General features: G+C 38.2%; 4 protein-coding genes and 3 pseudogenes across 6 annotated transcripts; 4 read left to right on the forward strand and 3 right to left on the reverse strand.

The window, feature by feature from the left end:
• The first annotated feature begins 10,280 nt into the window (after nucleotides 1-10,280).
• On the forward strand, nucleotides 10,281-11,403 carry LOC145240160 (histone H2B, gonadal pseudogene; annotated as a pseudogene). The gene has a single exon (XR_013862501.1). The product of XR_013862501.1 is annotated as a histone H2B, gonadal pseudogene (transcript).
• A 10,587-nt stretch (nucleotides 11,404-21,990) lies between these two features.
• LOC145303642 (histone H2B, gonadal pseudogene) lies at nucleotides 21,991-23,493 on the forward strand (annotated as a pseudogene). Its single transcript, XR_013873755.1, has one exon. The product of XR_013873755.1 is annotated as a histone H2B, gonadal pseudogene (transcript).
• Nucleotides 23,494-40,911: 17,418 nt separating this feature from the next.
• Nucleotides 40,912-42,108, reverse strand: LOC145240161 (histone H2B, gonadal pseudogene; annotated as a pseudogene).
• Nucleotides 42,109-58,039: 15,931 nt separating this feature from the next.
• Nucleotides 58,040-58,450, reverse strand: LOC145240259 (histone H3). The gene has a single exon (XM_080103841.1). It carries the CDS (start codon nucleotides 58,448-58,450, stop codon nucleotides 58,040-58,042), a length of 411 nt encoding a protein of 136 aa, XP_079959967.1.
• A 6,770-nt stretch (nucleotides 58,451-65,220) lies between these two features.
• Nucleotides 65,221-65,532, forward strand: LOC145240260 (histone H4). The gene has a single exon (XM_080103842.1). It carries the CDS (start codon nucleotides 65,221-65,223, stop codon nucleotides 65,530-65,532), a length of 312 nt encoding a protein of 103 aa, XP_079959968.1.
• Nucleotides 65,533-69,315: 3,783 nt separating this feature from the next.
• On the reverse strand, nucleotides 69,316-69,757 carry LOC145240162 (histone H2B, gonadal-like). The gene has a single exon (XM_080103753.1). The coding sequence runs from the start codon at nucleotides 69,755-69,757 to the stop codon at nucleotides 69,386-69,388; it is 372 nt and encodes a 123-aa protein (XP_079959879.1). The 3' UTR covers nucleotides 69,316-69,385.
• A 251-nt stretch (nucleotides 69,758-70,008) lies between these two features.
• Nucleotides 70,009-70,595, forward strand: LOC145240163 (histone H2A-like). Its single transcript, XM_080103754.1, has one exon. It carries the CDS (start codon nucleotides 70,032-70,034, stop codon nucleotides 70,407-70,409), a length of 378 nt encoding a protein of 125 aa, XP_079959880.1. The 5' UTR covers nucleotides 70,009-70,031; the 3' UTR covers nucleotides 70,410-70,595.
• Nucleotides 70,596-72,089: the final 1,494 nt, after the last annotated feature.

Raw genomic sequence — 72,089 nt, forward strand, 5'->3', positions numbered from 1 at the left:
TTTCAAGGTGGTTTGAACCCTTACCAATGCCGGATATTACAGCATACACAACAGCCAGAACTTTCCTCGCTGGATGGGTAGCAAGATTCGGTGTTCCGGAAAATGTGACAACTGACAGAGGTAGACAGTTCGAGTCCGAACTGTTTCATAAACTCTCGGGACTTTTGGGCACCAGAAGTATACACATGACAGCATACCATCCACAAACAAACGGAGCAGTCGAACGTCTACATTGCAGCCTAAAGGCCTCTTTATGCGCAGTGCTTACCAGCAATACAAAGTGGTTAGAACACCTTCCTCTAATTTTGCTGGGATTGCGCACAGCAGTGAAGAAGGATATGAATTGCTCAACAGCAGAAGCGCTGTATGGTATCACACTACGCCTGCCAGCACAATACTTTTGTGATACACCAAATAAAGTTTGGGACCCTGCATCATTTGTTGATAGACTGACAAGAACCATGGCCAAAATAGCATATTCTCCATCAGGAATAAACAAGTGCGCTAACACATATGTGCCAAAGGCACTAGATGTTGAGACACTTGTAGTCTGTCTAAACTGTACGAACGAACTGACTAAACCAAGATGGCCGACTCCTATTTATATCACCACAAGCAAGGGAGGTAACCATGTAACTGAAGCAAGGGAGGTAACCAATGTCTACATTAACATTGCTGCTGTCCTCAAGTGAATAATTTATTTCTGATTTAACAAGTCCCTTAGAAGCTCAGACGAAGCTCCTGCCTTGGTCAAACAATCAGAGACCTGATCACAACCCTTGATCCATTCTATCTGTATCTCTCCTCTACTCTTCATTTCCTTCAGCCTTGCTACATCTATTCTCAATCGTCGATCGCTTACCAGATTGTTGGAATTCAATGTCTCCACAAGTGATGCATTATCTGTCTTGCAGAGAACGTCTGGCAATTTAGATAACTGAAATACCTCTTGTATCATAACCGCAGTCAAAACACCAGCATCAGCTCCCTCATTCAGAGCAAGAGTCTCTGAGGCCAATGGGCTTTTTGTCACTCTGTCCAATTTCTTTGACGCCCAACACATGGGGGCCATTTTGTCAGTACTTCCTCCAATAAAGACAACAAAACCACCCTGTGAAGATCCATCTTCCAGACTGGCATAAGAGGCATCAGTATAACACAAAATGTGTAAATCTGAGGGCTTTCCCAATTTTGGAAATGTTATAGAACCCTTCTTGGATTTCAATTTTGATAAGGCTTTATTCGCCTCAAATAAGGCTTTTACTTTGGGATGCTTTCCAGTGTTGCTCATTTTACACACATCAAAAGCTATATCAGGGCGTGTTTGAGTTGAAACCCACATCATCTGACCTGCAAGTCTCTTCAACTCATGCTTTTCTTCTTCATTCAGTTCATCATTTTTCCTCAGTATCCTCCCTTTGCTTATTTCTATTGGAGATATGGAAGATACATATAGATCTTGTTCTACAGTGATCCCATTTTCCTGTTGATTAACATTCAGTCCAACATATTTGAATGTTCCACTTTCATGAGATCCCACCTTAAATTTTTCTTTCAATGTTGCAATCACATCCCTTTCAAACTCTGTGTTTCCACAGAAAACAAAATCATCCACGTGCATAGCAAGAATTCCAGTCAAATTTATTTTAATATCATGCCACAAAAACAATGCATTATCATAAGCACTTGCTACTCCTTTTAATTCAATCAAAGCCTGAGTAACTCTCTTGTACCATGCCCGTGGAGCATCATTCAATCCATAGATGCATCTTTTTAATTTCCACACTTGAGATTTAGGACAAACATCAGATGGTGGCCTCAGGTACACATCTCTCTTTAAAATACCACCTTGCAAAAAGGCTGAGGTAAAATCTATGGTCTGCAGCATCCAATTCTTTATTGATGCGGTTAGCATGACCATTCGCATAGCTTCACGGCTACATGTTGGGGAGTCCGTTTTCAGATTACTATTTTCTTCATAGCCTCGTGCTACAAGGCGAGCTTTCATTGTTTTCTGATTATCCTTGAATTTTTCAGTAATCACCCATCTTGTGGATATTGTTTTTTGACCTGTGTATGGCACACATTCAAATACTTCATAGGTGTTCATGTTTTTTATTTCTTTATGCTTGGCATCCATTACAGCTTTCGACTGCTCTTGTTCAGCGGTGAGCAGGACTACATTTTCCTGTTCAGTATATTGGGGCACTTCTCTCCAATGATCAATATGATTCCAGTTGATACAAACTTGATCCTCGTTTTCATCCTCAGGTTCTATATTGATCCAATGACGATATTTGCCAGTTGATTTAGGCTGTACTGACATAACCTTTCCTTTCTTCCACTCCCCACTTCCATTTATTTTATAAGTTATGGTCTTATTTCGGCCAGGTTTTTCAGTCTTATCTCTTAAACTGGTAGAACTATCAACAACTTCTTCTCTGTCTATATCTTCACTTTCTACCACTTGATTCTGCAACTCCTCCTCCTCAACTGAAAGGTATTCATTCTTCCCTTCTGTAGTGTTTCCCAGCATTTCAGCTTTTTTTGTTCTTTTTTCGTTGTTTTTATTCACTTTCATCAATTGGCACGGATGCATCCTATAAAATGCTCCGCCATGTCTGATTAAGACAAACTGGCCTTCTCTGCCTAACACTTTTGCTGGACCACGCCATCCTTTAAAACCCTGCCTCCGATAATAGATTTGGTCTCCGGTAGCATAATCTTCATCAGCATAAGTTCTGACATTAGACCTGAGAGCTCTCCTAATTCTCTCACTGGACTCAGCTTCCAAAAAGTTTCTCCTTGCACTATGGAGAGCATTTAAATTTTTTCTCACCATGTCACTTGTAGTAGAGGACTCCATAGCAGGTAACTGGTCTGTCAGAATTGAGGGTGTATTTACATTGAAACCGAATACAAGTTCATTTGGACTGTGTCCAGAGTAATTGAGGAGGGCATTTTTTGCACAAATAGCCCATGCCAAGGCAATTTTAGGTTCACACTTCTCATCGTCAATTGTTTTTTTCATTGCCTCAGCAACTATCAAATTATGACGTTCTACAGTACCGTTGCTGAATGGACTTTCTGCGGCAGTAGTACAGGTCTCTATGTTGAGTTTTTCATTCATCTGTCTATAGTGTTCGTTGTTGAATTCACCCCCATTATCACTCAGAAAACGAATAGGAGATCCGAAATAGGTAATCCACATCATAAAGATGTTTTTGATGATGTCCTCCTTCTTCTTTGTTTTGATCAATGTTGCCGCTGAATACCTGGTAGCGGCATCAATGAGATGTAGTATCCACACCTCATTGTGGATGAACTCTTTCAAATCCATGCAAACTGTGTGATTAAATCTATTGCCAAGAGGCAATCCCACAACCGGTCGCAGTGGAGCTTTTTTAAATCTAAGGCAAATTTGACAGTTTTCACAAACCTCCTCAATCGCCTTTATAAATTCCTTGTCATTGAATTTGCCACTTTTTTTAACCAAGGAAACAAGTTTTTCCTTCGAGGCATGAGCAAACTGTCGATGAAGTTTTTCTGCTTTTTTTTTTTTTTCTGTGAAAGAACACTGACCAAAATTCTGAACATGTAATACAATGTTCTTAGTACCACTATGATCCAACAACTTATTTGTTAAGGGGAGACAATAGTGCCCTGAAGTTGTGGTCTTTAGTTCAATACATTTATCAAAAATCCAGCACATATCTTTCCGGAAATCTAGCACTATTCCTGCTGTCTTCATTGATTTGTGACTTAATAGAAGAGGCAAGTCGTTTTTCACAATATCTGCTTCGATATAAACTCTTATACCTCCGAGTGTAACTTTAATTGCTGTGACAGCCACTCCATCACCAAAGCAAAAACTCCGGTCTGAGTTCGTATACTTCACTAGTTGCAGGTCACTTTCATTTAAAGTATCTAAATAAACATCAAGCCACACTTCGCCAGCCAGTGTGCGAGTACAAGCAGAATCCAAGACTGCCATTCCAAATGTTTCCTTTACAAGATTTGAGATTTTTTCATTTGTACTGTTCAAATAAATATTTTCTTGAATGAACAACGTAATGTGTATTTGTTCTGTCGCTTCCGTAAACCTGGGCGTATTTCTAGGACACTCTCTAATTAGATGGTTCGGAGACTGACATTTGTAACACAACAACACGTTTCCACTTCGGTCACATGGATTAGATTGTCCTCGACGAAAACGCCTTTTGTTGTTACCCGGTTTAGAATAATTATAGTTGACGATTTCGGGCTCTGATTTCACTGCTGGTACATTTTCATCACGATAAATGTCACCAAATACTTTCTTTATCGATTCCTTCATGTTTTGATACGTCAAAACAGAACACGTTGTCCGCGCTAATTTTTCGTTCTCTTCCGATATGTTAACCGCGTTCAAAACAAGAAAAGCTTGCACTCCTTCCGGTAGAATAATGTTGAATTTTTTTAATCTTTGGTACAAAATCTCATAACGAACAAGAAAGTCATTTATACTGGTACCTGACGATCTTTTATAAGTGTAAAATTCCTTAAAAGTCATGTAAGCGCGCGTGTGTTCATCCTTTAAATATATGTCATCCAGTTTCTTTATTAAGATCTTCAAGCCATCTCGTCCACCGATGTCACTTGTTGGTAATTCACGGACACATTCTCTAATATTCGGTGGTAGCGTCAAAAACACTGCTGGCCCTTTTTTTTCCTCAGAAAGATCCGTGAACAACGACCACATTTCAACGTCTTGTTTCCAGTTCTCGTAAACATCCTCCCCCTCCAACAATGGAGGTTGTTTGGTCGAAGTTGCCATATCCGATATCCGATCTGTCTAGTGCTACAGACAAGCTGTACAAAAAAAAAAAAATTTTTTTTTTTTTTTTTTTCGTTTTGTCGCACACAGAGGGATATCTCTGCTACCATTTGTTGAGACACTTGTAGTCTGTCTAAACTGTACGAACGAACTGACTAAACCAAGATGGCCGACTCCTATTTATATCACCACAAGCAAGGGAGGTAACCATGTAACTGAAGCAAGGGAGGTAACCAATGTCTACATTAACACTAGAGACATGCACACATGTGTTTGTTCGCGATACAGCTAGGTCGCATACCCAGTAACCACCGTACCGCGGACCTTTTAAAGTCAACAAGAAAAACAAGAAGTATTTCAGCGTCCTCATTAAGGACGAAGAACAAAATATCTCAATTGACAGATTGAAACCCGCAACACTCGAGGATGCATATTTAGAAGTTGCTCAATCACAAAGGATTCCAGTCGAAGTTACATTGGAAAAACGCCCTTATAAAAAAACATGTTCGGGCAGACAGATAAAATGGCCTGCACATTTAAGAGACTTCGTCTCTACATAAAAAAAACAAAAAAAAGAACAATCCTCTCACAACATTCAATTAAAAGTACTCTGTATTTTTTTTGGGGGGGGTTGTAGGGGACTAAAAATTAGAGGACACTGGGGAGGAGTAATCTGTCCCTGCTCTAAGCTGGTTGGTTTTTCCCTTTGGTCAAGGGCAGACGTGTGGCTTTTTCCTCTCAAGAAGAGGAGAACCTCCGTTCCACCACGAGGTGAGCTCTGAGAACTTTTTCCACCAGTTGGTGAGTCTTATCGAACTGTCACTATTGTATTGTGTTTTGTTGTTGTTTAAATGTTTGTCAGTGTATAATAAATGTGTAAACGAAATTGGGCAATTGTGTTTATTCATATATTTTTTGTTTAATTAAAACTAACAGTTTTTATCGTTTAAAAACAAACTCATTCTGCCGATTTTTTTATTCTCTTAATGAAATACATGAGTTTTTAAACAATATATTTTATTCCTACTTTATTGAGTGAATTATTTTTTCAATATCTAAAAAAAGAAAACATTGAATGAAATAGGAAAAATTCAGTAAACACTGTTTGATTTTTTAAAGAAAACATTAAATGAAATAGAAAAAATTGTCGTCAGCATCGGATATTTACTTGACTATGTAAGCATCACATGAGCTTTCACTTAAAAAAAAATCAACGTAGTTTAAAAAAAGGTTTTACACTTTGGACTTTACGTTTAAATTTCCAAAAAAAAAACACTTCTTTTTTTGTTGTTTTAAATTAGATTATTTTATTTATTGATCTTTTATCTTCAATTTGTGATATATAAAACTTTGGTGCGTAAATTAATTATTTACTTTTTAATAGACATTTCAAAATGGGCGGGGGGTGTATTTAAAAAAAAATTTCTGTATAAAATGTTATATTCGGTTTATTGAAAGGAGCATAAAATTTCACATTGACCCTGAAAATATCGTAAAAATTTAACCATTAGAAAAATTTTGATAGATTTTTAAATTTTAAAAATTGAAAAAAAAAAAAAGTAACTCATAAAATGCAATTGATTTCATTACGTAAAAAACATGGCTGCATAAATGCGCGCAGGCACTTTGTAAACCGTGTTTTTCTTTTAAATAAAAAATAATATTTCTATTATTTTTAAACAACTTTAATAGTTTATTTTGGAAGAATATTCCATAAAGAAAATAAACAACCCACTTTTAAAAGAGAAATGAGTTTTTTTTTGTTTTTTTTTTAATATTTTATTCGCAGTTTTGTGTTAGGGGTGTCAAAAATTCCACAAAAATTCTGATACATCTATCTATCTATCTAGTTTGCTAAATCTCCTTCTATCACAGAACCCGTGGAAATTCCATGGAATGAGGAATATATTTAATCAACAAATATGTTTTGATAAAGCTGACATTTTTTTGAATAGCGCAAAAAATGTCGTTAATTAGCCAGAAAAACAAATAACATGCAACAAATATGAGTTTATTAACATTTCTTTTAAAATAGTGTTCCTTGTATTTTAAATATAGAACTGACCCAAATGGGAATAAGTTAATAAGTACTAATAAATACTCAGAAACTAATATTGTGCTACACAGTTCAATACAGATAATAACATCACATTGTAAGAGACAATCTTTAGTTTACTCCTTCAGTTTAGATCAAGTGGCCCAAGTCCAAATCTACATAATTATATTATTTATAGTTATTTATTTATTAGCAAATCATGATAATAAAATGAACATGTGTTCGTTTTGTTTGTTTGTTTTTTTTAATTTCTGAAAAGAGATTCCAAATAAAATAACTTTTACCGGCACTTTAAAATATGGTGTGACGAGTTTGTTAGAAGTCAATATCGCTTAATATATTAAATATGTATTAAAAATCATACATAATAATGGAATTAAAAAAAAAAATTACTAGCGGCTTGTTGGCCACTTGCATACCACAAGCGATGTATGCGCGAGTTTCATCGTGCGACAATTACAGATTCATGATGTCATTTGTGAACGGTGTGAGATACGTTATTAGTATGAGACATTATTTAGTTAAGTTAGAATCAGACGGTGAAAAATAAATATTATATTGAGATATAAAGTCTGTAGCGAAAAGAGATGCGATTCGATGAACATCTTTATTTCCCTTGATCGTTTAGGTGCCCTCTGCTCTTCAGTTTCCAAATAAAGCAAGAATTTTCAAAAATGCATGTTCACATATTTATCAACCAGTAAAAATAATTCGTGTTTTAAATAACACAGGTATGAACACATCATTTTTCACACATCCCGTTTTTAAGTATCCTCATGCCAGATTGTTCTGACAAACCCATGTACAGAGAGACTTTAAACACTCGAGGATAGTGTCTAGTAAGCATTTAAGTTCTCTCCACATTGAACGAATTACTTTATTACCAGATATATGTCGGTGAATATGATTTTGAATTATTGAAATAAAGAGCTTTCAGTTAATGACAATTTATTTCTGAGCTCGCGTCAGTGGGGAGACTTTTTACTTTAACTGAAGTAACAAATATTAATTGCAAATTATAGGATGATGTTGGCTTGTTGACACTTGATCAAATATGCAAAATTACAACTGAAGTGTGGAGAATGATGATTTTAATGTCACGCGATCTCATGTAAACATGATTACAGGTAAACTTCGATAACTAATTTAACTAAGTTATCTCCCTTGCATTAACTTAGACAGTAGTAGCCTAAAAAGACTTGCTGTCGCCTGATCTCTATTGTAAAATTAAAAAAAAAAAATGAACGAAAGAGTGTTTTAGAGATAACTTCACATGTATATATCAAAGTTCAAATAAAAGCATTACAAATGTTTATAGATTGATTCATTCGTTTGGCAGAATAAGGAAAAAGAATCAACAGATCAAATACACACAACATATCTATCTTATTAAATGAAATGGATTTGTATATTTATATGTTGATTGACCTATTGAATATCATCGCGGCCTGTGAATCGGCGATATAGATATGTCCTGATCGTTTACTCACTAGCACTGTTGGTAAAGGCATTAACCAGCAACATCGGACATTTTTTTTTACTATAGACAATAAAACGGAAGTTTTCAAAAAACAAGTATATTACAAATAAATGTTAACATGACAGCAGTTGGTGGGTTTCTACCAGTATTCTATTTGAATTCACTTCTGTTTTTGTTGTCTAAAATTAAAAAAGGTTTACATTGTTTCAAATTATAAAATGTTCTATTTATATTGTTTATAAATATAAAAAGAAATCTGTATATATTATTTAAAATAAACAATTGTTTTTATTATTTAAAGAAAAAGATCTGTTTCTGCTTATTTAAAACTGTCACCTTCTGTAATACCGATATTATTGTTTACATGGTAACTACAGCCGTTTTTATGATAGAGAGGTTAAGATTATCTTTCCACCTAAACTCCAGTCTTGCCGGAGAATAACTTATCTTGCCTTTGATGCTTCTTATATACTTGTTACTTTTACTACTTTTTCGTTTGGTTATTTCAAGTAAAAAAAATAAAAAAATGGAGCGGTTGTATTACTATACACATAGATTCGATAAAGTGGTCAAAATTCAAATATATACCAAATAAATGTTATCAAACACAAGATAAGTTATTCTTCTACCTATTTGGAAAAGCGGTACTGGTCGCGATTAGAGTTCCCTGCCGAACACCCTAAAAAAAAACACTGACTTCTCCCTATGCAGGAGCAAAGGACATGTTTTAGTTGCCATAGTAACTAAACGATCATGAATTTTTATCGACTTTGTTTTACTGTTTATGAATATTGAAATAAAAGACATTACTACACATTTATTAATAATATCTCACTTTTAATCACTTTTATCGACCTTACGGTGTTAAAGAGGGTGTGAGACGCCATCTTGAATTTTCCAATACATCGGTAAACACTATATGTTTTTTGGGGTTTGTATTACTGTACACATAGATTCGAAAAAGTTGTCAAAACAACAAATATATAACAAATAAATGTTATCAACGGCAAGAGAAGTTACTTTTCTACCAAACTGGATATATTTTTCGTGTTTTTATTCAATGTAACATGTAAGCATACAGTGTTTACGGAAAATTCAAGATGGCGTCTCACACCCTCTTTAACACCGTAACTTTGGAAAAAGGTGTTATAAATAAAAAACCATACAAAATACTATTAAAAACCCGCCGAATATATGTCAACCTATGTCACGGTAACATATATTGAGCGAGTTTTTAACAGTATTTTATCCGGTTTTTTATTTATAACATCTTTTCCCACACTTACCGTGTTAAAGAGAGAATAAGACGCCATCTTGAATGTTTCAATACATCGGTAAACACTGTATGGTTTTCGATCTGAATAAACATGTTACATTGAATAAAAACACGAAAAATATATCCAGGTTGGTAGAAAAGTAACTTATCTTGCCTTTGATAACATTTATTTGTTATATATTTGTTGTTTTGACAACTTTTTCGCATCTGTGTACAGTAATACAAACCCGATTTATCTTTTCAAAATTTAAAATTTTGCCTATTTCTTCAATATAATTTTATTTTGAATTTTAAAAAACGAAAATGTATTAATCCCGTTTTCCAGAATCGGTAAAAAAAATCATTTTAAAAAATCACCATTTAGTTTACAGCAAAATCAATGATTTAGTTTACGTGTTGAAAAGACATACACATACGTTTTTTTTTTTTACACATACGTTTTATTTAGGTGTTGAAAGAGTCGGTGCCCGCCATTAGGATTAACGGTCGTGCGACCGAGCACCTGCTGATATCTTAGCGCTCTTTTCGTATTCCAAATTTTCCTTTGTGTTAATTTTTAAACAACCAATGAAAATGTAGCAAATACAACGCTCGCTGGGAGCCGGTTTTACTAATATATAAAGCATTCGAGCGAGTGGTTGCCTTCAGTATTTAGCTTGCTACTGAAAATTACTATGCCTCCTAAACCCGAAGTTAGCTCTAAAGGCGCTAAGAAAGCCGGTAAGGCTAAACCTGCCCGTGATGGTAAGAAAAGGAAAAAGAAGAGGAAGGAAAGTTATTCCATCTACATTTACAAAGTAATGAAACAAGTTCATCCTGACACTGGAATTTCTAGCAAAGCCATGTCTATTATGAACAGTTTTGTTAACGATCTTTTTGAGAGAATCGCTAATGAAGCCAGTCGTCTGTCCCATTACAGCAAGAAAAGAACACTTAGCAGCCGTGAGGTCCAGACCGCTGTCCGTCTCCTTCTCCCTGGTGAGTTGGCTAAACATGCTGTCTCTGAGGGAACCAAAGCTGTCACCAAATACACCAGCGCCAAGTAAAAAAGCGTTTTCTCCCAAAGAAAACAAAATCCCCAAACGGCCCTTTTCAGGGCCACTCATTTTTTCACGAATGTTTCCTCACTTTCTATATTTTAATGCACTTTACTCACACTAGATTTCATAAATATTTCCCTCTCTTTTTATGGCGTAGTTCTTTATAAGATATGTTTGTAGAAGATTAGGAAAATATTTGCAATTTTTATTTGAACTTGTAAATCGGTTTAAGTCAATCTTAATACAAAGTTTAGCATTTCTTTTAATGTTTTTATTTAAATTTATAATTTTTTCCCCTCTTTCTTATTCGTTATCCGTACAATCACATTAAAAAGCCATTCGCTTAATAGTATGCATTTAAATATTACCTGAAATATTTTTGTTTTGTTTTTTTAACGGGCATTCATTTAACGTCTAAAAGAAAAAAAATTGAATGCTTTTAAATAATAAAAAGATTAATTTCGTAATTAACGCAATGCAAGTAACCAAATCAGTTTTTTGATGATAAATTGTACAAATTCTAAATGAATCGTTTCTTCTAATGTGTGAATATCTTTGAATTTTCTCTATTGTCTATCCGAACTTCAAATCTTAATTTCGGAGTTCAGTTCTTGCATATCAAATAGAATCGAAACTGCATTTAAAAGATTCCCTTGTAAAATCTACAGAAAAACTTAGTTTTTGTCCAAATAAATCGATTACAATTCTTAACTCATCGTCGAGATTTCAAACATTCGCTGCAAGTTTTTCTTTTGTTCTGAATCTAGACAGGTTTTCGAACCGAATGTGTTATCTTGTCTTTAATAACATTTATTTGTTATTTGAAATTTTGACCATTATTTTTTTTTACATACAATGTGTATTGTAAAACAAATCCCCATTCTTTTATTTCTTATTTTGAAGTTTTTGTGGATTCTTCAAAGACATAGCGGCTGTTTTTGTTTTGTTTTTTTTCTTATTCATTGGTAGCGTTTAATATTGCTTATCTTTTGAATCGAATAAACATGTTACATTAAATAAAAATAATAAAATATTTTCTTATTAAGTTAGGCGGAAAACTAACTTAGTTTACATTTGCTAACATTTATTTGTTATATATTTGCTTTCTGACAACTTGTTTTTTATAGTTTGCTGCGGGCGTCGTGTCGCCTATACTACTGCATTTTTTTTATATCCTACAAATACTTTACACACGTTGCCGCAGACTTTTAAATTCGGGTTTATTATCTATGAAATTTAATGTATTTAATTTCATTGAGACAGAGACAGTCGGGAAAATCTTTTCAAGGCACTATTTAAGTTCATTGAAAGATTTACCCAAAATAGTTAGTGCCCGCCATTTAGTGTAGCAAAATATAAGGATATGTAGTAATTCTTTTTTTTTTAATAGGAATTACATAAAAGATAAGTAAAAATAGATATTAGATAAAATACTAAAGAATAACATGAATTATTTACAAATGTTATTTACTTTACAGATTAATACAGAATTTTGAGATGTGTGTAAAAAATGGTTGTTATGAAATGTATTTAATCAACAATAGTAACAAAACTTGACTGCAAATTATAGGACGATATTGTGTTGTTTCCACTTGATCAAATATGCAACAAAAATAATTACAAACTGAAATATGGAGAATGATGATTTTAATGTCACACGATCTCAAATAAAAAAATGATTACAGATAATGTAACATGAGAAGTTCAAGTTCAATAACTCTGAATTAATTTAACTAAGTTATGTCCCTTGTATTAAAATTAAAATTGAGACAGTAAAAGTTTCAAGAAGACTTCCTCTCACTTGATCTCTAATTTTAAAGTAGTTTTGAAATTGTTCTTAAATCACATGTACCATTTAAGATAAAATGCCTTTTTCCAGAAATTCAAATCATTTTTATTAGAATAAATTATTTTATGACCAGATATATGTCGTTGAAAATGTTATTTAATTATTGAAATAAACAACTTTCAGTCAATGACAATTTATTTCAGAGCTCTAGTCAGTGGGGAGATTTTGCACTTCAACTGAAGTAACAATAATTGACTGCAAATTATAGGATGATATTGGCTTGTTGCCACTGCAAAAATAATGACAACTAAAATGTGGAGAATGATGATTTTAATGTCACTTGATTTCAAGTAAAAATGATTACATGTGAAGTCCGATCTCCCTTGTATTAATTATTCAACCTGAGACAGTAGTAACCTAAAGCAAAACTTGTTTTCGCATGAGAACTAAATAAGAAATGTTATCAAAGCCAAGATAAGTTACTTTTCTACCTAAGTAGAGTTTTTATTTAATGTAACATGTTCATTCAGCTCGTAAAACATAGTGTTTACTGATGTATTGGAAAATTGAAAATGATGCCCGACTCTCTCTCTCCAGTCTTTGGCACGGCAAGTTTGGGAAAAAGACTTAAAAATAAAATTATATACAAAATACTGTTATAAACTCACCAAAACTGCCACGTTAAGATATATCGAGTAAGTTTCTAACAGTATTTTGTGTAGGTTTTATTTTTAACTCCATTTCCCAAACTTATCGTGTCAAAGAGAGAGTCGGGAGGCAATTTTTAATTTTTCAATACATCGGTAAACACTGTATGTTTTTCGATCTGTATCAACATGTTACAAAATATATCCAGTTTGGTAGAAAAGTAACTTATCTTGCCTTTTATAACATTTATTTGTTATATATTTGTTTTCTGACAACTTTTTCGAATCTTTGTGTATAGTAATACAAACCCCAATTGGTTTATCATTCAACTTCTGGATCTATTTTAAGTTAAAAAGAAATCGAAATAATTATATTATAAATATGATGTCGATTAAAAGTCTGTAGTTTCACGTTTGCCATTGGGAGCAGTTAATGCAAGTAGGTTATGGAGAAACACAACAAAAAATCTCTTTGTAGACAGAATAAACGAAATCAAAACAAGATGGCGACTGACTTTAACCGCATGTCGTATGAAAAGACATTTCAATTTACTTCAAACGAAATTAAAATGATGGGGCTAAATTTTATATTAAGTTTTCTGAAGGTGCGTAAAACAATGAATGCAAAAAAAAAAAAAAAATTTTATAAATAATCACAAAGGTCAGAAGTAAAAAATCGCATTAAGTAAGACTCATGAAAAACATTTCGAGAAAATGCAGGTGGCCCTGAAAAGGGCCGTTTGTGTTGTGTCAAGGAAATAAGAGAATTTACTTGGCAGCTTTCTGGGTCTTCTTGGGAAGAAGTACAGCTTGGATGTTGGGGAGGACACCGCCTTGGGCAATGGTCACTCCGGCCAAGAATTTGTTTAATTCTTCGTCATTACGGATGGCCAATTGCAAGTGACGGGGAATGATTCTGGATTTCTTGTTGTCTCTCGCAGCATTTCCAGCCAACTCGAGAACCTCAGCGGCCAAATATTCCATGACGGCAGCCAAATAGACGGGTGCACCGGCACCAATTCTCTCAGAATAGTTACCCTTGCGGAGGAGACGATGGATACGACCAACGGGGAATTGAAGTCCGGCACGGGATGAACGAGTCTTGCTCTTTCCCTTGGCTTTACCTCCTAGTAAGTTTCTAACAGTATTTTGTGTAGGTTTTATTTTTAACTCCATTTCCCAAACTTATCGTGTCAAAGAGAGAGTCGGGAGGCAATTTTTAATTTTTCAATACATCGGTAAACACTGTATGTTTTTCGATCTGTATCAACATGTTACAAAATATATCCAGTTTGGTAGAAAAGTAACTTATCTTGCCTTTTATAACATTTATTTGTTATATATTTGTTTTCTGACAACTTTTTCGAATCTTTGTGTATAGTAATACAAACCCCAATTGGTTTATCATTCAACTTCTGGATCTATTTTAAGTTAAAAAGAAATCGAAATAATTATATTATAAATATGATGTCGATTAAAAGTCTGTAGTTTCACGTTTGCCATTGGGAGCAGTTAATGCAAGTAGGTTATGGAGAAACACAACAAAAAATCTCTTTGTAGACAGAATAAACGAAATCAAAACAAGATGGCGACTGACTTTAACCGCATGTCGTATGAAAAGACATTTCAATTTACTTCAAACGAAATTAAAATGATGGGGCTAAATTTTATATTAAGTTTTCTGAAGGTGCGTAAAACAATGAATGCAAAAAAAAAAAAAAAATTTTATAAATAATCACAAAGGTCAGAAGTAAAAAATCGCATTAAGTAAGACTCATGAAAAACATTTCGAGAAAATGCAGGTGGCCCTGAAAAGGGCCGTTTGTGTTGTGTCAAGGAAATAAGAGAATTTACTTGGCAGCTTTCTGGGTCTTCTTGGGAAGAAGTACAGCTTGGATGTTGGGGAGGACACCGCCTTGGGCAATGGTCACTCCGGCCAAGAATTTGTTTAATTCTTCGTCATTACGGATGGCCAATTGCAAGTGACGGGGAATGATTCTGGATTTCTTGTTGTCTCTCGCAGCATTTCCAGCCAACTCGAGAACCTCAGCGGCCAAATATTCCATGACGGCAGCCAAATAGACGGGTGCACCGGCACCAATTCTCTCAGAATAGTTACCCTTGCGGAGGAGACGATGGATACGACCAACGGGGAATTGAAGTCCGGCACGGGATGAACGAGTCTTGCTCTTTCCCTTGGCTTTACCTCCTAGTAAGTTTCTAACAGTATTTTGTGTAGGTTTTATTTTTAACTCCATTTCCCAAACTTATCGTGTCAAAGAGAGAGTCGGGAGGCAATTTTTAATTTTTCAATACATCGGTAAACACTGTATGTTTTTCGATCTGTATCAACATGTTACAAAATATATCCAGTTTGGTAGAAAAGTAACTTATCTTGCCTTTTATAACATTTATTTGTTATATATTTGTTTTCTGACAACTTTTTCGAATCTTTGTGTATAGTAATACAAACCCCAATTGGTTTATCATTCAACTTCTGGATCTATTTTAAGTTAAAAAGAAATCGAAATAATTATATTATAAATATGATGTCGATTAAAAGTCTGTAGTTTCACGTTTGCCATTGGGAGCAGTTAATGCAAGTAGGTTATGGAGAAACACAACAAAAAATCTCTTTGTAGACAGAATAAACGAAATCAAAACAAGATGGCGACTGACTTTAACCGCATGTCGTATGAAAAGACATTTCAATTTACTTCAAACGAAATTAAAATGATGGGGCTAAATTTTATATTAAGTTTTCTGAAGGTGCGTAAAACAATGAATGCAAAAAAAAAAAAAAAATTTTATAAATAATCACAAAGGTCAGAAGTAAAAAATCGCATTAAGTAAGACTCATGAAAAACATTTCGAGAAAATGCAGGTGGCCCTGAAAAGGGCCGTTCGTGTTGTGTCAAGGAAATAAGAGAATTTACTTGGCAGCTTTCTGGGTCTTCTTGGGAAGAAGTACAGCTTGGATGTTGGGGAGGACACCGCCTTGGGCAATGGTCACTCCGGCCAAGAATTTGTTTAATTCTTCGTCATTACGGATGGCCAATTGCAAGTGACGGGGAATGATTCTGGATTTCTTGTTGTCTCTCGCAGCATTTCCAGCCAACTCGAGAACCTCAGCGGCCAAATATTCCATGACGGCAGCCAAATAGACGGGTGCACCGGCACCAATTCTCTCAGAATAGTTACCCTTGCGGAGGAGACGATGGATACGACCAACGGGGAATTGAAGTCCGGCACGGGATGAACGAGTCTTGCTCTTTCCCTTGGCTTTACCTCCTAGTAAGTTTCTAACAGTATTTTGTGTAGGTTTTATTTTTAACTCCATTTCCCAAACTTATCGTGTCAAAGAGAGAGTCGGGAGGCAATTTTTAATTTTTCAATACATCGGTAAACACTGTATGTTTTTCGATCTGTATCAACATGTTACAAAATATATCCAGTTTGGTAGAAAAGTAACTTATCTTGCCTTTTATAACATTTATTTGTTATATATTTGTTTTCTGACAACTTTTTCGAATCTTTGTGTATAGTAATACAAACCCCAATTGGTTTATCATTCAACTTCTGGATCTATTTTAAGTTAAAAAGAAATCGAAATAATTATATTATAAATATGATGTCGATTAAAAGTCTGTAGTTTCACGTTTGCCATTGGGAGCAGTTAATGCAAGTAGGTTATGGAGAAACACAACAAAAAATCTCTTTGTAGACAGAATAAACGAAATCAAAACAAGATGGCGACTGACTTTAACCGCATGTCGTATGAAAAGACATTTCAATTTACTTCAAACGAAATTAAAATGATGGGGCTAAATTTTATATTAAGTTTTCTGAAGGTGCGTAAAACAATGAATGCAAAAAAAAAAAAAAAATTTTATAAATAATCACAAAGGTCAGAAGTAAAAAATCGCATTAAGTAAGACTCATGAAAAACATTTCGAGAAAATGCAGGTGGCCCTGAAAAGGGCCGTTTGTGTTGTGTCAAGGAAATAAGAGAATTTACTTGGCAGCTTTCTGGGTCTTCTTGGGAAGAAGTACAGCTTGGATGTTGGGGAGGACACCGCCTTGGGCAATGGTCACTCCGGCCAAGAATTTGTTTAATTCTTCGTCATTACGGATGGCCAATTGCAAGTGACGGGGAATGATTCTGGATTTCTTGTTGTCTCTCGCAGCATTTCCAGCCAACTCGAGAACCTCAGCGGCCAAATATTCCATGACGGCAGCCAAATAGACGGGTGCACCGGCACCAATTCTCTCAGAATAGTTACCCTTGCGGAGGAGACGATGGATACGACCAACGGGGAATTGAAGTCCGGCACGGGATGAACGAGTCTTGCTCTTTCCCTTGGCTTTACCTCCTAGTAAGTTTCTAACAGTATTTTGTGTAGGTTTTATTTTTAACTCCATTTCCCAAACTTATCGTGTCAAAGAGAGAGTCGGGAGGCAATTTTTAATTTTTCAATACATCGGTAAACACTGTATGTTTTTCGATCTGTATCAACATGTTACAAAATATATCCAGTTTGGTAGAAAAGTAACTTATCTTGCCTTTTATAACATTTATTTGTTATATATTTGTTTTCTGACAACTTTTTCGAATCTTTGTGTATAGTAATACAAACCCCAATTGGTTTATCATTCAACTTCTGGATCTATTTTAAGTTAAAAAGAAATCGAAATAATTATATTATAAATATGATGTCGATTAAAAGTCTGTAGTTTCACGTTTGCCATTGGGAGCAGTTAATGCAAGTAGGTTATGGAGAAACACAACAAAAAATCTCTTTGTAGACAGAATAAACGAAATCAAAACAAGATGGCGACTGACTTTAACCGCATGTCGTATGAAAAGACATTTCAATTTACTTCAAACGAAATTAAAATGATGGGGCTAAATTTTATATTAAGTTTTCTGAAGGTGCGTAAAACAATGAATGCAAAAAAAAAAAAAAAATTTTATAAATAATCACAAAGGTCAGAAGTAAAAAATCGCATTAAGTAAGACTCATGAAAAACATTTCGAGAAAATGCAGGTGGCCCTGAAAAGGGCCGTTTGTGTTGTGTCAAGGAAATAAGAGAATTTACTTGGCAGCTTTCTGGGTCTTCTTGGGAAGAAGTACAGCTTGGATGTTGGGGAGGACACCGCCTTGGGCAATGGTCACTCCGGCCAAGAATTTGTTTAATTCTTCGTCATTACGGATGGCCAATTGCAAGTGACGGGGAATGATTCTGGATTTCTTGTTGTCTCTCGCAGCATTTCCAGCCAACTCGAGAACCTCAGCGGCCAAATATTCCATGACGGCAGCCAAATAGACGGGTGCACCGGCACCAATTCTCTCAGAATAGTTACCCTTGCGGAGGAGACGATGGATACGACCAACGGGGAATTGAAGTCCGGCACGGGATGAACGAGTCTTGCTCTTTCCCTTGGCTTTACCTCCTAGTAAGTTTCTAACAGTATTTTGTGTAGGTTTTATTTTTAACTCCATTTCCCAAACTTATCGTGTCAAAGAGAGAGTCGGGAGGCAATTTTTAATTTTTCAATACATCGGTAAACACTGTATGTTTTTCGATCTGTATCAACATGTTACAAAATATATCCAGTTTGGTAGAAAAGTAACTTATCTTGCCTTTTATAACATTTATTTGTTATATATTTGTTTTCTGACAACTTTTTCGAATCTTTGTGTATAGTAATACAAACCCCAATTGGTTTATCATTCAACTTCTGGATCTATTTTAAGTTAAAAAGAAATCGAAATAATTATATTATAAATATGATGTCGATTAAAAGTCTGTAGTTTCACGTTTGCCATTGGGAGCAGTTAATGCAAGTAGGTTATGGAGAAACACAACAAAAAATCTCTTTGTAGACAGAATAAACGAAATCAAAACAAGATGGCGACTGACTTTAACCGCATGTCGTATGAAAAGACATTTCAATTTACTTCAAACGAAATTAAAATGATGGGGCTAAATTTTATATTAAGTTTTCTGAAGGTGCGTAAAACAATGAATGCAAAAAAAAAAAAAAAATTTTATAAATAATCACAAAGGTCAGAAGTAAAAAATCGCATTAAGTAAGACTCATGAAAAACATTTCGAGAAAATGCAGGTGGCCCTGAAAAGGGCCGTTCGTGTTGTGTCAAGGAAATAAGAGAATTTACTTGGCAGCTTTCTGGGTCTTCTTGGGAAGAAGTACAGCTTGGATGTTGGGGAGGACACCGCCTTGGGCAATGGTCACTCCGGCCAAGAATTTGTTTAATTCTTCGTCATTACGGATGGCCAATTGCAAGTGACGGGGAATGATTCTGGATTTCTTGTTGTCTCTCGCAGCATTTCCAGCCAACTCGAGAACCTCAGCGGCCAAATATTCCATGACGGCAGCCAAATAGACGGGTGCACCGGCACCAATTCTCTCAGAATAGTTACCCTTGCGGAGGAGACGATGGATACGACCAACGGGGAATTGAAGTCCGGCACGGGATGAACGAGTCTTGCTCTTTCCCTTGGCTTTACCTCCTAGTAAGTTTCTAACAGTATTTTGTGTAGGTTTTATTTTTAACTCCATTTCCCAAACTTATCGTGTCAAAGAGAGAGTCGGGAGGCAATTTTTAATTTTTCAATACATCGGTAAACACTGTATGTTTTTCGATCTGTATCAACATGTTACAAAATATATCCAGTTTGGTAGAAAAGTAACTTATCTTGCCTTTTATAACATTTATTTGTTATATATTTGTTTTCTGACAACTTTTTCGAATCTTTGTGTATAGTAATACAAACCCCAATTGGTTTATCATTCAACTTCTGGATCTATTTTAAGTTAAAAAGAAATCGAAATAATTATATTATAAATATGATGTCGATTAAAAGTCTGTAGTTTCACGTTTGCCATTGGGAGCAGTTAATGCAAGTAGGTTATGGAGAAACACAACAAAAAATCTCTTTGTAGACAGAATAAACGAAATCAAAACAAGATGGCGACTGACTTTAACCGCATGTCGTATGAAAAGACATTTCAATTTACTTCAAACGAAATTAAAATGATGGGGCTAAATTTTATATTAAGTTTTCTGAAGGTGCGTAAAACAATGAATGCAAAAAAAAAAAAAAAATTTTATAAATAATCACAAAGGTCAGAAGTAAAAAATCGCATTAAGTAAGACTCATGAAAAACATTTCGAGAAAATGCAGGTGGCCCTGAAAAGGGCCGTTTGTGTTGTGTCAAGGAAATAAGAGAATTTACTTGGCAGCTTTCTGGGTCTTCTTGGGAAGAAGTACAGCTTGGATGTTGGGGAGGACACCGCCTTGGGCAATGGTCACTCCGGCCAAGAATTTGTTTAATTCTTCGTCATTACGGATGGCCAATTGCAAGTGACGGGGAATGATTCTGGATTTCTTGTTGTCTCTCGCAGCATTTCCAGCCAACTCGAGAACCTCAGCGGCCAAATATTCCATGACGGCAGCCAAATAGACGGGTGCACCGGCACCAATTCTCTCAGAATAGTTACCCTTGCGGAGGAGACGATGGATACGACCAACGGGGAATTGAAGTCCGGCACGGGATGAACGAGTCTTGCTCTTTCCCTTGGCTTTACCTCCTAGTAAGTTTCTAACAGTATTTTGTGTAGGTTTTATTTTTAACTCCATTTCCCAAACTTATCGTGTCAAAGAGAGAGTCGGGAGGCAATTTTTAATTTTTCAATACATCGGTAAACACTGTATGTTTTTCGATCTGTATCAACATGTTACAAAATATATCCAGTTTGGTAGAAAAGTAACTTATCTTGCCTTTTATAACATTTATTTGTTATATATTTGTTTTCTGACAACTTTTTCGAATCTTTGTGTATAGTAATACAAACCCCAATTGGTTTATCATTCAACTTCTGGATCTATTTTAAGTTAAAAAGAAATCGAAATAATTATATTATAAATATGATGTCGATTAAAAGTCTGTAGTTTCACGTTTGCCATTGGGAGCAGTTAATGCAAGTAGGTTATGGAGAAACACAACAAAAAATCTCTTTGTAGACAGAATAAACGAAATCAAAACAAGATGGCGACTGACTTTAACCGCATGTCGTATGAAAAGACATTTCAATTTACTTCAAACGAAATTAAAATGATGGGGCTAAATTTTATATTAAGTTTTCTGAAGGTGCGTAAAACAATGAATGCAAAAAAAAAAAAAAAATTTTATAAATAATCACAAAGGTCAGAAGTAAAAAATCGCATTAAGTAAGACTCATGAAAAACATTTCGAGAAAATGCAGGTGGCCCTGAAAAGGGCCGTTTGTGTTGTGTCAAGGAAATAAGAGAATTTACTTGGCAGCTTTCTGGGTCTTCTTGGGAAGAAGTACAGCTTGGATGTTGGGGAGGACACCGCCTTGGGCAATGGTCACTCCGGCCAAGAATTTGTTTAATTCTTCGTCATTACGGATGGCCAATTGCAAGTGACGGGGAATGATTCTGGATTTCTTGTTGTCTCTCGCAGCATTTCCAGCCAACTCGAGAACCTCAGCGGCCAAATATTCCATGACGGCAGCCAAATAGACGGGTGCACCGGCACCAATTCTCTCAGAATAGTTACCCTTGCGGAGGAGACGATGGATACGACCAACGGGGAATTGAAGTCCGGCACGGGATGAACGAGTCTTGCTCTTTCCCTTGGCTTTACCTCCTTTACCACGACCAGACATTTTTAGGTTTGCTGTTTCAAAAACTCAAACGACTTTACAAAACGCACGCAACTTGCCTTAAATACGCGCAGGTCGGCTCCTGGTAACTGCTGGCTTTGTTATGTCTGCATTAAGTTTTAACCGCTCTCGTATTAGATTGGCCAGAAAATAGCAAAACTACACAAGCTGTGAAGTTTTGCTGCTAGTTTCCGACCAATCAAATACGAGCGATTTGAGAGAGAACATCTTGATTGTTTTGTGGGAGCCGGTCTGTTTCGTATATAAAGGGAAGGAAAGAAGTTGCCTTAATAAATTTGTCGAAATGGCTCCCCCCACTGAAGTTAGCAAGAAAGGCGCTAAGAAAGCCGGTAAGGCTAAACCTGCCCGTGATGGCAAGAAAAAGAGAAAGAAGAGGAAGGAAAGTTATTCCATTTACATTTACAAAGTAATGAAACAAGTTCATCCTGACACTGGAATTTCTAGCAAAGCCATGTCTATTATGAACAGTTTTGTTAACGATCTTTTTGAGAGAATCGCTAATGAAGCTAGCCGTCTGTCCCATTACAGCAAGAAAAGAACACTTAGCAGCCGTGAGGTCCAGACCGCTGTCCGTCTCCTTCTCCCTGGTGAGTTGGCTAAACATGCTGTCTCTGAAGGAACCAAAGCTGTCACCAAATACACCAGCGCCAAGTAAAAAGCGTTTTCTTCCAAAGAAAACAAATTCCCAAAACGGCCCTTTTCAGGGCCACCATTTTTTCACGAATGTTTCTTCACTTTCTATATTTTAATGCGATTATTCACCGTTTAGATTTCATAGATATTCCCATCTCTTTCTATGGCGTAAATATTACTTATTTCTATATAATGTATATTCGGAGAAGATTAGGGAAAGACAGTCTTAAATTATATTTGTAATTTTGGTACTTATGCAGAGAGTGATCCGGACGTAACTCACCGGACGCTCGGCTAGCCCCGTAACACGACGTCGACAGCCGGAGTTAGCCGAGCGTCGGCGATGTAGTTCGACGGTTGTCAACGCTACGCGCGTGCGCGACGCAAGAAAAAAATTCAAAGCAGCAGACGACAATAAGGAAAAAGAAGAAAAGAAAGTAAAACAGTACAGATCAATCAGATTTATTTAACAACAACCGTTACAATTTCATATTTATTTAACAACCCTTAAAATTGCGTACCTATGGAAGGAAATATGAACTTAACATATTTGTCGGAAAAATTGCGCAGCGAGTGTCCTGGAATTTTGTCAGGAAAGGAGTTTGCTTGCAAAAAAGAAAACCTGTCCCTCATAGTCGTGTGATGCCCTCCAACAGTCTGAGGAAATACCAACAGTAAATATTCCTCGCATTTTTCTTTTACCAGGTTTTTCCTTAACCCTAACCACCCAAAAAAAAAAAAAAAAAAAAGTTTGCTTGTTACCTTTTTTTTTCGCTGTTTATTCTTAAAAAAATAAAAAAAATAACCCTAAAAAAAAAAAAAAAAACACCCCCCCCCCCAAAAAAAAAAAAACATGCTTTGTAAAAAAAAACAAATTTTGCTTGTTACCTTTCTTCAAAAAAAAAAAAAAAAAAAACTTTCTTGTATATAAAAAGCACTTTACATTTACAAAAAAGAAAAAAAAAATACAAAAAAATTTGTTTTCCATTACAGTAAATAAAAGTTTTAACAAATTTTACATTCAGGTAGGTTTCTCTTTTCTTGTTATGTTTTCAGCGCCGACGCTCGGCTTGCTTTTCCTCGCCGACGCTCGGCTAACTCCGGCTGTTGACGTCGTTTTACGGGGCAAGCCGAGCGTCCGGTGAGTTACGTCCGGATCACTCTGCATAAGTACCGCAATTTTTATTTGTAAACAGATTTTTATTTGTGAACTTGTAAATTTGTTTAAGTCAATCTTAGCATTTCTTTCAATGTTTTTATTTAAATTTATAATTTTTTCCAGCTTTCTTATTCGTTATCCGTACAATCACATTAAAAAGCCAATCACATAATATGCATTTAAATATTACCTGAAATATTTTTTTGTTTGTTAACGTGCATTCATTTAACGTCTGAAATTAAAAAATAATAAACCTCTTAAATAATTAAAAAACAAAAGAGCTATTGCGTAATCAATACCAAGCAAGTAACCAACTTTAAAAGTTTTTAAAAGATAAATTATACAAATTCTAAATGAATCGTTTTTTTTTTTTTTTTTTTTTTTTCTAATGTGCGAATGTTTTTTGGATTTTCTCTTATTGTCTTACCGAAGTTCAAATCTTAATTTCGGAGTTCAATTCTTGCATATCAAATATAATCGAAACAGCAATTAAAAGATTACACCTCTTGTAAAATCGACAGAAAAACTTAGTTTTTGTCCAAATAAATCGATGACAATTTTTAACTCATCGTCGAAATTTCAAACATTCGCTGCAAGTTTTTCTTGTGTTCACCTGAATCTAGAAGGTTTTCGAACCGCATAAACGTTTTAAAGTGAGTAAAGCCACAAAAACTTTATCAGATAGGTAGAAGAGTAACTTGTCTTTAATAACATTTGTTATTTGAAATTTTTTCGTACCATGTGTATTGTAAAACAAATCCCCATTCTTTTATTTCTTATTTTGAAGTTTCTGTCGAGTCGTCAAAGACATCGCGGCCATTTTTTCTTGTTCATCGGTCTTGCCTTTCGAACAGAATAAACATTTTACATTAAAAACAATATTGAAATCTTATCCAGTTATAGAGAAAACGAACTTATCTTACATTTTCTAAAATTTATTTGTTATATTTGTTTTCTGGCAACGTTTTTGTATCTGTGGATTGTAAAACAAAGCCAAATGGGGTTACAATACTTGACTTGAAAAAAAAAATGTTTTTGATAGTTTGCTGCGGACATGACGTTGCCTATACTTCTGCATCATCCTATGTAATATTATATCTTCATATATATACATACGTACATGTGCTGTGTCATACACACACACACACATATATATATAATGGATTTTACCTATATATATATATATATATATATATATATATATATATATATATATATAACGACCGGCTTTACAAAGAAGATCACGATAGATTACAGTAAACACAATGTGTAGAATTTTATTATTAACGGCAATTAATTTGTACATCTTTTTTTACCAGAGCATAAAGATGAACGGATGAAAAATATTTGCCTCCCCTAGAACGATTGAATGACCGTGAGGGAGAGGTGTCACAGAAAAATCATTTTATTTTTATTTCAATATAATTTATTCATTTTACATTTTCTTTTACCTTATTAATTTTGTTCGGGTTTATTTTCTATGAAATTTAATGTATGCTGCGTATTTGTTTATTAGAATTTCATTTTTTCGATTTGAGAGAGAATATATATATATATTAATTCCGTTTTCGAGAATCAGGAAAATCATTCCAAGGCACAATTTCCCGTCATTTTTGTAGCAAAATGTAAGGATATGTAGTAATTCTTTTTTTGACTTTGCTTGCAAATATTTCGACACGAGTTCTTCATGGCTTGTGTTTACAATTTGAAGTTTACTACATATTTATTTAGTAGAAAGAAACGATATGTTAGAACGTAATGTCGCCGTAATTAAACTCTCCAAAATTACGAAAAATAATCGGTTAAAAAATAATTATCGATGAAAACAATTATTGAAAGAAAATTTACCTAATTGAGTTTTTAGTTATCTCCCGTCGATAAACCGGTTTAATTACAAAACAATGACTTCACTAATTATAATCAACTTACTTTATTAAACAAAGGGACATAACTCTTGGGTCTTGTATAATAAACCGTCAAATTTTCTTTTAACGATCTTTAAAAATTGTCGGGTGCTTATTTATATTGAGATATATGCAAAATATTACAGTTCAAAATAGGAAAACGGTATTTTTTTCAATTGCAGTCATTATCTTTGAGAACTGACAAAATTCCCCACTTTGTTTTGAATATTTCACAGATAATTTAACTTAAATTCTTGCCTAAAAACAAAGTTATTTAAAATTATAGGATTTTTTTTCTTTTTGAGTGATATACCATATTTGCTCAAATATTGGAAGTTAGTACATGGGATTAATACTTTTGTTATAATTGTAAAATTATTTTTAAGTCTGAGGTTTTTAAACAGAATAGCTAATTATTCATGTCTGCAATGAAAACAAAATAAGCGAATTATACAGAATAATGAAAAAAGGGTACTAGTGCATGAGCTGGCCTGGGCGTGGCTTATCACTCGCTCGGATTTCTCCGTAAAATGACGTCACATGCTGCCATCTGACGGAGAAAATGGACGAGGGGTGGGGGTGGGGTGCTTACAGAGAGAGAAAACGCGAAAAAAATAAATGGCCGACAGGGGGGGGGCTAGCAGCGCCAAATACAAGTTTCCAGAATATTTCAACACGAAACTGTTTGAAAAAATTAATTATAGCATTTTCTTTAATTACTAAAAAATTAATATAGTGGTAAAATTATTTAAAAAAAAAAAAAAAAGAAAACAGAAGCCAAACCATTTCAAAAAAGGTCAAATTCACGAAATTAGCCATTAAAAGAATAATAAATGGTAACATTAATAATGACAACTAAAATGTGGAGAATGATGATTTTAATGTCACTTGATCTCAAGTAAAAATGATTACATGTGAAGTCCGATCTCCCTTGTATCAATTATTCAAACTGAGACAGTAGTAGCCTAAAAAAACTTGCTGTCACATGATCTTTTATGAAAACTAAATAAAAAAAAGAGTATTTTTTTAACAATAACTACAGGTGTATGTATCAAAGTTTAAATAAAATTATTTGAAAATGTTAACTTTACAGATTGATACGTTCGTTTGACAGAATTCGGGGAAAAACATCAATAGATCAAATAAACACCGCATATATATCCTATTTCATGAAATAGGTTTGTATGTGTATGTATATTTACGTGTTGAGGTGTGTGATTGACCTATTGGATACCATCGTGGCCTTTGAATCGTCAATATAGACATGCCCTGATCGTTTACTGACTAACACTTGGTAAAAGTATGAACAAGCAATATCAGTCATTTTTTACTAAAGACAACAAAAAGGAAAATGTTTTCAAAAAAACTAGATTACAAATAAATGTTAACGTGAAATTTATTGGATGGGTTTCTATCAGTATTTTGTTGAATTCACTACTGAGCAATTATACAGACTTCAAAAGATATGACACTCTCGTTTCGGCCATTTTTCTTTTCTAGTTCTCCCGTAACATTGAACACTTTTTTCCGAAATTTTTAATCGCTTCAAAATAAATTAAGCCACAATCAAAATAGGTAGAAGAATAACAAGGTTTGTATTACTGTACACATAGATTCGATTAAAAAACAAATATATAACAAATAAATGTTATCAAAGGAAAGAAGTGGATAATTTTCTAGCGTGTTTATTTAATGTAACATGTTTATTCGGCTCGTAAAACATACAGTGGTTACCGATGTATTGGAAAATTAAAAATGGCGCTTGACTCTCTTTGACACGGTAGGTTTAGGAAAAAGAGTTGAAAATAAAATAATATACAAAATACTGTTATAAACCCACCAAAAATATGCCAGCCTATGTCACGTTAACACATATTGAGCGAGTTTCTAACCGTATTTTGTGTAGTTTTTTTTATTTTTAACTCCTTTTCCCAAACTTATCGCGTCAAAGAGAGAGAGAGAGAGAGTCGGGCGTCATTTGCAATTTTCCAATACATCGGTAAACACTGTTTTTCGAGCTGAATAAACATGTTACATTAAATAAAAACATTGGAAAACTATCCACTTAGGTAGAAAAGTAACTTATCTCGCCTTTGATAACATTTATTTGTTATGTATTTGTTTTTTGACAACTTTTTCGAATCTATGTGTACAGTAATACAACCTCTAATAACTTATCTTGCCTTTGATAATATTTATTTGATTTATCATTGTTTTTTTTGTGTTTTTTTTACCACGTTTCCGTTTTGTTATTTCTAGTGAAAAAAAAATAATTGATTCCCGCTTCAAATATTTATAATATTGCTTTAAAACAGTGTGGTATTTATTTACGTAGTTTGTCTCAAAGAAAACTAAATTATTTGCAACGCTGTTATTTGTTCACGAACTTTTTCCGATTAAACCACTTTAATCAATTGGTTGGTACTGGTCGCGATTTGAGTTCCCTGCCGAACACCATAAAAAAACACTGACTTCTCCCTACGTATTAGCAAAGGACATGTTTTAGTTGCCATAGTAACTAAACGATCATGAATTTTAGTTTTACTGTTTATGAATATTGAAATAAAAGAAATTACTACACATCTCTTCTCTTCTCTTCTATCTCTTCTCTATCTTCTATCTTCTATCTATATAAATAAAATGAACTCATTTTTTCCCGTCTGATTTTGACATTAATAGGAATAAAAATCAAGATATTTCATGTAAATATAATATGCACAAACGGCAGAACAATATCTGAGGTGTGTTATAGGCTTATTATTTCTCAAATTCCTTGATAATCTTAGATTTCTATACTTTTTCTGCTGAGAAGTCACGGCCAAAATCGGTTAAGATCAATGGAAGTGGTAAAATATTTTCTCTCTAATAAATTCCTCCTCCCCCTGCCACCACTTAACACCGTTTGGGGATCGTTCACAAGGAACAGTTGAGAAGAGAACACCGGTTTGGCTTCGTAGTTCTTTCATGTGAAGTTATTTAAACTCACTAAACTAAGCTGCAGTGCTCTGTGGCGTAGTGGTTAGCGTGCTGGACAATTCACATTATATTTTCACGTTCGCGCCGACCTACCGTAGTCGTTTTTTTTTTTTTTTCCTAAACAACTGGAATGGACTTTTCTTGGTGGCCGAACTGTTAACGTTGCAGATGTTTTTTTTTTTTTTTTTCACACTTTATTTTCCTACTTTTACTCATGACTCCGGGTTTGATCCTTCCTACTTACCTACCATAATACTTTTTAAAACTCCCCCCCCCCGTCCCGGAAACAAACACGCGGGCAACGCCGGGTACCCCCGCTAGTTATCAATAAATGTGTAGTAATTTCTTTTATTTCAATATTCATAAACAGTAAAACTTATAAAAAGTCGATAAAAATTCATGATCGTTTAGTTACTATGGCAACTAAAACATGTCCTTTGCTCATGCGTAGGGAGAAGTCAGTGTTTTTTTATGGTGTTCGGCAGGGAACTCAAATCGCGACCAGTACCAATTAGTTTATCGTTCAACTTCTGGATCTATTTTAAGTTAAAAAGAAATCGAAATGAGTATTTATAATTATATTATAAATATGATGTCGATTAAAAGTCTGTAGTTTCACGTTTGCCACTGGGAGCAGTTAATGCAAGTAGGTTATGGAGAAACACAACAAAAAAATCTCTTTAGACAGAATAAGCGAAATCAAAACAAGATGGCGACTGACTTTAACCGCATGTCGTATGACAAGACATTTCAATTTACTTCAAACGAAATTCAAATGATGGGGCTAAATTTTATATTAAATCTACTGAAGGTGCGTAAAATAATGAATGCAAAAAAAAATAATATTTCATAAATAATCACAAAAGTCAGAAATAAAAAATCGCATTAAGTAAGATTGACGAAAAACATTTCGGGAAAATGTTGGTGGCCCTGAAAAGGGCCGTTTGTGTTGTGTCAAGGAAATAAGAGAATTTACTTGGCAGCTTTCTGGGTCTTCTTGGGAAGAAGTACAGCTTGGATGTTGGGGAGGACACCGCCTTGGGCAATGGTCACTCCGGCCAAGAATTTGTTTAATTCTTCGTCATTACGGATGGCCAATTGCAAGTGACGGGGAATGATTCTGGATTTCTTGTTGTCTCTCGCAGCATTTCCAGCCAACTCGAGAACCTCAGCGGCCAAATATTCCATGACGGCAGCCAAATAGACGGGTGCACCTGCACCAATTCTCTCCGAATAGTTACCCTTGCGGAGGAGACGATGGATACGACCAACGGGGAATTGAAGTCCGGCACGGGATGAACGAGTCTTGCTCTTTCCCTTGGCTTTACCTCCTTTACCACGACCAGACAGTTTTAGGTTTTGCTGTTTGTATTTAATTTATTTTGTTTACAGAAAAAATTACACTTAAAAAAAATTCCAATATAAAATTAAAACATTTAAAAAAGTAAATTCTCCAAAAGACAAAACAAATTTAGGCACAAGGCCCTATAAGATCTGGGGAGGGGAGTGTTGCAGGGTCTTTGTAACTAAAGTAAAAATGGCGTCTGTGGCGACTTTACTCTTGACTGGCAACATTTACCACAATACCTCATTCACTCTGTGGAATCTAAAGTTAACTAATGAAAACCCCCAGCGTTTTTACAAAAAGGATATATATATATACAATTTCTGTATGTGTGTGCGCATTTTTTTTATTTATTTTTTTTTTTTTTATTAAAGTGTGTGTGTGTGTGTGTGTGAAAAAGTTCAATTCATTGGAAAAAATAAAAAGTTCTGGAATTTGGAAGAAAAATAGTTCGTGTTGGGGAGTGGGAAATATAGGAAAAATGTACAAAAAATAAAATTGCCTAGTGCATTGTTAGTAAGGTACCTCCCTAAGCTAATCTAAGTAGTTAGATCGCCTACTGTTTTCCGGGGCACCGAAAACAAGCAGGGAGATCCCTAATGGGGATTGGGAAGACTTCATATCGGGTGTTGGGAGTAAAATAAATAGATTGCTAAAAACAAAAGGGGGAATATATTTGGTGGCGACCTTCGAGTAGGGGTTGATCAGGGGATGATAAAACAAAAAGATAGGGGGGGTAGTGGTAGGGTAGCCTCGGAAGGTTCTCTAGTGCCAAAAAATAAACAAAAAATCGAAGGGCAGGATCTCATTTGTACCACCAGTCAAGAGTCTCTTTACTTTTTATTTGTCTAACCTAGCGGGATGGGCTCTGTAGGACCCAGTACCGCATGTGCCATGCCTATGGTGGTAACACGAATTCAAACTTGGCGCCTCGTCGGATGCACAAGCTAGCGTCATGCACCCACCTCTTGTCAAAGGCCACTCGAGGCAACCTCTTCCAATCGCATCTGATCTTTACTTTAAGCAGATGCTTAAAGTAGACTATCAGATCCCGATCCGGAACAGATATCCCTTCGCGGACTCGCTTGAGGCGTGTGATCCAAATGACCATCCTCGCTACTGCTAGTATCGCTAGAAAAACCATTCTTTTCTCCCTAAGCAGCGGCGGATCAATGTTCTCCACAAAATGTGATTCGTCGAGTTCAAGCCAGCGCTTGGCATCGATGCGAGCCGTTACCTCGTTGACGTACCCTAGGAGGATCTTGAGCCTGCTACAGCGAAAAAAGGCATGACCAACAGTTTCTCTCATGTCTTCGTCGCAGCGCAGGCAGTAGACCCGGGTTTCTTCATTGTAAAGGTTGAGTTCCTCAAGGAGGGGCAGTGCGTTCCGGACAAGTCGCCAGCTAAGGGAAAATTCCGAATTTGTAAGAAAGTCCCGTCCCGGCGCCCAACTCCACTGGGAGCGGACCCCCTCCAACGACATCCCTGTCCGTTTCATTAGCGGTTCCTTTTTGCTACGCCCCACTAGCTCCCGATAAAGCCTGTTCCTAGACTGTTCGAGGACACTGGTCCCCGGCAACGCTCTAAGTGCGGACCGGCATTCAGCGTAGAATGTTTGTTCCCCCCTCGGTCTCGCCGTGCTTCGACCGAGGGGTCAGGTGTGAGATTGGAAAACGAGCTTTCAACCGCAGTGACCCATGGAACGTCTACGTACAATGAACGGCTCAGGAAGCTTGTGACACAGGAGATCAGGCAGCTTGTGACACAGGTGCTTGTGACACAGGAGATCAGGCAGTCCCAAGCCTCCCTCACTCGGATTTCGAACACAGACCTCTCTGCAAACATAATCCTTACCCTCGTTCCACAAGAGTGTGGCGAGGTGCTCCTGTAAGCTGATTCGTCGTTTTGCAGGGAAGAGAAGTACAGACAGACGGTAAAGGATGAGCGGAAAGACATATGTAGCACACGCCTCCGCCCGACCCTTCAAGGACAATTTCCTTCGAACCCAAGTCTTAACAGAGGATTCGACCTTGGTCTCTACTTCCGACCAGTTTTTCTTCAGCTGGAGACCCGGTCTGAACCGGGCCGTCGGTCCAACTGGAGATGCCCGGAAGCGAATTTACTCCGGTCCAGGCACCCAACCGCAGACCCACCGACTTACTGCGATTGAAGACGGCCCCCGTAACTTCTTCATATCGAGCAAGCGCTTCGGTGACCACTTGAATGTCCGTGGGGCAAGACACGAACACGGTGACGTCATCGGCGAACGCAGAAACCCTGGCTCGTGTGCCTCCAGGGAGAGCTATCCCGCGCAGGACTGGTGTAGTCGCCTCGTCCCTTAACTTGCGAAGGAGGGGTTCAAACGCCAGGACGTACAAGAGAGGCGACAGCGGACAACCCTGTCGCACCGACCGGGAGACGGCAAAAAACTCCGACAGCTTACCGTTGATCTGCACCGCTACCGTCGGCCTGTCATACAGTACAGAGATCCACTTGCGGAAGTCCAGATTAAATCCGGCGGCCTCCAGCACAGATCCCAGGAACCTATGGTTCACCCTATCGAAAGCCTTGGACTGATCCAAACTGATCAGCGCGGCCTCGGCGTCGTCTTCTGTCCCCTCTATGATCGTGCGTATCAGATGAAGATTGTCCTGAATCGATCTCCCCTTCACAGCATAGCTCTGGTCTGGTTCGATCAAGTCAGTGATGACAACCTGGCAACCGATTCGCAAGAACCTTGGCCAAAATCTTTAACTCAGTGTTTAGCAGAGTCAAGGGCCTGAAATCATCTAAATCTTCCTCCCCACCATGCCGTTGACCTTTCCTCAGCAATGTGATCACTCCCTTGGTCACCTGCCCAGGGATGGAGCCCTGAACAAACCAATGGTTGAACATATCCTTCAGGATAGGGACCAACATGGGCGACAGCCTCAAGTAGAATTCGTAGGGTAGACCATCAAGCCCTGGGGACCTGTTGCAGCCAACCTGCTTCAACGCAGTAATGATCTCATGTTCCGCGACAAGCCCATCACAGCTAGCCGCTCGCGCCGCCATGAGGCGGGGCGAGTCGGCCAAATAGCTGCCAAACTCTTTGACCCTGAGTCTGGGTAGTTGGGTGAAGCGCTCCAATAGATGCTTCCGAAACCCCTCGCAAATCTCCCGCGTCGACATGAGGGCGTGCCCTTCCAGGACGTTTACCTTTCGTATGTACCCGTCCGAGCCGCGCCTTAGAGCAGCCTTACACTCAACAGCGTCAACATTAACAGCCTCGTTCGAGACTTTCATTAGCCTAGCCCTAACTATCTGGCCCTCGTACCGCTCGCTAGCCAAGCGGCTGAGGTCTTGTCTAGCTAGTGCTATCTCTAGGGGGTCCCCACCCTCCAATGCCTGGGTCAGCCTATTCTCTGTACGCTTCTTGGCCTTAGCCTTATCTAGTGCGAGGCGTTGGCTGTACTTGACCGAGAAACGTCTAATCTTAGCCTTGAGACTAACCCACCACTTACTCCCGGTAACCGCCCCCACTAATGCCCGTTGGATTATCTCTGTAACCTTCAACCAGTAGTCCTCCAGCTCCAACAAGGTGCTGCTGAACTTCCAGTATCCGGCCAGTCTAGGCCTAGGGCTCAAGTTCAGACGGGCCATAACTAGTTTATGGTCCGAGTGTCCTAAAAAGTGGAACGTGGGGCAAGATAGGAAATCTACATCGCCTCTTCTAACTAACATCCGATCCAAGTAAGTACTTGGATGGGAAGGCGTATTAGGATGCCACGTCCACATCTCCCGCCCCGGGTGGTCCAGACAAAATCTGTCGACCAGGTCGCACGAAGCCATCAGGTCAGACAGACTGCTGTCACACCACACCGACCCGCTAGTCCCCCCGACCTTATCTATCCTGGGATCAAGGATGGCATTCCAATCACCCATTAAGATTACTCTCTCTTGATCATCTACAAAGCCCTCCACCTGTCGAAAGAGGAAGCCCCCTCCACAGCGGAGTTGGGCGCAAAAACTGCGACTATCCGAAACACACTGCTATTAACGGCAACATCGACGACAATCGCCCGCCCGCCCTCGTCCGCATGAACCACATTCGCCGACGCTGATAGGGTGCGATTTACTAGCAAGGAGATTCCACGACTATAGGTATTGCCATATGCTGAGTAAACATCGTAATCGTTCACCAGCACCTTACAATACCCGTCACAAATAAAGTGGGTAGCGGCAATATCTACCTTGAGGGACACCAGATCTCTCAGCACGCGCACGGCCTTGCTTCGACATCTGAGGCCCCTCACATTATAAGTAGCCAAGTTTAAAGCCATGGTCACCTACCTTATTCAATGTCACACCTGGGCCTGAAATCCTCGGGGGTGAGGACGTGGCAGGCCTGTCCAAGGTCAGTAGATCTGCCGAGGGTACTCCATTCTTGGCCACACCTCCCACGTCCAGGGGGAAGGTTAGTTTAAGTGCCCTGTAGAATGAGGGGTGTATATACAGAGGGACTCTGCCCTCGCACTTAAAAACGAAGTTGTTCAGTGACGGATGGTCCCTGTCCACCAGCTGCTGGCCCGGGATCGCATCCTTAGCTGCTTTGATCATGGCCCAGAGGGCTTGAGTTCTTGTATCCTTGTTGACCCTCACAAAGGTGGTCAACATGGGAGCGTCCTTAAATTTTGTTGGGTCTGCTACGCTGTCACCATCCACGTAGGCGAGACTCCTCAACTTGTTATACCGGACCTTTTGCTGTCCTTTGAGGTCCGGTATTGTTTGGTGTGGGTCCAGCTCGCAAATTCTACCTCCTGGCAGGAACGGTAGTTTTTTAGTTCGTTCCGTGCGAACTGGCCTTGTTGGGGAAGGGGAGCTTTTAGGTTGGGGGTGAGGGGAGAGGGGTGGAGTGGGTGTAGCTGTCACAGTTCCTTCCTGGGGTGGTTTCTCACAGGATGGGGGTGGTGCAGGGTTTCTGGGGGCTTTGGGTAGATCTGGGGAGGGGGATAGTTTTTCTGGTTGCTGGGGTAGAGGGGTGGCAGGGGGCTCTGCTTGTGCGTCTGTTTTCGCGTCCTCCTCAGTAGGAGTAGGGGGGTCGGCGCGCGTTTTCCAACTCTTCCTCCTTCTGGCCCTTCTGGTCTCCGTTGCACTCAGTTTGGCTGGTGCTGGAGTTGTCTCCTCTTCCTCCGACACTGCCTCCTCCTCCTCCTCAGATTCTTGTAATTTCCTCTTGTTGGAGGAGGGGGGTGCCTGAGTGTCCATATTGTCCACCTCAGTGATTGGGTTTGACTCAGGCTCGTCTGTGGACTCTGTCTGCAGGGTGGGCTTTTTGGCGGTTTTTCCTTTCTTGGTAACTGTCGTCCACCCTGCTTGAGTTTCAGGGGCACTAGTGGATTGAGTGGGTGCTGCGGCTTAGTTGGGTGTTTTGGCTGGTCCTGCCCGCTGCCTTGGCTGGGTTTTCTACCCCATTTCTCTTGGGGCAGTCCTTGGCCATGTGCCCCTGTTGTTGACACTGCCAGCAATGGGGCCTCCTCCCCTCCACTATAAAAGAGAGCGTCCATTCCCTGAACTTCAGCGTGGCAGGGATTGCGAAAAATCCTGTTTTGTCCAGGACCATATGGATCTTGTAGTCCCCGGTCATGATGTTCCTCAGACCGCGGACCGGCGTCACTTCTTCCACGTCCCCATACTGGCTGAGGATGGCACCCAGTTGTTCAGCCTCCATGTAGCAGGGGACGTTTAGAACAGAAACATTTGCCCTCCTCTTATTCATGTATATTGGTTGTAGCTTAATGTTTCTGCTCTGGTGATAGGTCCTGGACAGTTTGACTGCCTCTTCGGGGATAGGAAGCAGAACATCCCATTGTGCGTAGCTCCTCCTGCAGATGTAATTTGCCGGGATGTTCTGCTCCAGCAGCATGTTCACCATTGTGTCTTTGTTGACACCGGTCAGGCTTCTGGTCCTCGTGTCTGATGTTATCAGAGAGAGGACTCTCTGCTGCAGTCCTTCCACCTGACCTGGGAGAGGCCGGATCTCGTTTCCCTTCGTACACGCTTTGTAAGTGGAGTCAAAGAGTCTCCTGTAGTCTTCCGGTGTCATCTTCTTTTTCTGCTGTTCCTTGGGGCCCCATGCTGATCCTCCATCCTTTTGGCTGTTTACTGGACCCGGGACGGGGGGTTTAGCTGGTGCAACTTGTACTACCTCCGTTGTGGGTGTTTCTGGCCCTGGAGGCTGGCCTTTTCCGGACAGAGATGGCCAGTCCGCATTTAAAGTTGTTGCGTGCTGGCGCTCCCTGCTCTCCGGATCGTTCTCCTTCCTCTTCCTCTTTTTGAGTTGCTGGGTGGCTGCCTCTTGGGGAGACGGAGGTGTCCCCCCTCCGGGGGATGTGTCCCTAGTGGCTGCTGTTGCGGGTTCAGTAGACAGGGGTGTTGCACCCACCAGTTGGATTTTGTTGAAACTGGTTGGCGCGTCCTCCCCATCCCTGGATTCCCCCTTTACGTTGTTGCCCTCTTGGGGAGTGCTGGAGGGCGGATCACTGGTTTCTTCGAACAGTGATTTGAGGGAGGCTAACGTGGCTTCAAACAGCTCCTCGGTATGGTGGGTGGTGCTGTTTTCCTCCCTCTCTCTTGCTGCTGGAACTTTGCCCTTTAGGGGAACGGGGTTGCGTTGTTCCGGTGTTCCACCCTTTGCTTTGCAGTTCGGGAGTGCAGCTGGAGAGATTCGCGCTGCATAATCCTCTGCAGGCGTTCTTGCAACAGCCTTTTCCGCCGGGTGGCCCTCGTGGGGAGCAGCAGTTGTAGGTGGTTTTTCGGGGGTCGCCGCGGGCTGCGGCCCTACCCCTTCATCAGTTACCAAGGTCGCCGCGCGCTGGGGCCCTACCTTGTTCACTGGCGCCGTTTCGCCGGGAGATGCATTAGCTCCCTCACATGGGAAGTCGTCTGCGGGGGTGTCAAACGATTTAATTTACAAAACGCACGAAACTTGCCTTAAATACGCGCGGATTGGCTCCGGCCAACTGCTGATTATTTTACCGCTCACACAACGGCTTTCTTTTTTCTGTTTTAAGTGCTTTCACAAGTTGTGTAGTTTTGTTGCTAGTTTCTAACCAATCAAATACGAGAGATTCGAGAGAGAATATCTTGATTGTTGCTGGGAGCCGGTCAGTTTCGTATAAAAACGGAAGGGAAGAAGTTGCCTTTATCATTTGTAAATTGGTCGAAATGGCTCCCCCCACTGAAGTTAGCAAGAAAGGCGCTAAGAAAGCCGGTAAGGCTAAGTTCATCCTGACACTGGAATTTCTAGCAAAGCCATGTCTATTATGAACAGTCTTGTTAACGATCTTTTTGAGAGAATCGCTAATGAAGCCAGCCGTCTGTCCCATTACAGCAAGAAAAGAACACTTAGCAGCCGTGAGGTCCAGACCGCTGTCCGTCTCCTTCTCCCTGGTGAATTGTCTAAACATGCTGTCTCTGAGGGAACCAAAGGCTCAAAGCTGTCACCAAGTACACCAGCGCCAAGTAAAAAGCGTTTTCTTCCAAAGAAAACAAAATCCCCAAACGGCCCTTTTCAGGGCCAAACATTTTTTCACGAATGTTTCTTCACTTTCTATATTTTAATGCGATTATTCACAGTTTAGATTTCATAGATATTCCCATCTCTTTCTATGGCGTAAATATTACTTATTTCTATATAATGTATATTTGTAGAAGATTAGGGAAAGACAGTCTTAAATTATATTTGTAATTTTTATTTGTAAACAGATTTTTATTTGTGAACTTGTAAATTTGTTTAAGTCAATCTTAATACAAATTTTAGCATTTCTTTCAATGTTTTTATTTAAATTTATAATTTTTCCAGCTTTCTTATTCCTTATCCGTACAATCACATTATAATATGCATTTAAATATTACCTGAAATATTTTTGTTTTGTTTTTTAACGTGCATTCATTTAACGTCTGAAATTTTAAAAAATAAAGCTCTTAAATAATTTAAATAAAAAAAAGAGCTATTACGTAATCAATACCAAGCAAGTAACCAACTTTAAAAGTTTTTAAAAGATAAATTATACAAATTCTAAATGAATTGTTTTTTCCGGTTTGTATTACTGTACACATAGATTCGAAAAAGTTGTCAGAAAACAAATATATAACAAATAAATGTTATCAAAGGAAGATAAGTTACTTTTCTGCCAAACTGGATATATTTTTTGTGTTTTTATTCAATGTAACATATTTATTCAGCTCGAAAAACATACAGTCTTTACCGATGTATTCGAAAATTCAAGATGGCGTCTCACACCCTCTTTAACACCGTAAGTATGGAAAAAGGTTTTATAAATAAAAAAAACTATACAAAATACTATTAAAAACCCGCCGAACCTATGTCACGGTAACATATATTGAGTGAGTTTTTAACAGTATCCGGTTTTTTACTAGTGCATGAGCTGGCCTGGGCGTGGCTTATCACTCGCTCGGATTTCTCCGTAAAATGACGTCACATGCTGCCATCTGACGGAGAAAATGGACGAGGGTGGGGGTGGGGGGCTTACAGAGAGAGAAAACGCGAAAAAATAAATGGCCGACAGGGGGGGGGGGCTAGCAGCGCCAAATACAAGTTTCCAGAATATTTCAACACGAAACTGCTTGAAAAAATTAATTATAGCTTTTTCTTTAATTACTATAAAATTAATATAGTGGTAAAATTATTTAAAAAAAAAAAAAAAAGAAAACAGAAGCCAAACCATTTCAAAAAAGGTCAAATTCACGAAATTAGCCATTAAAAGAATAATAAATGGTAACATTATCAATAAAAGTTACTTTCCAACTTATCTGCATCATTCGTTGGTATTTTTAAGTAGTTTTAAGTGCTTTTTATTTCATATCGAATGTTAGAGCGGTTTCGGCTAACCTTGCGAAGTTCTGAAATGCCATAACACATACACTGTTTTTTTTTTGTTTTTTTTAATAATTACTACTTTTTTAAATAGAAAAATGAATGATGCAGGTAAGTTGCAAAGTAATCTTTATTGTCAAATAATAACAGAAAAACTTACCGTAATTTTTTTCACATGCACGGGAGTCAAATAGAAGAAAACTTGTAATGTTTTCAAGGAAAAAAGCTAAACAAAAAAAAATGGACGACTGGGGGGGGGGCTAGCAGCAGCAGCGCCAAATACAAGTTTCCAGAATATTTCAACACGCAACTGCTTGAAAAATTAATTAACGGAACACCGACGACTCTAATTTGTTTTTTTTATAGGTAATTGAGGTCGCTGACAACGAATCTGATAGTCAAACTTGGGGCAAATTTACCGTTTGCGTGGTATTTACCCCTGAACCCACGAACTACTTTTGACCATTTTGCAGCTTCCGTTTATGCTACGCTGTAGCATAAACGACGGCATCACCAAGCAAACTACGTGGGGGGGGGGGGAATTTTTTTTTCCAGGACATAGCGAGCGAGCAGGAGGGGGGATGTGATGTTGGGGCGCGCGCATATCATATGCGCACAACACATCTGCCATTTTTTGCGTTTTTTTTATTTTTTAAATAAGAATACTATTGAATATGCAAAGAAATTGAAGAATGCAAAGAATTGAAGAATTTTTATACGAGATTATTTTCGAAACATGCGCAGCCGCAGCTGGACACGCATGGATAACTTCGAAACAAAATTTTTAAATCGAAAATTTCGAAATTTCGTTTATTTACTTCCGTTACAAATTAAAAAAAAAAAAAAAAAAAAAACTCATTCTGGTGGGAAAAAAAAGGGCTAGATTGGCCTAAAATGGAGGTATTCTGCTATGTACGGCAGTTACCTGCCCTTGGGGAATTCCTGGGCGCTCTGCAATAACATTTCCAAAATGGCCACGTTGACGTAACCGTGATAAATAATTGTTTTTCGCAGTAAAAAAAAAAAAAAAAAAAAAAAAAAAACTACTTCATCAAATGAAGTGAAATTTTTTTTCGGAGAACTTCAGTCTATAACAGTTACGTACAATAAAATTTTTTTTCAATATTTCCATTTTTTAATGTCGTCACTAAACTGTATAAGTACCAGAAATTACTACACATTTATTAATAATATCTCACTTTTATCGCCTTTGTTTTTAATCACTTTTATCGACTTTTTTTTTTTTTTTTTACTGATTATGTGTTCCCATGTTAAAAATGGCTTTTTAAATAATAACGTTATTTCAGCACGGATCAATAAGTGCACTAGTACCACAAAATGGTGGTTTGTACCTATTCTCTACTTTAACCTTACAATTGAATAAAAAAAAAACATTAAACTTTAATTAAACTTAGAAATACGATTTAAAATATAGCGCGGATCATAAGTGCACTAGCACCCATTTTTTTTTATTAATAAATGTTTAGTAATTATTTTTCTTTTAATATTTATAAACAGTAAAAACGTCGTCATTTAAAAAGAAAATGCGGGTTTGTATTACTGTACACATAGATTCGAAAAAGTGGTCAAAAATTAAAATATACAAAGAAATATTAACAGTAGCTATAAAAGTTACTTTGCAACCTACCTGAATCATTTATTAGTGTTTTTAAGTAGTTTTAAATGCTCTTTATTTCATACCAAATATTAACTTTTTACGAGTCGTAAGAATTCAAGATGGCCAAAATTACTACCCCCCCTTCTTCGAAGAGAGAAGCCTCGTTTTCAAATTATAGTTCGCGCATATTTTTATTTATTAAATGACCGTTCTAAATAAATTATTTATTATTATGATATTGAAAAACTGTTTTTGTACTTAATTATTATGCTTGTTTGTCAAAGTTTGCTTTAAATTTGCGTTTTCCGGGTTCGTAATACGGCGATTCATGTTTTGGATCAACCGGATCACGTGACTCTTCTGGCGGCCATGTTGTAAGCCCTAACGGTATTTTTGGAGATTACCTCTTTTTATTATTTAGAAGCATTCAATTTTTTCTTTTAGACGTTAAATGAATGCCCGTTAAAAATATATATATATATATATATATATATATATATATATATATATATATTTCAGGTAATATTTAAATGCATTATTATGCGAATGGCTTTTTAATGTGATTGTACGGAGAAAGAATAAGAAAGAGGTATAAAATTATTAATCAAAATAAAGACATTAAAAGAAATGCTAACATTTGTATTACAAGTTCATATAAAAATTGCAAATACAATAACACTATTTTCCTAATCTCCTACAAATATATATTATAAAGAACTAAGTAATATTTACGCCATAAAAAGAGATGGAAATATAAGATAAGAAAGCTGGAAAAATTATAAATTTAAATAAAAACATTGAAAGAAATGCTAAGATTGACTTAAAACAAATTTACAAGTTCACAAATAAAAATCTATTTACAAATAAAAATTACAAATATAATTTAAGACTTTCTTTCCCTAATCTTCTCCGAATATACATTATATAGAAATAAGTAATATTTACGCCATAGAAAGAGATGGGAATATTTATGAAATCTAAACTGTGAATAATCGCATTAAAATATAGAAAGTGAAGAAACATTCGTGAAAAAATGTTTGGCCCTGAAAAGGGCCGTTTGGGGATTTTGTTTTCTTTGGAAGAAAACGCTTTTTACTTGGCGCTTGTGTATTTGGTGACAGCTTTGGTTCCTTCAGAGACAGCATGTTTAGCCAACTCACCAGGGAGAAGGAGACGGACAGCGGTCTGGACCTCACGGCTGCTAAGTGTTCTTTTCTTGCTGTAATGGGACAGACGGCTGGCTTCATTAGCGATTCTCTCAAAAAGATCGTTAACAAAACTGTTCATAATAGACATGGCTTTGCTAGAAATTCCAGTGTCAGGATGAACTTGTTTCATTACTTTGTAAATGTAAATGGAATAACTTTCCTTCCTCTTCTTTTTCCTTTTCTTGCCATCACGGGCAGGTTTAGCCTTACCGGCTTTCTTAGCGCCTTTAGAGCTAACTTCGGGTTTAGGAGGCATTTTACTTTTTGCAGTAAATACTGAAGCCCACTCGAGCTTGAATGCTATATATATTAGTAAAACCGGCTCCCAGAGAGCGTTGTATTTGCTACATTTTCATTGGTTGTTTAAAAATTAACACAAAGGAAACTTGGAAATACGAAAAGAGCGCTAAGATATCAGCAGGTGCTCGGTCGCACGACCGTTAATCCTAATGGCGGGCACCGACTCTTTCAACACCTAAACGAAACGTATGTGTAAAAAAAACAAACAAACAAAAAAAAAAAACGTATATGTATGTCTTTTCAACACGTAAGGTGATTTTTTAAAATGATTTTTTACCGATTTTGGAAAACGGGATTAATACATTTTCGTTTTTTAAAATTCAAAATAAAATTATATTGAAGAAATAGGCAACATTTTAAATTTTGAAAAGATAAATCGGGTTTGTATTACTGTACACAGATTCGAAAAAGTTGTCAAAAAACAAATATATAACAAATAAATGTTATCAAAGACAAGATAAGTTACTTTTCTACCAAACTGGATATATTTTTTGTGTTTTTATTCAATGTAACATTTATTCAGCTCGAAAAACACAGTGGGGTTTGTATTACTGTACACATAGATTTGAAAAAGTTGTCAAAAAACATATATATAACAAATAAATGTTATCAAAGGCAAGAGAAGTTACTTTTCGGGTTTGTATTACTGTACACATAGATTCGAAAAAGTTGTCAAAACAACAAATATATAACAAATAAATGTTATCAAAGGCAAGATAAGTTACTTTTCTACCAAACTGGATATATTTTTGGTGTTTTTATTCAATGTAACATGTTTATTCAGATCGAAAACCATGCAGTGTTTACCGATGTATTGAAACATTCAAGATGGCGTGTTATTCTCTCTTTAACACGGTAAGTTTGGGAAAAGATGTTATAAATAAAAAACCGGATAAAATACTGTTAAAAACTCGCTCAATATATGTTACCGTGACATAGGTTGACATATATTCGGCGGGTTTTTAATAGTATTTTGTATGGTTTTTTATTTATAACACCTTTTTCCAAAGTTACGGTGTTAAAGAGGGTGTGAGACGCCATCTTGAATTTTCCGTAAACACTGTATGTTTTTCGAGCTGAATAAACATGTTACATTGAATAAAAACACCAAAAATATATCCAGTTTGGTAGAAAAGTAACTTCTCTTGCCTTTGATAACATTTATTTGTTATATATTTGTTGTTTTGACAACTTTTTCGAATCTGTGTGTACAGTAATACAAACCCGTAACTTCTCTTGCATTTGATAACATTTATTTGTTATATATTTGTTGTTTTGACAACTTTTTCGAATCTATGTGTACAGTAATACAACCCCCGAAAAACATACAGTGTTTACCGATGTATTGTAAAATTCAAGATGGCGTCTCTCACACCCTCTTTAACACCGTAAGGTCGATAAAAGTGATTAAAAGTGAGATATTATTAATAAATGTGTAGTAATGTCTTTTATTTCAATATTCATAAACAGTAAAACAAAGTCGATAAAAATTCATGATCGTTTAGTTACTATGGCAACTAAAACATGTCCTTTGCTCCTGCAAAGGGAGAAGTCAGTGTTTTTTTTTTAGGGTGTTCGGCAGGGAACTCTAATCGCGAGCAGTACCACCTTCCCAAATAGGTAGAAGAATAACTTATCTTGCGTTTGATAACATTTATTTGGTATATATTTGATTTTTGACCACTTTATCGAATCTATGTGTATAGTAATACAACCGCTCCATTTTTTTTTTTTTTTTTTTTTTTTTTTTTTTTACTTGAAATAACAAAACGAAAAAGTAGTAAAAGTAACAAGTATATAAGAAGCATCCAAGGCAAGATAAGTTATTCTCCGGCAAGGCTGGAGTTTAGGTGGAAAGATAATCTTAACCTCTCTATCATAAAAACGGCTGTAGTTACCATGTAAACAATAATATCGGTATTACAGAAGGTGACAGTTTTAAATAAGCAGAAACAGATCTTTTTCTGTAAATAATAAAAACAATTGTTTATTTTAAATAATATATACAGATTTCTTTTTATATTTATAAACAATATAAATAGAACATTTTATAATTTGAAACAATGTAAACCTTTTTTAATTTTAGACAACAAAAACAGAAGTGAATTCAAATAGAATACTGGTAGAAACCCACCAACTGCTGTCATGTTAACATTTATTTGTAATATACTTGTTTTTTTGAAAACTTCCGTTTTGTTTTCTATAGTAAAAAAAAATGTCCGATGTTGCTGGTTAATGCCTTTACCAACAGTGCTAGTGAGTAAACGATCAGGACATATCTATATCGCCGATTCACAGGCCGCGATGATATTCAATAGGTCAATCAACATATAAATATGCAAATCCATTTCATTTAATAAGATAGATATGTTGTGTGTATTTGATCTGTTGATTCTTTTTCCTTATTCTGCCAAACGAATGAATCAATCTATAAACATTTGTAATGCTTTTATTTGAACTTTGATATATACATGTGAAGTTATCTCTAAAACACTCTTTCGTTCATTTTTTTTTTTTTTTAATTTTACAATAGAGATCAGGCTACTACTGTCTAAGTTAATGCAAGGGAGATAACTTAGTTAAATTAGTTATCGAAGTTTACCTGTAATCATGTTTACATGAGATCGCGTGACATTAAAATCATCATTCTCCACACTTCAATTGTAATTTTGCATATTTGATCAAGTGTCAACAAGCCAACATCATCCTATAATTTGCAATTAATATTTGTTACTTCAGTTAAAGTAAAAAGTCTCACAACTGACGCGTGACGCGAGCTCAGAAATAAATTGTCATTAACTGAAAGCTCTTTATTTCAATAATTCAAAATCATATTCAACGACATATATCTGGTAATAAAGTAATTCGTTAAATGTGGAGAGAACTTAAATGCTTACTAGACACTATCCTCGAGTGTTTAAAGTCTCTCTGTACATGGGTTTGTCAGAACAATCTGGCATGAGGATACTTAAAAACAGGATGTGTGAAAAATGATGTGTTCATACCTGTGTTATTTAAAACACGAATTATTTTTACTGGTTGAAAAATGTGAACATGGATTTTTGAAAATCTTGCTTTATTTGGAAACTGAAGAGCAGAGGGCACCTAAACGATCAAGGGAAATAAAGATATTCATCGAATCGCATCTCTTTTCGCTACAGACTTTATATCTCAATATAATATTTATTTTTCACCGTCTGATTCTAACTTAACTAAATAATATCTCATACTTATAACGTATGTCACACTTTATAACGAAGGCCACGATGCAAGTGATTTTTTTTTTAATTCCATAATTATATATGATTTTTAATACATATTTAATATATTAAGCGACATTGACTTCTAACAAACTCGTCACACCATATTTTAAAGTGCCGGTAAAAGTTATTTTATTTGGAATCTCTTTTCAGAAATTAAAAAACAAAAAACAAAAAAAAAAAAAACAAACAAAACGAACACATGTTCATTTTATTATCATGATTTGCTAATAAATAAATAACTATAAATAATATAATTATGTAGATTTGGACTTGGGCCACTTGATCTAAACTGAAGGAGTATTTATTAGTACTTATTAATTTATTCCCATTTGGGTCAGTTCTATATTTAAAATACAAGGAACACTATTTTCAAAGAAATTTTAATAAACTCATATTTGTTGCATGTTATTTGTTTTTCTGGCTAATTAACGACATTTTTTTGCGCTATTCAAAAAAAAATGTCAGCTTTATCAAAACATATTTGTTGATTAAATATATTCCTCATTCCATGGAATTTCCACGGGTTCTGTGATAGGAGAGTTAGCAAACTAGATAGATAGATAGATAGATAGATAGATAGATAGATAGATAGATAGATAGATAGATAGATGTATCAGAATTTTTGTGGAATTTTTGACACCCCTAACACAAAACTGCAAATAAAATATTTTTAAAAAAAAAAGTGGGTTGTTTATTTTCTTTATGGAATATTCTTCCAAAATAAACTATTAAAGTTGTTTAAAAAATAATAGAAATATTATTTTTTATTAAAAAAAAAACACTGTTTACAAAGTGCCTGCGCGCATTTATGCAGCCATGTTTTTTACGTAATGAAATCATTTTATGAGTTACTTTTTTTTTCAATTTTTAAAATTTAAAAATCTATCAAAATTTTTCTAATGGTTAAATTTTTACGATATTTTCAGGGTCAATGTGAAATTTTATGCTCTTTCCAATAAACCGAATATAACATTTTAAACAGAAATTTTTTTTTAAATACACCCCCCGCCCATTTTGAAATGTCTATTAAAAAGTAAATAATTAATTTACGCACCAAAGTTTTATATATCACAAATTGAAGATAAAAGATCAATAAATAAAATAATCTAATTTAAAACAACAAAAAAAGAAGTGTTTTTTTTTGGAAATTTAAACATAAAGTCCAAAGTGTAAAACCTTTTTATAAACTACGTTGATTTTTTTTAAGTGAAAGCTCATGTGATACTTACATAGTCAAGTAAATATCGGATGCTGACGACAATTTTTTCTATTTTATTCAATGTTTTCTTTAAAAAATCAAACAGTGTTTACTGAATTTTTCCTATTTCATTCAATGTTTTCTTTTTTAGATATTAAAAAAATAATTCACTCAATAAAGTAGAAATAAAATATATTATTTAAAAACTCATGTATTTCATTAAGAGAATAAAAAAAATCGGCAAAATGAGTTTGTTTTTAAACGATAAAAACTGTTAGTTTTAACTAAACAAAAAATATATGAATAAACACAATTGCCCAATTACGTTTACACATTTATTATACACTGACAAACATTTAAACAACAACAAAACACAATACAATAGTGACAGTTCGATAAGACTCACCGACTGGTGGAAAAAGTTCTCAGAGCTCACCTTGTGGTGGAACAAAGGTTCCTCTCTTCTTGAGAGGGAAAGGCCACACGTCTGCCCTTGACCAAAGGGAAAAACCAACCAGCTTAGAGCAGGGGCATTTTACTCCTCCCCAGTGTCCTCTAATTTTTAGTCCTCTACAACACTCCCCCCCAAAAAAAATACAGAGTACTTTTAATTGAATATTCTGAGAGGATTGTTCTTTTTTTTTTTTGTTTTTTTTATGTTGAGACAAAGTCTCTTAAATGTGCAGGCCATTTTACCTGTCTGCCCGAACGTGTTTTTTTATAAGGGCGTTTTTCCAATGTCACTTCGACTGGCATCCTTTGTGAGGGATCAACTTCTAAATATGCATCCTCGAGTGTTGCGGATTTCAACCTGTCAATTGAGATATTTTGTTCTTCGTCCTTAATGAGGACGCTGAAATACTTCTTGTTTTTCTTGTTGACTTTAAAAGGTCCGCGGTACGGTGGTTGCAGGGTATGCGACCTAGCTGTATCGCGAACAAACATGTGTGCATGTCTGTAGTGCCTTTGGCACATATGTGTTAGCGCACTTGTTTATTCCTGATGGAGAATATGCCATTTTGGCCATGGTTCTTGTCAGTCTATCAACAAATGATGCAGGGTCCCAAACTTTATTTGGTGTATCACAAAAGTATTGTGCTGGCAGGCGTAGTCTGATACCATACAGCGCTTCTGCTGCTGAACAATTCATATCCTTCTTCACTGCTGTGCGCAATCCCAGCAAAATTAGAGGAACGTGTTCTAACCACTTTGTATTGCTGGTAAGCACTGCGCATAAAGAGGCCTTTAGGCTGCAATGTAGACGTTCAACTGCTCCGTTTGCTTGTGGATGGTATGCTGTCGTGTGTATACTTCTGGTGCCCAAAAGTCCTGAGAGTTTATGAAACAGTTCGGACTCGAACTGTCTACCTCTGTCAGTTGTCACATTTTCTGGAACACCGAATCTTGCTACCCATCCAGCGAGGAAAGTTCTGGCTGTTGTGTATGCTGTAATATCCAGCATTGGTAAGGCTTCAAACCACCTTGAAAATCTGTCGACACATGTCAAAAGATAGCATTGGCCTTCACATGTCGGAAATGGACCGGTGATGTCGAGGTGTATGTGCTTGAACCTCTCATCAGGTACTGGAAATGTGCCTAGTGGCGCACTTGTATGTCAACCGACCTTGGCCTTTTGACACTGCACGCCCTCCTTTGTCCATTCTCGCACGTCTGCTTTCATCCTCGGCCAGACATACCTGTCTGTCATCAAATGTATCGACGCATTGGCCCCTGGGTGTGATAACCCATGTACTGCATTGAATATGTCTTTCCTTAAGGATGCTGGAACATATGGGCGCAGTTTGTTAGTGCTGATATCACACACTATTTTTCTAGGGCTGTTGGAGTGTGCCATTTTCACCAGCTGCAGTGATGTTCCATTATTCTGCAGAAGCTTCTGCAGGTGCTCGTCTTTTTCTTGCTCCATAGCTAAGGTGTTGGCTTCGACGGAAGGTCCCAATGTGAAGGAGTTTATTCCTCGTGACAGTGTATCTGCTGGTATATTGTCAGCTCCCTTCACATGTCTGACATCCGACGTAAACTGTAGGATATAGTCCAACTGACGAACCTCTCGGGGAGAGTATTTGTCTGAGGAGGACTGCAGAGCGCCTAATAGAGGCTTGTGGTCAGTCACCAAGTAGAATGGTTGTCCCTCTAGGAGCTGCCGATAATGTCTTATTGCGGAAAACGAGGCCAACAACTCTCTGGAAAATGTGCTATAGCATGTTTCTGCATCAGTCAATTTCCTGGAGAAGAAAGAAATAGGTCGCCAGTTCCTATTACATTTTTGCTGCAGGACCGCTCCAGTTCCAGTTGCAGATGCATCTACTGCCAGGCAAAGTTCACTATCGGGTTGAATATGGGACAGCTTTGTGGTGTCTTCTAACATGGCCATTACTTTGTTGAATGCTGCTATTGCTTCCTCCGATAGTGTAATGTTGCAGTTCTTCACATTTGTCAGCATACCTGTCAATGGCAAAAGTATTTGGGCAACATGAGGGAGAAACCTACGATAGAAGTTAACTAATCCTAAAAATTGCCGCAACTGTCTCATTGTAGCAGGGATAGGGAAATCTCGGATGGACTTGACTGTCTCTGGGGATGGGGAAATTCCCTTCTCTGAAATATGGTGCCCCAAAAATATAACCTCGGATTGACCAAAAGTACATTTCGATGGATTTAAAACAACACCATATTGGTTCAGGCGATCGAATACTTGGTGCACATGATCTATGTGTTCCTGCCTATTCCTGCTAGCAATGAGGACGTCATCTATGTATGCACACACAAATGGCAACCTGGTCTATAAAACGTTGGAACGTTTGAGCGGCGTTGCGTAAACCAAATGGAACACGCAAAAATTCAAACATTCCAAACGGTGTGGTAATTGCCGTTTTGGGAATATGTTCGGGCTCCACAGGGATCTGGTGGTATGCCCGAATAAGGTCTAATTTAGTAAAGACCCTATCATTCTGGGCCACTGCTGTTATATCTTGGATATGTGGTACTGGGTACCTATCCGGTTTCATAGCGGCATTTAAAGCTCGGTAGTCCCTACATGCCCGCCATGCATTTGGACTCTTACTAACAAGATGAAGAGGCGAGGCCCATTCGCTATTTGAAGGACGAACTATGCCAAGCTGCATCATCTGCTGAAATTCTGCTTTTGCAGCCTTTATTTTTTCAGGTGTTAAACGTCTGGCTTTACAATGGACGGGTGGACCTTTTGTTTCAATGTAATGAGTTACAGTGTGTGGTAACACTTCCTTGTGAAAGGAGGGGACCGATATTGAAGGATATTCCTTCAACAGACTCAGGAAGGCTTCGTCCTGGTCTGCATGTGCTATCTGTGGACCTAATGGTGTGCCAGTCCCCACCACCCCACATGCTGCAAGTTGTGTACTTGGATCTCGGAGACACTGGCCAAAATTTTGACATCTGGATTTAAGAGCATGATGGGTCTATAGTCATCTAGCTACCCGACACACTCCTCCTTCTTCTGAAGAAGCATGACCACTCCCTTGGTAACCTGACTCGGGATGGATCCCGTGTCAAACAAGTCGTTAAAAACGTTCGTCAGAATGGGAACGAATATGTGCAACAGCCTCAAGTACAATTCATAGGGCAGACCATCGAGTCCAGGTGATTTGTTGTAACCAACCTGCTTCAACGCAGAAATTACCTCACACTCTGCAACCCGACCATCACAACTAGCCGCTCGGGCTGCCTCCAGGCGGGGCGAGCCAGCTAAATAGTTGTCAAACTCTTGGATGCGGAGCCTGGAGAGCCGTGCGAAGCGATCCTCGAAGTGAACCCAAAACCACTCGCAAATTTCCCAAGACGACACTAATGAGCGCCCTTCTGGGCTCTGGATTTCTTAGATGTAGTTAATTGATTTGCGCCTGAGTGAAGCTCTACGCTCAGAAGCGTCTATATTCATGACCTTGTTGGACATCTTACATAGCCTAGCCCTAGTTATCTGGCTCTGATACCGCTCGCTAGCCGAGAGGTTCAGGTCCCCCTTAACTAGATCTATCTCTAGGGTGCCCCCCCCCCGCCATCGCACGGGCCAACCTATCTTTTAGACGCTTCTCTGCCTTGGCCTTATTTAGAGCGAGGAGTTGGCTGTACTTGACAGAGAAGTTTCTAATGCTAGCTTTGGCACTAACCCACCACTTATTCCCAGTTACCGCCCCCACTAGCCCCTTCTTGATATGTTCAACCAGCTTTTCCCGGAAGTAGGCCATCTTCAATAACGAGGTGTTCAACTTCCAGTACCCGGCCAGTTTGTGCTTCCTATCTAAGTTAATCTGAACCACAAGTAGTTTGTGATCGGAGTGACCTAACCAGTGGAACATGTGACAGGTAGTATAATCGAGGGTGCCTCTTCTAACTAGCAACCGATCCAAGTAGGTACTCGGGCCAGAGGGCCTATTAGAGAGCCACGTCCACATCTCCCGCCCTGGATGATCCACCCAAAACCTGTCGACCAGATCGCATGAAGCCATTGGATCAGAGAGGCTGGTGTCACACCCATCCGTCCCGCTAGTCCCGCCCACCTTATCTACCCTGGGATCAAGGATAGCATTCCCATCACCCACTAGGACTAACCATTCTGAACCCCCGAGAAACAAATACCTCCAACCGCCGAAAAAGGAAACCCGCTCTCATGTGGTATAAGGCGCAAAAACCGTGACGACTCGAAACGATCTATTTTCAACGGCAACATCGGCCATGACCAGTCTGCCATCAGCATCTGCGTGTACAACACTAACCGCTGCAGAAATAGTGCGTCTAACTAGCAAGGCAACCCCCATACTAAGGCGGTCACCGAATGCTGAAAAGACATTGGGATGCCCCTCCAGCACCCGATGATCGTCTACTGAAATAAAGTGAGTTTCCTGCAGCGCTGCCACATCTATATTCATGAACATGAGATCCCTCAGTACCCTAGCGGCTTTGCTTCAGCACCTCATACCCCTCACGTTCAAACTAGCGAGGCTCAAATACGTAGCCATTATGCCTATTCAGTGTCAACCACCGGCTTGAAGTCTTTTGCAGTCAGGATGCCGCAGGATTGGACGAGGTTACCCGAAAGCAACTCGGACGTGACTCGTCCGTCTCGCACAATTCCCCCGAAATCCAGCGGGAAAGTTAACTTTATGGCCCTATAGAACAAAGGATGGACGTATAGTGGAACCCTCCCCTCACACCTATTCGCCAACTGTTTGAGGGAGTCGTGCCCCTCCTCCACCAACTTTGTGTCTTTGATTGCTCTTTTCGCAGCCTCTATCATGTTCCACATGGCCCTGGTGTGTCCCACGCTCGTGTGACGCACAAAGGTCATGAGTAGACGAGCGTTTTTGAAATGAGTAGGATCCGCAGTTGATAGGCCATCCTCTGTCTACAGCTTCTGGAGTGGCTTCAGGAGTCCCCTCTGCCTGGGGGTTATTTTATCGGCTGCATGGTGATCCGGTCTCTGGGAAGAAAGGGGAGCTTCCTGGTCTTTTCTTTCTTACAGGAGAGGCCGACACCGCTCTGCGGCTAGTTGGTGTTGCTGGCCTCTCCCTTGACAAAGAACGGGCGCCAGCTGGGGGTGTATCGAATAGGGGTGGGGATTTCGGTTCAGCAGAGGGGGTCTGGGATTCGGGGGTGGGGGGCTGAACCATAGAGACAGTCTTCTAGAGACAGTCTTCTAGGGATGGGGAACGGGACCCAGCATCCTTGGCCTTTTGTTTTCAGCATTCCACAATGACTACCGGGCTGTTGCTGACTACTTGCTCCCCTTCAGAATCTGATGAGGAGACCGGATTCTTCCTTTTCAAAGACGACGACTGCAGATTCTTTTTCTTGTTCAGAGATTGCGGCTCCGTTCTCTTGGTGGAGGAGCCACGTGATGACCCTGAGGGAGCCTGCTTACGTTGTTCTTACGGGGCTTCTCTTTTGGTTTAGAGGATTGCCGGCGTGTTTAGGGGTGTCCTACTAGACGGTGGCGGCATTCATTGTCCGGGAGGAATCATGTTATCCAGGGATTCCTGGGTGCCCGGAAGCACCAGCCAATCAGAAGGCTTCTCGGCTGGTGACATCACAGTGGCACCAACTGCCCCACTCTTGCGTTCAGGGTGAGCGGCCCCCGCCTTCTTCCTCTTGGAGCGCGATCGTTTAACTCCCGCCTGGGCTGATTTCCTGCTCCTATCATCATCGCAACTGTCATAGTTGTTGTTGCTGCTGCTGCTGCTGCTGAGCTCCATATCCCTCTTTAGGGTTTGCGACAGTTCTAGGTCGAGGCTGATGATATTGTTAACAGCCTGCTCCCGGTCGTCAGGCACCGCATTCTTGATTGTCTGATCCAAGTTGGTGGTTCTCAAATGCGAGAATTCGAGCGAACCCGAATGTTTTAATCCCGGCCCCGGGAGTACGCTCCTCCTCTGGATCGGGAGGCTGACAGTTGAAGCCCTGGGTCTCTCCCACCAAGCCGGATCACCTCTCCTAGCTGGCCTAGTCCTACTGCTGCGGGGGATGGCAACATCGAAATTATCAGAGTAGCCTAATGCTCTAAACTCTGCTTCTAGAGTGCGGGGGGCAGCCCTCGTGCTGGCCTTAAGGGACACGGGCGGCAGAACCCGGGCTAGGCAGAGTAGCAGAGCCCGGACCGCAGGGAGAGGGTGGAACAGTTGTGGACCCTGGTCCAGCGCACAGATTTGACCGTGAAGGACCCCTCTGAGAACTGGACCCCAGGCTAGGTATTGCTGCGCTGGAGCCTGGACCAGCTACCGTCCTCTTCCTCATCCTCTTCCCAGAGCTAGACCCGCCGATTTGAGCAAGAGGGTGATTCCTTTGGGTTTGACCCACAACCACACTCTACGTAGCTCGGCCAGCTGCTTAAGACAGTCCGAAAAGATAACCCTAAAACCTGCAAAAAATCCAAAAAAGAGACAGTTAGTGGCCCCAAGAAAGGGGGGCAAGCAGACCAAGGAAGCAAGAGAGATGCTTCCTCAAAGAAAACCCAAAAGAACTAATGCCGGACACGATAGTGTAGTGGAGACCGCCTGTGAACAAATCCCTGGCCGTATTTTTTTGTTTAATTATTCCGACACTACGTTCTAAAATATTGTTTCTTTATACGAAATAAATATGTAGTGAACTTAAAATTTGAAAATCAAGTCATGTCTAAATATTTGTACAAGAAAAAATAAAATGATTTACAACACATCGTTAAATTTTGTTACAAAAATAAGAAAACTACAGCAATGTATTTAAAGAAAATTACAACATCCAAACATAGGTCTTAGTGTAAAAGTTTTTTAAATAATTAAGAATCGCATTACAAAAAATAATCTTGAATCACCCACATGTGAATAATCACATTAAAATATAGACAAACCCATCCAATCAAGAAGACCAGATGTCGTAATAATTAAGAAGAAAAATCCTGTCAAATCGTAGACTTTGCTGTCTCAGTTGACCACAGGGTGAGTATGAAAGAAAAGGAGAAACGAAGCAAATACACAGAGCTAACCAGAGAGTTAAAAGGGATTTGGATGATGAAGAAAATCAAAATAGTACCGATAATAGTAGGAGCACTAGGAGCAATTCCGAAAAACTTTGAAAAAAGAATATCAGAAATTGGAATCAGAGGAATAACTGCAAAAGTACAACGACTAACGATAATGAAAACGACTGAAATATTAAGGAAAACCCTTGAATGCGGAGAATAATACAAGAAGACAATATAACGCATAAGCGTTACAAGGAATGAAGAACACCGAAGCTGCATATCTACAAGTTCTACACCCCCATCATTCATCCCTCCATTGTTTCATCACCGTTCTTCCCAATAAAAAAGTGATACCAAAGAGCTGAGAAGGGTCAAGAAAGACTGAAAGGCCGAGGAGCGAGCACTAGCCAGACCTCGGCTGGACAAGCGCAAAGAGTACTGGGACCTTGGGGAGGCTGAGTGCCACTTAAATTCCAGTATAAACCAATGGCCACTGCCATTGAGAAATCAATGGTAAGAGGCTGTTGCGATGATGCAAATTCATTTGCAAATGTTATCGAAGGAGGTGGAGAGAGCTGGACGTCTGGGAAGACTTGTTGTCACTCAGCTTCCAGAGAACACCACAGATTTCCAATCAGATCGTTTCTTGAGTTGTGTGAAAGCTCCATGTGAGCCGCTGCTGCTGCTGCTAATAATAATAATAATAATAATAATAATAATAATAATAATAATAATAATAATAATAATAAAAATAAAAAAAAATAAAAAAATTGGGAATAAGAAAGAAATAAGATTTAAGCAGTGTACCGAAGTAAGAAATACAAAAAATAAAAAAATAAGACACACTACTGGGTTATGAGTAAGGGGTCAACTAGTTCTTAAGTTTTGGAAGAGTCAAGGGTTCAGTCGGTATTTATTCTAGTTTTCAGGATGGTCGTGGAATTTTTTTTGTTTTGTTTTTTCGTGGGATTTTTCCCCGGATTCGTAGTTCGGCCGGACCAACATAGGAAAATGCTCTCGTAATGTTATAAGGAAAATCTTTTATCTCGTAGGAGTCATGTGTTTACGGAAACGCGTTATAACTATGATGAAGTTAAGGTATGTTCAAAATACATGTACCACACACACACACACAACTGCATATGAACAATTACATATGAATATATCACAAATAGACATCAACATTTAGACGATCATACAACGGTACCCCTTTTATGATACCAACAATACAACAGGACAAGGATGGAACACAAGACTCGTCGACGCTTGATCTTATCTACAAACTAAATGAATAGAAACAATAGTTTTAATAATTTGCTAATTTAAATAAAATAAAAAAAAAATCATCTTGTGACCCTTAGAAATAATAATAAAAAATTGTAAGGATGTAAACTGTCAAAAAAGATTATTCCTGACTTTTGAAATACTGATCGAATTTGCAAATATTATAAGATTGGAACAAACTTTGGAAGTATTTCTATATTTTATAGAGATTAAAACATTACCGTAATCTTGGTTATGGTCTTATAACGATTTTATTCAACCAATAATTTAATGACTTTTTTACACACCATTAAAATAATATATGATCATTGTTGTAATGGTGTTAGAAAAGAACGCGTAAGTAATTTCGAAGTGAATGTTTTTTTAACCCCCCCCCCCCAAAAAAAATAATTAATGAAAGGTTATATAATAAGGGAGCATTCAAATGAAGCAGGGCAAAGTAAATTAAAGTTTGTCTCTTACAATGTGACTTCATTATTAGTATTGAACTATGTAGCACAATATTACTTTCAGAGCATTTATTAGTACTTATTAATTTATCTCGTTTGGGTTCGTTTTTTATTTAAAATATAATGGACACTATTTCCATTGAAATATTAATAAACTCATATTTGCTGCGTGTTATTGGATTTTCTGTCTAAAAATCTTTTAGCACTGTACAGAAAAATATCAATTTTATCAAAACATAATTGTTGATTAAATACATTAACATCCCCAAATTCTGTATCAATCTGTAAAGTTAATAACATTTGTCAATAATTCATGTTGTTTTGTAGTATTTTATCTACTATCTTATTTTACATATCTTTTAGAATACGAAAATCTCAAATGAAAAGAAGTTTTTAACGCAGGACGCTTTGATTTATACATTTATCTAAAACTATTTTTAAAAATCCTTTTATTCAATAAGTTCGTCTGCAATTAATGCTTTTGTTTTATTTCTGTTTATTTGTCGAGCTTTCAACTTACTTATAAATTATAAATGAAACAGATTTTGTTTCAACGGAAAAGAAAACTTTGATGTACACACAAAATTATTTAAAATAATCTTTCGTGCTCTTTATTTTATTTATTTTTTTCACAATATAGTCATAATATTGTTGGTTCCTATTTACAATGTCTCCCCACGATACAAGGTCGTTTTTTAATGTGGAGAAAAGGAACAAAAATAAAAATTGTCTCAGTCGTAAAGGATTTCTCCTCCACTGACAGAGAACAAGAAATTGAAATGCAGCATCTGAAGAACAAATACTACACTTTGATCTTGACCCGAATTCTGTTTCATAATCTAAACAATACAAAGGGAAATAATTCAGTTAAACTAATTTAGAGTTATGTAATTTTTGAGTTATCGAACTTTTATTTCAAATAAAGATTCATTTATATTTATTTAAGATAAAGTGATATTCAAGTCATCATTCTCCACATTTCAGTTGTTCGTAATTATCCTGTATATTAGATCAAGTAACAACAACCCAACATTTTTGTTACTTCAGTACAAGTGTTCGAAGTCGAACTCTAAATATTTTTATTGATTAATAACGTATATAAATAGAGAATATTTGCGAATGAATCTCAGTGGACAAAAATGATGAGGTTCGTTTGTTAGATTGTACGGCAGATCAACCCTTTGAGTCATTTTATGCAGATTATCTTTGGATTTAGAGTTATTAATTCATGCTGTAGCTGACATACGAGTGATTTCTTTTTAATGTTTTGATAAGATTCTTTTAACGGTATTATTCTGTTTTACGGTACATCAACATTTTTTGTAGTTGTTTATAATTACTTTAAATTGTAGTTTATTACTAATCTATTCAATCTAATGCTCGGTGAAACCTCATAGGAAATATTCAATAAATTTAATAAATAATGGTTACTATTACTGTACACATAGATTCGAAAAAAACAAAAAAAAAAATAATATATAAATAAATGTTATCAAAGCAAGATAAGCTAATTTTCTACCTAACTGGATATGTTTTTAATGTCTTTATTTAATGTAATATTTAATTCAGCGCTCAAAAAAAGTGTTTACCGATGTACTGGAAAATTAAAATGAAACCAGATTTTCTCTCTCATTGACACGGTAAGTCTGAGGAAAGGAGTTAAAACTATAAAACAAGACAAAATACTGTTAGAACCACGCTCAATATGTTACCGTGACATATATTCGGTGGGTTTTGAATATTATTTTGTCTTGGGCGCCATTTGCCTTTGATAAATCTATTTGTTATATATTTGTTTTTTGACAACTTTTTCGAATATAAATTGCCTAAAAACAATTGATGTCGAAAAATGTTTCACTTATAAATACACGTAAAGAGGAAAATCATATTGAAAATTAACAGAATATAGAATACTTAAAAAAAAAAAATCGCATTAAAATAAAAACACTCGCTCAGTATGTTACCGTGACATATATTCCATGGGATTTTAACATTATTTTATCTTGGGCGCCATTTTCAATTTTCCAAATACATCGGTAAACACTGTTTTTCGAGCTGATTAAAGATGTTACATTAAATAAAGACACTAAAAACACATCCAATTAGGTAGAACAGTGATTTATCTTGCCTTTGATAACATTTATTTGTTATATATTTGGTTTTGACAACTTTTTCGAATCTGTGTACGGTAATACAAACACAGAAATAAATTTATTGTTTACGAAGATTATTAGGAAATGCGGAAATTAGAGCCGAACATCATGAATGAATATAAATTGCCTAAGAACAATTGATGTCGAAAAATGTTGTTTCACCTATTAAATACACCTAAAGAGGAAAATCACATTGAAAAAAGTCAATGACAGAATATAGAAAACTTATAAAACATAAAAATCGCATTAAATTACAAGAGTAAAGAAAAACTTTCATAATAAATTTGTGGCCCTGAAAAGGGCCGTTTGAATATGAAGAGAGATAATAAATTTAAGCTCTCTCGCCTCGGATACGACGAGCCAATTGGATGTCCTTCGGCATGATGGTGACACGTTTGGCGTGGATGGCACACAAGTTGGTGTCTTCGAAAAGACCAACCAAGTAAGCTTCACTGGCCTCCTGAAGAGCCATCACAGAAGAACTCTGGAAACGGAGATCGGTCTTGAAGTCTTGGGCGATTTCACGAACCAAACGTTGGAAGGGAAGTTTCCTGATGAGAAGCTCAGTGGATTTTTGATAACGTCTGATCTCACGGAGAGCTACAGTACCGGGCCTGTAACGATGGGGTTTCTTCACTCCACCAGTGGCTGGAGCACTTTTACGTGCGGCTTTGGTAGCCAACTGCTTACGGGGAGCTTTTCCTCCGGTGGATTTACGAGCGGTCTGCTTAGTACGAGCCATTATGAAACAATTACTACTTCAAATGATGATTAATTTCACGAGCACGACCGTTACACCTTTTTATAGGGGTTGTTATCAGCTGCTGCTGATGCTACTTTCCTTTGTTATATGCGCGCAAAATATTCAAATATTTCCCTTTATTCTCATTGGTAATAAAGAATCACGTGGCGTGCTTTCAACTAGGTCCGCCGGATTTTGTGCGGAGACCTATATATAGTAAATTTCAAGTGTTGCGGCGCACAATCTTATTTCTCGCGTTCTAAACTCACAATATGTCTGGTCTCTAAAAGCGCTGTTCGAGGAGGAAACCATCATCCCACCCAGCAGCACTCCCCAAGAGGGTAATGACGGGAAGAGGAATACCCAGGTGGGGGTAAACGCATTGACCAGTTCCAACAAACGTAAACTGGTAGCAGCACCACCCCCCACCTCTGCGACTGCAAAAGCCGCTGCTGGGAACACATCCCCAGGAGGGGAGGCACCTACAACTCCGAAAGCCATCCAGCAGAACAAGAAACCTAAGGGGAACGACCCGGAAAGCAGAGTAAGCCAGCACGCGAGGACCAATGCGGACTGGCCAACTCTGACTGGTAAAGGTCAAACCCCAGGCGCTGCAGGCACAACAACGGGCACGGAGCGGCCAGCTGCCTCACCTACAACTCCTGTCCCCGGACCAGCAAACACCCAACCGGAGGGAGGATCAGCATGGGGCCCCAAAGCACAACCCAACAAGAAGAAGCCGGAGGACTACAAGAGGCTCTTTGACTCCAAGTACAAAGACTATACGGAGGGGAACACAATCAAACCCCTCCCGGGTCAGGTCGAAGGCTTGGAGAAAAGAGTCCTCTCCTTCATCACATCAGACACCAAGACGAGGGGTCTGACGGGGGTCAACAAAGACACCATGTTGAAACTCCTGCTGGAGCAGAACATCCCAGCCAGTTACGTCTGCAGACGGAGCTACGCACAGTGGGATGTGCTGCTCCCCACGCCAGAAGCCGCCGACAAATTGTCCAGGACTGTACACCAGAGCAGGAATATCAAGCTGCAGCCGGTGTACCTGAACAGGAGAAGGACAAACGTCTCCGCCTTGAACGTCCCCTGTTACATGGATGCAGACCAACTGGGAGCCATCCTCAGCCAGTACGGGGACGTCGAGGAGGTAACTCCAGTCCGCGGTCAAAAGAATATAATGACCGGGGACTACAAGATCCAGATGGTCCTGGACAAGGCCGGCTTCTTTGGAATCCCGGCGACGCTGAAGTTCGGGGACTGGACCCTCTCCCTAATAGTGGAAGGGAGAAAGCCCCACTGCTGGCAATGCCAACAACAGGGGCACATGGCTAAAGACTGCCCCAAGAAGACCAGGAACCCGCCCAGGGCAACCGGAAAGGTAGGAGTAGCAGCACCAGTCAAAGCCTCCGCTCCTGCCCCGACCACAAGCCTCCCAGAAGCACTTGCGGGCTGGGTTACGGTCACCAAAAAAGGGAAGACCCCCCAACAGTCATCCCCACAGACGGTGACCAGAGACCAACCCGAAAAACAAGAGGCCATGGAGACACAGGCACCCCCCTCCTCAAACAAGAGGAAATTACAAGAGTCTGAGGAGGAGGTAGTGTCTGAGGAAGAGGAGGCAACGGCAGCTCCGTCCAAACTGAGCGCCACAGAGATCAGGAGGGCCAGAAGGAGGAAGAGCAGGAAGACACGAGCCGACCCCCCAACTCCTACTGATAAAGACACCTCAGCAGTCCCGCAAGTTAAGCAACCTGCCACCCCACTACCTCAGCAGCCCGAGCAACTACCCCCCTCCCCAGATCTCCCCAAAGCCCCAAGAGACCTTTCACCACCCCCATCCTGTGATAAACCACCCCAGGAAGAAACTGTGTCAACTACCCCCACTCCACCCCCCTCCCCTCACCCCCAACCTAAAAGCCCCCCTTCCCCAACAAGGCCAGTTCGCACGGAAAGAACTAAAAAATTACCATTCCTGCCAGGGGGCAGAATATGCGAGCTGGACCCACACCACACAACGCCGGACCTCAAAGGACAGCAAAAGGTCCATTATAACAAGCTGAAGGGTCTCGCTTACGTTGATGGCGACAGCGTAGCGGACCCAACAAAATTCAAGAACGCGCCGATGTTGACCACCTTTGTGAGGATCAACAAGGACACTAGGACTCAAGCCCTCTGGGCCATGATAAAAGCAGCGAAGGATGCGATCCCGGGCCAGCAGCTGGTGGACAGGGACCATCCTTCACTGAAAAACTTTTTCTTTAAGTGTGAGGGCAGAGTCCCTGTGTACATACACCCCTCATTCTACAGGGCACTCAAACTAACCTTCCCCCTGGACGTGGGAGGTGTGGCCAAGGACGGAGTACCCTCAGCAGATTTACTTACCGGCAGCCTCGGCCAGGCCTGCCACGTCCTCACTGCCAAGGATTTCAGACCCGTCTGTGACACTGAATAAGGTAAGTGAGCATGGCTTTGAACTTGGCTACATGGAATGTGAGGGGCATCAGGTGTCGAAGCAGGGCCTCGCGCGTTGTGAGAGACTTGGTGTCCCTTAAGGTAGATATCGCCGCTATCCAGGAGACCCACTTTATTTGTGACGAGGATTGTCAGGTGCTGGTGAACGATTACGATGTTTACTCAGCATATGGCAATACTAATAGTCGTGGAATCTCCTTGCTAGTGAGTCGCACCCTGTCAGCGTCGGTGAATGTTGTTCACGCAGGCGAGGACGGGCGGCTAGTTGTTGTTGATGTTGCCGTTAATAGTAGTGTGTTTCGGATTGTCGCGGTTTATGCTCCCAATTCTGCTGTAGAGAGGGCATCCTTTTTTCGACGGTTGGAGGGCTTCTTAGTGGATCCGGAACGGTTAGTGCTAATGGGTGATTGGAATGCGATCCTTGATCCCCAAATAGATAAGGTCGGGGGGACTAGTGGGTCGGTGCGGTGTGACAGCACTCTGTTCGACCTGATGGCCTCGTGCGATCTCGTCGACAGATTCCGGCTGGACCATCCGGGGCGGGAGATGTGGACGTGGAATCTTGGAACGCCTTCCCATCCGAGTACTTACTTGGATCGGATGTTAGTTAGAAGAGGTGACGTAGACTTTCTATCGTGCCCCACGTTCCACTGGTTAGGACACTCGGACCATAAACTCGTTATGGCCCGTTTGAACTTAAGTGCTAGGCCTAAACTAGCCGGATACTGGAAGTTCAACAGCACCTTGTTGGAGTTGGAGGACTACCGGTTGAAGGTTACAGAATTAATTCAGAGGGCTTTAGTGGGGGCGGTTACAGGGAGTAAGTGGTGGGTTAGTCTTAAGGCCAAGATTAGGCGCTTCTCTGTCCAATACAGCCAACGCCTCGCGTTAGATAAGGCTAAGGCAAAGAAGCGCTTAGAGGATAAGCTGACCCGGGCGGTGGAGAGGGGGGATCCCCTAGAGGCAGCACTAGCTAAACAAGACCTCAACCGCTTGGCTAGCGAGCGGTATGAAGGTCAAGTAGTTAGGGCCAGATTAATGAAAGTTTCCAACGAGGCTGTGAATGTTGACGCTGTTGAGCGTAAGGCTGCTCTAAGGCGCGGTTCGGACGGGTACATTCGTAAAGTACATAACCTGGAAGGACACGCCCTAGCTTCGACTCGGGAGATCTGCGAGGGGTTTCGGGAGCATCTATCGGAGCGCTTCACCCAACTACCCGGACTCAGGGTCGATGAGTTTGGCAGCTATTTGGCTGACTCGCCCCGCCTCACGGCGGCTCGGGCAGCTAGCTGTGATGGTCTTGTTACTGAACATGAGGTCATTACTGCGTTGAAGCAGGTCGGCTACAACAAATCCCCGGGGCTTGATGGTTTACCCTACGAGTTCTACGTGAGGCTGTCGCCCATGTTGGTCCCTATTCTGAAGGATATGTTCAACCATTGGTTTGCCCAGGGTTCCATCCCTGGACAGGTGACCAAGGGAGTGATCACATTGCTGAGGAAAGGTCAACGGCATGGTGGGAGGGAAAGCTTTGATGATTTTAGGCCCTTGACTCTGCTAAACACAGAGTTAAAGATTTTGGCAAAGATTCTTGCGAATCGCTTGCAGGTTGTCATCACTGACTTGATCGAACCGGACCAGACTTATGCTGTGAAGGGGAGATCGATTCAAGACAATTTGCACTTGATACGCTCGATCATAGAGGGGACAGAAGACGACGCCGAAGCCGCGCTGATCAGTTTGGATCAGTCCAAGGCATTCGATAGGGTCGACCATCGGTTCCTAGGATCTGTGCTAGAGGCCGCCGGATTTAATCCGGACTTCCGCAAGTGGATCTTTGTCCTGTATGATAGGCCGACGGTAGCGGTGCAGATCAACGGTAAGCTGTCGGAGTCATTCGCTGTCTCTCGGTCGGTGCGTCAGGGCTGTCCGCTGTCGCCTCTGTTGTACGTCCTGGCGTTGGAACCCCTCCTTCGCAATTTAAGGGACGAGGCGGCTACACCAGTCCTGCGCGGAATAGCCCTCCCTGGAGGCACACGAGCCAGGGTTTCCGCGTTCGCTGATGACGTCACCGTGTTCGTGTCTTGCCACACGGACGTTCAAGCGGTGGTCGAGGCGCTCGCTCGATACGAAGAAGTTACAGGGGCCATGTTCAACCGCAGCAAGTCTGTCGGCCTGCGGTTGGGGGCCTGGACCGGGGTAAACTCGCTTCCAGGTATTTTCAGCTGGACCGATGGACCGGTCCGTATTCTCGGTATCTGGTTTGGACCGGGACTTCAGCTGGAAAAGAATTGGTCGGAAGTATATGGCAAGGTCAAATCGTCGGTGAAGACTTGGATTGGAAGGAAATTGTCCTTGAAGGGTCGGGCGGAGGCGTGCGCTACATACGTCTTCCCGCTCATCCTTTACCGATTGTCTGTACTTCCTCTCCCTGCAGAACGACTAACCCGCTTACAAGGGTGCCTCGATTCACTATTGTGGAAGGAGGGTAAGCATTATGTCTGCAGAGAGGTCTGTGTCCAGAAGCCGAGCGAGGGAGGCCTGGGTCAGCCCAGTCTCTTGTGTCATAGAAATGCCGAGAGATTGGCTTTCTTGGGTCGTTCGCTTGAAGAAGACGCTCCTTGGGTCCCTGTGGTTGAGAACGCGTTTCCCAATCTCAAATCCAACTCCTCGGTAGAAGGTCGTCGTAGGCCGAGGGGGGAGTCTAAGTTCTTCTCCGAATGCCGGACCGCTCTTAGAGCTTTGCCGGGGACCAGTGTCCTCGATCAGCCAAGAAAGAAACTATATCGGGAGCTAGTGGAGGGGACCGCGAAGGATCCACTTTGTAGGCGGATGGGATGGTCGATGGGGGTTGTCCGCTCTCATTGGAGTTGGGCGCCGGGACGGGAGATTCTGAACAACTCGGAATTTTCCCTCACCTGGCGACTGGTCCGTAACGCGCTGCCCCTTCTCGACGTGCTCCGCCGGTATAAAGAAAATACAAGTGGCTTCTGTCCGCGCTGTGACGAACGCGAGCCCGAAACGATCGGGCACGCGTTTTTTAGTTGCAGCCGGATCCAGCCCTTATTGGAGTACGTCGAGGGGGTAACGGCTCGCATCGATGCCGAATGTCCGCTCGATCTCGACGAAGGGTTTTTTGTGTACAACATGGAGCCGCCGTTCCCCAGGGAGGAAAGAATGGTTTTCCTGGCGATCCTGGCAGTAGCGCGCATGGTGATTTGGATCACGCGCCTCAAGTTGGTCCACGAAGGGACATCTGTTCCAGATCGTGATCTGATCGTTTACTTTAAACATCAGCTTAAGGTGAAGATCAGATGCGATTGGAGGAGGTTGCCTAGAACGGATTTCGACAAGAGGTGGGTGCACAGCACTAGCTTGTGCATCCGTCGAGGAGTCAAGTTTCAATACGTGTTCCCTCCTTAAGCATGGCACGGGCGGTGCTGGGGCCTTCGGAACCCACCCCGCTTAGGTTCTAGCTAAGAAAAACTTAAGAAGACTCTTGACTGGTGGTATAAATGAGATCCTGCTCCTGATTTTATTTTTTGGTACTAGAGAACCTCTGAGTCTGCCCATCCCCTTTGTGCCACATCCTTGTTTTTTCAACATCCCCGGTCACTCCCCTACTCAGAGGTCACCTTCCAACCCTCCTCCACCCGTTGCTTTGTCTTCTCCCACTGCCATTAAGATATTTTCCCCAATCCCCAATTAGGGATGCCCTGCTTGTTTTCGGTTCCCCGGAAAACAGTGGGGGGTCTAGTCACCTAGATTAGGACAGGGGGGTCTCACTAACAACTCTGTAGGACTTATTGTTTGTTTTTCATACGAACACTTTTTAGTTTTTTCCCCACTCCACGAACAATCTTTCTCTTAATTCAAAAACTTTTTATTTCTAATGAAATTGAACTTTATTTTTTCACACATGCACACACACACCATATTAAAAAAAAAAAAAAAAAAAAAAAAAAAAAAAAATGCATACACAAACACACAGACAACTGTTCATCAATTGTAAATATAGTTTTCATTCTTAAACGCTGGGGATTTATTAGTTAGTTTAAGATCCATAGAGTGAATGAGGTATTTTGGTAAATGTTGCCAGTCAAGAGTAAGACTCCAAAGTCTACATTCATTACCTTTTTAATCACTTTAGTCACAAAGACCCTGAACCCTTCCCCTCCCAAACTTTGAGTAGGGCCTTGTGCCTAATTTTGTTGTTTAAGGAATTTTTTGTTAATTGGATTTTCAAGATTTTTTTATTAAGCAATAAAATACATAATCACAATATGTCTGGTCGTGGAAAGGGAGGAAAAGGTTTAGGAAAAGGAGGCGCTAAGCGTCATCGTAAAGTACTTCGTGATAACATCCAGGGTATCACGAAACCCGCTATCCGTCGTCTTGCCCGTCGAGGTGGTGTGAAACGTATCTCTGGTCTGATCTACGAAGAAACTCGCGGTGTCCTGAAAGTTTTCCTTGAAAATGTCATCCGTGATGCCGTCACGTACACCGAACACGCCAAGAGGAAGACTGTCACCGCCATGGATGTCGTCTACGCTCTGAAGAGACAAGGAAGAACCCTTTACGGATTCGGAGGTTAAACCATTATTTGACCCAACACAAAACGAACCAAACCAAACGGCCCTTTTCAGGGCCACCAACTTTTTCCGAAAAGTATTTTTCCAAATCTAACTTTTATGCGTTTATCTTTTCATAACGTCTAATTTGATGGGTTTTTTAAAACCCTTTTTTCATTATTCTGTATAATTCGCTTATTTTTTTTTTTTCATTGCAGACATGAATAATTAGCTAATCTGTTTAAAAACCTCAGACTTAAAAATAATTTTCCAATTATAACAAAAGTATTGATCCCCATGTACTAACTTTCAATACTTATAATTCTGTCTTAAGCAAATATGGTATCCAGGTTTTGAAATTATTTATATCACTCAAAAAGAAAAAATCCTATAATTTTAAATAACATTGTTTTTAGCCAAGAATGTTAGTTAAATTATCTGGGGAAATATTCAAAATAAAGTGGGGGAATTTTATCAGTTCTCAAAGATAATGACTGGAATTTAAAAAAAAGAAAGTGATAATAAAATTGCATATATTTCTTCTTTATATCTAATCGATTCATGTTTTTTGATCATCGTTGGTGTCTTTTAATCAGGTGGTAATTCAATTAAGTAAATTCATTTTTAACTAAAAGCATATTTAGGTGGTTATATTGATGGGGTTTGACTCACGTGACAAGTGAATTCTACAGATTTCATTTTAATAAACACTTACAAAACCAAACGTTCTCTATTATAACTGCCCAACTCATAATAATTCCGAGTAGCAATATTATTTTAATAAACATTTCAGTTTATTTGATAAATAAATGTTTGGAAAAAAAAATTAAACAGTAGAAATCCAAATCCACTCATTAGATTTCATCTTGTTTTCGCTAAAACTTAGCAACAAGACAATACTTATGTTTTAAATAAAGATGCTTTAAAATAAGTTAAAACACCAAAATCCTATTAAAGTAAGGAGAAAATTTATTTTGCTTTTGGAAGCATTTTGTTTTGTACTATTTTTTCGTTTTTGTTAAATAAATGCCCTTTTTTAAAACAATAAATGTCCTCAAAATTTAACAAAATACTAGTAGAGTCGCACTCAGTAAATGTCAATGTGACAATATGGGTCTGAAAATTTGTGCACATTTTGAAATTGTTCACTTCTAGAGAATATTTTTACAAATAAAATCGGTACTTTGAGAAAGATGCGAAATATGTCAGTTGAAAAACTAATTTACGGACATTTTTATTGCTAAAATTCGACTAGAAACTTTTTCGTCATTTTTGTTTTTTTTTTGTTTTAATGTAAACTAACATTTTCAACAGATAAGTTTTCCTATTTCGAACTGTAATATTTTGCATATATCTCAAGATAAATAAGCACCCGACAATTTTTAAAGATCGTTAAAAAATATTTGACGGCTTATTATACAAGACCCAAGAGTTATGTCCCTTTGTTTAATATAGTAATAGTGAAGTTATTGTTTTGTAATAAAACAGGTTTATTAACGGGAGATAACTAACAACTCAATTTGGTAAATTTTCTTTCAATAATTATTTTTTAACCGATTATTTTTCGTAATTTTGGAGAGTTTAATTACGTTCTAAAATATCGTTTCTTTCTAAATAAATGTGTAGTAAACTTCAAATTTTAAAAACAAGCTATTAAAAACTCATGCCGAAATATTTGCAAGCAAAGTCAAAAAAGAATTACTACATATCCTTACATTTTGCAACAAAAATGGCGGGAAATTGTACCTTGAAATGATTTTCCTGATTCTCGAAAATGGAATTAATATATATTCTCTCTCAAATCGAAATCAAAAGATTCTAATAAACAAATACGCAGCATACATTAAATTTCATAGAAAATAAACCCGAACAAAATTAATAAGGTAAAAAGAAAAAAAAAAAATAAGTAAAATGAATAAATTCTATTGAAATAAAAATAAAATGATTTTTCTGTGTGTGACACAGCACAAGTATGTATATATATATATATATATATATATATATATATATATATATATATATATATATATATGAAGCTGTGTGTATATATTAGTAATATAATATTACATAGGATGATGCAGAAGTATAGGCAACATGACGTCCGCAGCAAACTATCAAAAACATTTTTTTTTTTAGTCAAGTATTGTAACCCCATTTGGCTTTGTTTTACAATCCAGATACAAAAAAAAGTTGCCAGAAAACAAATATATAACAAATAAATGTTAGAAAATGTAAGATAAGTTCGTTTTCTCTATAACTGGATAAGATTTCAATATTGTTTTTAATGTAAAATGTTTATTCTGTTCGAAAAGCAAGCTACATTGAACGCTACCGATGAACATGAAAAAATGGCCGCGATGTCTTTGAAGACTCGACAAAAACTTCAAAATAAGAAATAAAAGAATGGGGATTTGTTTTACAATACACGTGGTACGAAAAAATTTTAAATAACAAATAAATGTTTTTAAAGACAAGTTACTCTTCTACCTATCTGATAAAGTTTTTGTGGCTTTACTCACTTTAAAACGTTTACGCGGTTCGAAAAACTGTCTAGATTCAGGTGAACACAAGAAAAACTTGCAGCGAATATTTGAAATTTCGACGATGAGTTAAAGATTAATCGATTTATTTGGACAAAAACTAAGTTTTTTCTGTCGATTTTACAAGGGGTGTAATCTTTTAAGAAAATTCAAAGATATTCGCACATTAGAAGAAACGATTAATTTAGAATGAGTAGAATTTATCTTTTAAAAACTTTTAAAGTTGGTTACTTGCTTGGTTGGCATTGATTACGAAATAGCTCTATTTTTTCCTTAATTATTTAAAAGCTTACTTTTTAAAAATTTCAGACGTTAAATGAATGCCCGTTAAAATCCAAAACAAAAATATTTCAGTTAATAATTAAGTGCATATTATAATGCGATTGTTTTTTTTTTAATGTGATTGTACGGATAACGTATAAGAAAGCTGGCAAAATTTATAAATTCAAATAAAAACAATACAGGAAATGCAGGTTTGTATTACTGTACACATAGATTAGAAAAAGTTGTCAAAAAACAAATATATAACAAATAAATGTTATCAAAGGCAAGCTCAGTTACTTTTCTACTAAACTGGATATATTTTTTGTGTTTTTATTCAATGTAACATGTTTATTGAGCTCGAAAAACATGCAGTGTTTACCGATGTATTCGAAAATTCAAGATGGCGTCTGACTCTCTTTAACACGGTAAGTTTGGGAAAAGGTGTTATAAATAATAAACTAGACAAAATACTATTAAAAACCCACCGAATATATGTCAACTTATGTCACGGTAGCGAATTTCTAACAGTATTTTGTCTAATTTATTATTTATAAAACCTTTTCCCGAACTTAACGTGTTAAAAAGAGAGTTTGACGCCATTTTGAATTTTTCAATAGATCGGTAAACACTGTATGCTTTTCGAGCTGAATAAACATGTTACATTGAATAAAAACACGAAAATTATATCCAGTTTGGTAGAAAAGTAACTTATCTTGCCTTTGATAACATTTATTTGTTATATATTTGTTTTTTTTGACAACCATTTCGAATCTATGTGTACAGTTATAAAAAACCCGGAAATGCTAACATTTGTATTAAGATGGACTTAAATTTACAAGTTCACAAATAAAAATCTAACAAAAAAAAAAAACACAAATATAATTTAAGACTGTCTTTCCCTAATCGTGAACAAATATAAGTAATATTTACGCCAGAGAAAGGGATGGGAATATTTATGAAATCTAAACTGTGAATAATCGCATTAAAATAAAGTGAAGAAACATTCGTGAAAAAATGTGTGGCCCTGAAAAGGGCCGTTTTGGGAATTTGTTTTCTTTGGAAGAAAACGCTTTTTACTTGGCGCTGGTGTATTTGGTGACAGCTTTGGTTCCCTCAGAGACAGCATGTTTAGCCAACTCACCAGGGAGAAGGAGACGGACAGCAGTCTGGACCTCACGGCTGCTAAGTGTTCTTTTCTTACTGTAATGGGACAGACGGCTAGCTTCATTAGCGATTCTCTCAAAAAGATCGTTAACAAAACTGTTCATAATAGACATGGCTTTGCTAGAAATTCCAGTGTCAGGATGAACTTGTTTCATTACTTTGTAAATGTAGATGGAATAACTTTCCTTCCTCTTCTTTTTCCTTTTCTTGCCATCACGGGCGGGTTTAGCCTTACCGGCTTTCTTAGCGCCTTTCTTACTAACTTCAGTAGGGGGAGCCATGAATTTAGAAATGATAAGGCAACTTCTTCCCTTCCCTTTTTATACGAAACATACCGGCTCACAGCAAGAATCAAGATGTTATCTCTCAAATCTCTCGTATTTGATTGGTCAGAAACTAGCAACAAAACTACACAATTTGTGAAAAAGCCGTTGTGTGAGCGGTAAAATAATCAGCAGTTTGCCGGAGCCGATCTGTCCGTATTTAACGCAAGTTGTGTGCGTTTTGAAAAGTAAATCGTTTAAGTTTTCGAAACAGCGCAAACAAACCTTAAAAATGTCTGGTCGTGGTAAAGGAGGTAAAGCTAAGGGAAAGAGCAAGACTCGTTCATCCCGTGCCGGACTTCAATTCCCCGTTGGTCGTATCCATCGTCTCCTCCGTAAGGGTAACTATTCTGAAAGAATTGGTGCCGGTGCACCCGTCTATTTGGCTGCCGTCATGGAATATTTGGCCGCTGAGGTTCTCGAGTTGGCTGGAAATGCTGCGAGAGACAACAAGAAATCCAGAATCATTCCCCGTCACTTGCAATTGGCCATCCGTAATGACGAAGAATTAAACAAATTCTTGGCCGGAGTGACCATTGCCCAAGGTGGTGTCCTTCCCAACATCCAAGCTGTACTTCTTCCCAAGAAGACCCAGAAAGCATCCAAGTAAATTCTCTTTATTTACTTGACAAATCACAAACGGCCCTTTTCAGGGCCACTCACGTTTTCCAGAAATGTTTTTCTTGAATCTTACTTAATGCGATTTTATTTCTGACCTTTGTGATTCTTTATAAAATATATATTTTTTTTTTTTTGCATTCATTATTTTACGCGCCTTCAGTAGATTTAATATAAAATTTAGCCTCATCATTTGAATTAAATAAAGTTAGTCGCCATCTTGTTTTGATTTCGTTTATTCTGTCTAAAGAGATTTTTTGTTGGGTTTCTCCATAACCTACTTGCCTTAACTGCTCCCAATGGCAAACGTGAAACTACAGACTTTTAATCGACATCATATTTATAATATAATTATAAATACTCATTTCGATTTCTTTTTAACTTAAAATAGATCCAGAAGTTGAATGATAAACCAATTGGGGTTTGTATTACTATACACATAGATGCGAAAAAGTTGTCAAAAGACAAATATATAAGAAATAAATGTTATAAAAGGCAAGATAAGTTACTTGATATATTTGATAAACTGGATATATTTTGTAACATGTTGATACAGTTTACCGATGTATTGAAAAATTAAAAATTGGCGCTCGACTCTCTCTTTAACACAAGTTTTGGGAAAGGAGTTAATAAAATCTACACAAAATACTGTTAGAAACTTGCTTGATATATCTTAACGTGACATAGTTTTGGTTAGTTTATTACAATATTTTGTATATAATTTTATTTTTAAGTCTTTTTCCCAAACTTACCGTGCCAAAGAGAGAGTCGGGCGCCATTTTCAATTTTCCAATACATCAGTAAACACTGTTTTACGAGCTGAATAAACATGTTACATTAAATAAAAACTCTACTTAGGTAGAAAAGTAACGTATCTTGGCTTTGATAACATTTTTTTATTTAGTTCTCATGAGAGGTCATGCGACAGCAAGTTTTGGTTGAATAACTAATACAAGGGAGATCGGACTTCACATGTAATCATATTTACTTGAAATCCAGTGACATTAAAATCATCATTCTCCACATTTTAGTTGTCATTATTTTGCATGTTATGATCAAGTGGCAACAAGCCAATATCCTATAATTTGCAGTCAATTATTGTTACTTCAGTGTAAGTGCAAAATCTCCCCACTGACTAGAGCTCTGAAATAAATTGTCATTGACTGAAAGTTGTTTATTTCAATAATTAAATAACATTTTCAACGACATATATTTGGTCATAAAATAATTTATCCTAATACAAATGATTTGAATTCCTGGAAAAAAGGCATTTTTATCTAAAATGGTACATGTGATTTAAGAACAATTTCAAAACTACTTTAAAATTAGAGATCAAGCGAGAGGAAGTATTCATGAAATTTTTACTGTCTCAATTTTAATACAAGGGAGATAACTTAGTTAAATTAATTCAGAGTTCTTGAACTTCACATGTTACATTATCTGTATCATTTGTGTGACATTAAAATCATCATTCTCCATATTTCAGTTGTTTGTAATTATTTATGTTGCATATTTGATCAAGTGGAAACAGCTCAACATCGTCCTACAATTTGCAGTCAGATTTTGTTACTATTGTTGATTCAATACATTTCATAACAACCATTTTTTACACACATCCCAAAATTCTGTATTAATCTGTAAAGTAAATAACATTTGTAAATAATTCATGTTA

Source organism: Euprymna scolopes, chromosome 19 (genome assembly GCF_053919585.1).
Source record: "Euprymna scolopes isolate OS-2025 chromosome 19, ASM5391958v1, whole genome shotgun sequence".
In the NCBI taxonomy this organism is placed as follows: domain Eukaryota; kingdom Metazoa; phylum Mollusca; class Cephalopoda; order Sepiida; family Sepiolidae; genus Euprymna; species Euprymna scolopes.

What these genes read in the sequence shown, in the direction of transcription:
- LOC145240259 (XM_080103841.1), bottom strand. Translation starts at nt 58,450, where the DNA reads ATGGCTCGTACTAAGCAGACCGCTCGTAAATCCACCGGAGGAAAAGCT.
- LOC145240260 (XM_080103842.1), top strand. Translation starts at nt 65,221, where the DNA reads ATGTCTGGTCGTGGAAAGGGAGGAAAAGGTTTAGGAAAAGGAGGCGCT.
- LOC145240162 (XM_080103753.1), bottom strand. Translation starts at nt 69,757, where the DNA reads ATGGCTCCCCCTACTGAAGTTAGTAAGAAAGGCGCTAAGAAAGCCGGT.
- LOC145240163 (XM_080103754.1), top strand. Translation starts at nt 70,032, where the DNA reads ATGTCTGGTCGTGGTAAAGGAGGTAAAGCTAAGGGAAAGAGCAAGACT.